Source organism: Hordeum vulgare, chromosome 5H (assembly GCF_904849725.1).
Source record: "Hordeum vulgare subsp. vulgare chromosome 5H, MorexV3_pseudomolecules_assembly, whole genome shotgun sequence".
Classification (NCBI taxonomy): Eukaryota; Viridiplantae; Streptophyta; class Magnoliopsida; order Poales; family Poaceae; genus Hordeum; species Hordeum vulgare.
The window spans coordinates 559,389,360-559,461,092 of NC_058522.1; the positions used below are offsets into that span (position 1 = coordinate 559,389,360).

A 71,733-nucleotide genomic window follows, 5' to 3' on the forward strand; every position below is an offset into this window, starting at 1 on the left:
CTCCGTAGAAATCCGATCTAGAGGAAGAACTACATGGTATAGGTTTGAGTTGCACGTGGCAAAGTTGTGTCTCAATAGCCCTAAAACCACTTATATATATAGGAGAAGGGGAGGGGCTAGCCTTCGGGCTCAAGGGAGCCCCAAGGGCGCCAACCGAAGGGGAGGAGGTGGACTCCCACCCCAATTCAGTTTGGGGGAAGGAGTCCACTCCTTCCTTCCCACCTCCCTCTTTCCTTTTTTTTCCTTTCCTTTGGTATTTTCTCTTGTGGCGCCATAGCCCTCTTGGGCTGGCCTCACCATCCTACTAAGGGCTGGTGCACCACCCTAGGGTTACTGGGCTCACTCCCGGGTGGGTGGGCCCTTCCCGGTGAATACCCGAAACCCATTCGTCACTCCCGGTACACTGCCGGTAATGCCCGAAATCTTTCCGGTGACCAAATGAAACCATCCTATATATCAATCTTCGTTTACGGACCATTCTGAAAACCCCCGTGACAGACATGATCTCATCCGAGACTCCAAACAACCTTCGGTCACCAACACATATAACTCAACTATACTAAAACATCATCGAACCTTAAGTGTGCAGACCCTGCGGGTTCGAGAACTATGCACACATGACCCGAGACACTCCTCGGTCAATATCCAATAGCGGGACCTAGATGTCCATATTGGATCCTACATATTCTACGAAGATCTTATCGGTTGAACCTCTGTGCCAAGGATTCATATAATCCCGTATAACATTCCCTTTGTCCTTCGGTATGTTACTTGCCCGAGATTTGATCGTCGGTATCCCTATACCTATTTTAATCTCGTTACCGGCAAGTCTCTTTACTGTTCCGTAATACAAGATCCCGTGACTTACACTTGAGTCACATTGCTTGCAAGGCTTGTATGTGATGTTGTATTATTGAGTGGGTCCCGAGATACCTCTCCGTCACACGGAGTGATAAATCCCAGTCTTGATCCATGCTAACTCAACGGACACCTTTGGAGATACCTGTAGAGCACCTTTATAGTCACCTAGTAACGTTGTGACATTTGATACACACAAGGTATTCCTCCGGTGTCACTGAGTTACATGATCTCATGGTCATAGGAATGAACACTTGACATGCAGAAAACAATAGCAACAAAATGACACAATCACATGCTACGTTCATAGTTTGGTTCTAGTCCATCACATGATTCTCCTAATGATGTGATCTAGTTATCAAGTCACAACACTTCCATATGTTTAGAAAACCTTCACCATCCTTGATCAACTGGCTAGCCAGCTAGAGGCTTACTAGGGACATTGTTTTGTCTATATATCCACACATGTATCTATGCTTTCATTCAATACAATTATAACATGGATAATAAACGCTTATCTTGAAACAGGAAATATAATAATAACCATTTTATCATTGCCTCTAGGGCATATTTCCAACAGGGAGTGAGTCCACGCTCCACCATGCCTTGGCACGTGAAGATCAAGTACTCCTCTGCCTCAAGCCTAGCTTCCACGGTCCCCATCTTCTTCGGCCCTTGAACATCCCGGATGTGAAGCACCCCATCATGCATCTCAATGGTTTGAGGGTGCTTCATCACCTCCAGTTAGTTGGGGTTGATGACCCTCACGAAGAACTTGTCCTTGGACGATCATGATAAGGCCATGGTAATCTAGATGTGTCAGAAAAACAACACGAAACAAGAAAAACAACATGAAATAAGAGTACATGATTTCTCCATGGTACAAGGGTCAAATCATGGGGAGATATATATAGAGATAATTTTTATACAAGGAAATACGTGTTTCACAAGAAAATGGAGCCAGGGAGGTGCCCGAGGGGCCCACTAGACACCAGGCCGTGCGAGGGGGCCTGGTGCGCCCTCGTGTCTATTGGACACCTAAGTTGCCTTCCCGTGTGTTTCTCGGTTTCCTAAGTTTTCTAATATTCCAAAACTGACAGAAAATATTTTTGTGGATTTTTCTAAGTCCGTTTACTTACCGTATCACATACCTCTTCCTTTTAAGGGTTCTCGAGTGTTGTGGAAGGTCTCCCTAATGTGCTCCTCTGGTGTCATGGTTTGGATAATATTTGTTTCAACATTAATTGGTGTACCTGAGATATAGTGCTTTATTCTTTGTGCATTGACCACCTTCGGGTTAGTGCCTTCGGGATTATTGATCTTAATAGTTCCAAACCGATAAACTTCTTCGCTGATATATGGTCCTTCCCATTTGGAGAGAAGTTTTCCTACAAAAAGTCTAAGAAGAGAATTGTACAATAGAACATATTCACCAACTTTGGATTCTCGTTTTTGAATTCTTTTGGCATGCCATCTTTTAACTTTTTTTTTTGAATACTCTGGCATTTTCATAAGCTTGGGTTCTCCATTCATCTACTGAGCTAATATCAAATAACCTCTTTTCACCAGCAAGTTTGAAACCGTAGTTGAGTTCTTTAATTGCCCAATAAGCTTTATGTTCTAATTCAAGAGGTAAATGACATGTGTTCCCATAAACCATTTTATAAGGAGACATACCCATAGGATTTTTATAAGCTGTTCCATAGGCCCACAATGCATCGTCTAATTTCTTAGACCAATTCTTTCGAGACTAATTGACAGTCTTTTGCAATATTAATTTTATCTCTCTATTGTTTAATTCTACTTGATCACTAGACTGGGGATGATAGGAGATGCAATTCTATGGTTAACATCATATCTAGCAACCAGCTTACGAAAAGCATAATGAATAAAATGTAAATCACCATCAGTCATTAAGTATCTTGGACTCCAAAACCTGGGAAAATTACTCCCTTGAGCATGTTAATAGAGGTGTTATGATTAGCACTATTGGTGGGAATAGCTTTGACCCATTTAGTTACATAATCAGCAGCAACCAAAATATGTGTGTACCCATTGAAGGAAGGAAAATGTCCCATATAATCAAATCCTCAAACATTAAATGGTTCAATAACAAGCGAATAATTCATAAGCATTTCCTGACGTCTACTAATGTTACCAATTATTTGGCATTCATCACAAAAGAGCACAAACTTACGAGCATCTTTGAAAAGAGTAGGCCAATAAAATCCAGACTGTAATACCTTTTGTGCAGTTTTATGTCCCGCGTGTTATCCTCCATAAGCCTCGGAGTGACACTTTCGAAGGATTTGTTCCTCTTCATGCTCAGGTATACAACGTCTAATAATACCATCTACTCACTCTTTATAAAGATGTGGGTCATACCAAAAGTAATGTCTTAAATCAAAAAAGATTTTTTTAATTTTGTTGATAGGTGAAACTAGGTGGTATGTATTTAGCAATAATATAATTAGCATAATGAGCAAACCACGATGTCTTATGAGAAACATTGACCACAACTAGTTGTTCATGAGGAAAGTTATCATCAATACGTAGTGAGTCATCAAGAACATTTTCTAACCTAGACAAGTTATCACCTATGGGGTTCTCGGCTCCTTTTCTATCAATGATATACAAATCAAATTCTTATAGCAAGAGAGTCCACCTAATAAGTCTAGGTTTAGCATCTTTCTTTTTCATAAGATATTTAATAGCAGCATGATTAGTATGAACAATTACTTTAGAGTCAACAATGTAAGATCTGAATTTATCGCTAGCACACGACAAAAATTTGGCTGACGTCGTCCAGGCCCTCCATTTGACCTAGCCAGCTTCACGGTCCAATGGGACCCAGCTCGTCTCTTTGTCGTCTAGTGGCCGACGACAAAGAATTGGCAGACGACAAACTATATCTTTGTTATCACCATGTTCTTTGTCGTCCGTTTTCTGCAAGCGGATGATAAAGACCTTATGTCGTCTGCTAGTAAACGGCAAAAAACTGACTGACAACAAATTTCGTGATTTCAATAGTGTATGTGGATGCACGGAAAAAATAGGAAAAAGTCTATTTTAAACCTTGAATTTGTAGAGGTTCCGCGAAATGAACCTTCAACTCGAAATCCTGTCGATTGCACCCTGGACTATGTAATCCCGGTCTAAAAAGAACCCTAGATTCGTTTGACAAACCGGGATTGTTCACTTGACCGGGATTGGGCTGCGCTACGAGGGGCACGCATGAAAAAGACTGGGCCAGCCCAATCAAGCCCATCTCGCTCTCGGACTTCATAATATTTACGGAAATAAAAAAAGTGAAAAAATGTTCACAAATTTTGAAGAAATAATCACGGATTTAGAAAGAATTCGACGATTTTGAAAACAAGTAAATGCATTTTTAAAATTAAAATTCAGAGATTTTCAAAAACATTGTGAAGTCCACGGGTTATTTTATACGTAGGAAGCACCTCAAAATGGTTTTTAACATATGATTAACATTCTTTTTTAGAATACATGTATTTAAAAAAATACATCATATGCATGCAAGGGGAGCAAGGTCGCAGCGGGCAGCAGCGCCGCTAGCGAGTAGTAGCAGCGGTGGAGCAGCTGACGCACGTAGGCAGCGACAGCAAGCATTGGTGGCGGCAACAAGCATCTGCAGCAGCAGTGGGAGCATGCAGTTAAGGTGCAACAACAACGATGAGCAGCGGTGGCTGCGGAGCGCGGAGTAGCAAGAAGCAGCTATGCAGCTAGTAGCAAAGCAACGGCAGGGCGCGGGCTCGCGCGTGCGGGCACGTGCATGGCACGGTCTAAATTTTTTATTTTAAATGAAAAAACTAAAGCGAGCTGGTCTAAAAAAAACGAAAAATACTAAAGAAGGACGGCCCATTATCTAAATCCCGGTTGAAATTTGCTAGGGTTCGATTTAGACCGAGATTCCATAGTTCAGGATACAATCGACCGGGTTTTTGATTTAGGAGTTCGTTCCATCAAACCTCTACCAATACAGGGTTTAAAATAAACTTTTTCCAAAAAAATATAAGAAGCCATTCAAATGCGTCCGCGGATGCGGATGTGCTCGGATACGTCCGCGCGGCCGGATTTGCCCCGGCTATAGATGCTAATAAGCAATCAGTGGGAAATTTCCACAACGACAAACCACACTGTGCGTTTGGCCTGTACCACTCACATGCACAGCTAGATGAAAGACTAGCTGGTCTGGTGAAAAACTAACTCATCACGCACAAAAGTCTGAAAGTCATATGCACAAAGCCAGGACAAGTAGCGGTAGTGGTAGATTATTAAGACAACGGTCGAGAAGTCACCAAAAGTAGCCGTATCCTTTATCAATAAAAGGTAGCCGTGTGATATTCAGAACGACTTGCCGCGAACTTCCGCCCCCGCTTGCGTGACTCCTTCTCCAAGTTCGATCCTGTCTCCCCATACGGCTATATAAATACAGTCGTTCTTGGATATCACCACAAGCGTTCACAAAGCTTCAGCAATTACAAAGCCATCTGCACGTGTCCGTCGACCTGCATACTACTGTAACTCTGTAAGTGCCCGCCGCGACCGCAAGCATGTGCCAAGCGGCGAGAGCGTACCACAACAATGGCCTGATCGCGTCGGTGTCGTCTCTCCTGATCTCGCTCGTCATGAAGCCCCTGGCCAAGAGCGCCATCCTCACGGGCCGCAGCATCCTCGCCCTCGTCGCCGGCGATGGCGACAGCAGCTCCGTCGTCGCCGTCGCCGACGCTCCACGTGGGCGGCATTGCGATCGCTGCGCCGCGTGCGAAGACGGCGCGCGCCTGTCGGGCTCCGACGCCGCGGCAGTCATGGCGAGCCTCGGCCTCGTCGTTTCACACGGTGACGACGACGACGACGACGACGACGGGATGGTTGAGTGCGGCGGGTGCGAGGCGATGTCGGTGGTGGAGGAGGTGGCGTGGGGGAGCAAGGAGGCCGGGGAGGCGGAGCTGCGGGAGGCGTTCGGGCTGTTCGACCGGGACGGGGACGGGCTGGTGAGCGCGGCGGAGCTGTGGGGCGTGCTGCGGAGGCTCGGGATGGCCGAGGGCACCAGGTACGAGGACTGCGCCAGGATGGTCGCCGCCGCGGCAGCCCGCCACGGCGACGCTACCGGCGGCGTTGACGCCGGGCTCGGGTTCCCCGAGTTCAGGGCCATGATGGAGCACGCGGTTTAAGTACGGGAAGTACGTAGTTAAACCTAATTAAACGGTGGTGCAGCACGGGTTTGCACTGTTTCAGCCATGTCCATACACGCTTTCAGTTTCAGTTTCAGCCATGCTACTGGCATTGGACGGTAGGAAATGAGTAGTAATACTATGTTTTACCAATGTCGTTGAATTTATAATAAGATGTATGCGTACAAGTTTTCAGTTAATTAATTAATTAATCAGTTGACTGAAAATGTATGCGTTGACCTCGTAACACACGATCGTTGTAGCTTCTGAGTGTGGGCAGTGACATCGATGCCCATCTTGCTAGCTCAACCGAGAGAGATGTTTGTGTATCATGTATGTATGAAGATGGAGTGATCTTCCTTGCAAGACAAGGTACACAACACACGTATTACGGTCCAATGCCTTGGCGTGCAATTCTCCCTTCCAGCATGTACTGGACAAACAAAAAGTTGACAGTAAAACATAAATTTGTTTGCCAAGGTGAGGGGTATGATCGACCGATGCACCACTGCCGGAAGCTCGCACGAAACTTACGTGGGTACGTCACGTATGCAAATAATCTGAGCTCTGAATGACTGAATCGTGGCCAGATGCTGGTCCGCCGGCAAGCAGGCAGCGGCCACCGACGTACAATATCATTCATGTGTTGGTTGCATGCATGCCTGCAAACGTGGTCGGTCCGGTCGGCAACCCGCGGTACATCAGCAGTCCAGCGCCAAAATGTATCTGCCGACCAATGATGTTTAGTAGGAGCAGGTCGTGCTGTCGGTTGTCGTAATGTAGGAACCCTCGTCAGCATCTTTCGGTTCATAATTCTCTCATAAGGGTCAAGGGAAATAATAAGAGGATGACAAACAGACAAATGAGCTTGCCGCGACCATCGGCAAACGTACGTGGTGTATATGTTCCTACAGCCCTCAACTTGGCCTACTTTATTCGTTGTTCAGCGTTCTTGTAGTCGACCTGATCCATGGCCTATTAAAATATATCGACTCACATAAGAGCAATTTTAATTGGAAGATCCATTTGATCCGCCGTAGTTTGTTTGAGGCACGGACAAAAATAATGACCCAACGCGTCGATCCATTGCCAAAATGCGTCTGCTTCCCGTCCGCGCCGATCCATTTTCGGTTAAATTGGGACTGAAATGCATTCGCGTCCGCGCGCGCGTGCTCTCGCTGTCCATCCCCAACCACCGCCGTCAACATTATTTTTGACGTCATCATTGAGTCCACGCGTCAGCGACCGCGGTCGGTCTTTTTTAATCCAAGTGTGCGATGAGATCCGCCGTCTGCTTACAGAACACCGCCCGTCCACATCCACCCCCTCCTCGGCGACCAAAACCATAGCACCATGGTCGGCGGCTTCCCAAACAAGGGCAAGGCCCCGCTCTACCCCCGCGCCATCTCCCCGCCATCGTCATCCCACCGGCATCGCCAGCGTGTGAGCGTCCCGGTGCACCAAGCGCGGTGGCACTGGGAGCACCGTGTGTCGTTCCCTTACCCCGATGTCACGTTGTCGCACAACTGGCATCTGGATCCTAAGAGGATTCCGGTGGCAGCCGTGCCACGGACGACACGGGTGCATGCGCAGGAGGTGAGCCGCCGTTGGCGTTTGCTAACGACGGAGCAGCGACTGGACCTTGCGTACGTGGCCGACTCCGCTAACTGGACGTGTGGTTCGCGGTGGAGCACGAGGAGCAGCGCGTCGTGGCGTGCGCGAGGAGGCCCTCTGCCACACCCGCCTGTCGTCAGCGACGAGGACCAAGAGGCTGAGGCCGCCTACCAGGCGGCGCTCGTAGCTGTTCTCCACGACAGCGAGGAGGAAGCGCGGCGCACGGCTGACGAGGAGGCGGCGTACCAGCAGCAGCTCGCGGAGGCCATCGCGCTGTCGGCCGTCGACGACTGCGTCGTACCACCTCCGCCGAAGCCCGAGCCCATGGAGCCGCGGGAGGTCTACCAGTAGACCGGCGACGTCCACGAGTTCGCCACTGCGCCGCCCATCTGGCTGGGTGCGACACCGCAGCAGGAGCAAGCCTACCTCGAGCACCGGAGGGCGCAACGCCTACGGGCGGAGCGCGTCGAAGGCCTTCGGCTGATGGAGCTGGAGAAGGAGGCGGAGGAGGAACGACGGGAGGTGTAGGCGGAGGAGCGTGCACGTGCTGCTGCGCTGCCACAGCCACCCGCATAGCCCTCGTCAGCGGGACAGACGACGGAGGCGCAAGCAGCTTTGCTCTGGAACACGGCGTTCCCCTAGGCCGGCCCTGCGCCTACGTTGGTCGACCTCACCGGCCCCGATGACGACGACGCTGCCGACTAGGGCTGCCATCGTAGTTTTAGGTTTTTTATGTTTAATAAATGTAATGCGGACGCGTGGACTCTCGCCGGCCTTCGTGGCCGCCTTTTAATGTTTAATTATGCACTTGTGTATTTTTTTCGCCGGCAAAAATGGGTCGGGCCAGCGTTGGCGCATGCGCTGACCCATTTTGCGGAAGCGGACGTTCGCGTCCGCCTGGCCGACTCAAATGAACAAAAAGCGGACAAAATCACCGTCCGTTTGGGTCGGTCCGCTGAAGTTGCTTTAACTCCTTTTGCTTAGTCAGGTATCAGCATATTTAACTCCCCCGACGTCGTTTTCTCTATCATAGAGTCAGATTTTTGTGCAGCTCTTTCATGTTGTTGAAATTTGAACAGATTTTGATAGTGTTTCCAAATTTGAGACTGTCACCGAGCAAGCACCCTAGAAAGAAAGCCCTCCATCCAATGTCCTAAGGGAAAGGGTTGGGGATGGGGATCAACTTGTTATTAGAGTTAAATGCGTTGGGTTGGAGAAAGAATGAGAGACACATATGTGATGCGTAAGTGATGACAGTCAGACGAGGTAAATAAGTTGTCCGGGCGATAAATTTTAATGACGATATTGAAAGTTTATATTGCAGATCCTAACCGAATCGTTTGAATCTCTTCATAATGCAGATTGACACGAAAACTAAGGGCAAGGACATGATGCCACCAAAGGAGTAAGGTAAGCGCAAGAACGTGGTGCCGACCTCAGAGGTGACGCCCATCCAGAGCCCGGTCACGCACGACGACGTGCCCGAGGAACCTCAGCAGCAAGCGTCGAAACTACGACTAGTACCATGGGATGGGAGGACCAACTAACTTGTGCAAGGTGATCATGTTCACCCAGCTCGAGGCCATACCTATGCTGCTGGACTTCACGAAGCACTTCACGTCCGTGCCGTAGGAGTTCAAGCTGAACACGAACACTGGCTGCTCCTGGAGGACCACTGTCCGGTTGTTGAACGAAGGGTCACCCTCGATCAAGGTTGGGCCACGTTCATCGCGGTCTATCAGATCAAGATAGGTTTCATGGTGACCTTTAAGTTGCTGACTCCGACATATGAAGGTCATCGTCTTCAATGACGATGGCATTGAAGTGGTAACCAGATGCGGGTGGCACGATGATGCTTTCGTCGTGAACATCTAGGACAACCCCTCGTATGATCAAACTACTTTTGTTTAATATCAAACTGCTTTGCATTTGAACTAGTCTGTTTAAGTGTGGCATAATACTTATAACTACTTACTTTTGTATTCTTTTGTGTGTTTTCTTTCTGATGCCATTTTGTGTTGGTAATGTCACCACCACACCGAAGAAGTTATGAGACAACGAGCGTTCCATGCAACCAAACGACAGGCCTTGCGTTTACGCATACACAAATGGGTAAGCAAACTCCAGAGTTTTTATGACACCTCATGCAGTCAAAAGTGTATGCAGACAATCAAACTAAATACATATATTAGTTTTTATGCATGTGTTTACCTTAGAGAGATCTTGTTGAACCATGCTCTACGGGGCGGGTCAGTTCTTGTTGAACGCCTAACAAACACGCCCATTGTGAGGCATTTTTTACTTAACAGCGGACGTCTTTGTTATAGGGCATTTTCGCAAACCGGTGCGTGCAGCTATTTGCGACCTGGGTTGGCCCATGTATATCTTCTTCTTTTTTTGGTTCAACGTTCCAAAAATGTGCGATCGTGGGGGGTCAGACTCAAGATGCAGCGACAACAACACAATTAGCGCTAGGCTATCGAGCGCCTAGTGCTTCGTAACTTGCTTTACTATTCTTATATGCATCTTCAATCGCGAGAATCCTTTTGTTTTCGGAAGCTTCCAGAAGTTTCCCAAGCCGGTTTTTCCCGTTTCGCTGGTCATTTCTGCGGCAGTTTTATTTGGGTTTTGTTATTTCTTTTTCCTTTTTTTATATGTTGTTATTTTTTTCATCGAATTTGTTCTTTTGTTTTTAAAATGATGTACTGTTTTAAAATTTTAAATTTTTGTTCAAATGTGATGAACTGTTTTTAAATTTGTTGAACTTTTTCAAATTCGATGACTTTTTCCAAATTTGGTGAACTATTTTCAAAATCGGTGAACTATTTTCAAATTTGATGATTTTTTTTGTCAGAATTGGTAAACTCTTTTCAAATCCGATGATTTTTTTAAATCGATATACTTTTGTCAAAATTGATGTACTTTTCTAAAATTTAAATGAACCTTTTTAAATTTCATAATTTTTCTCGGACTCTCAATTTTTTTGATTTTTTGATTTTGATTTATTTGTTTTCTTGTTATTCAAAGTCAATGGTTGAAACCAGTCAACTGCGACCAAAACAGCGCTCGTGCCAGCGACCACGCGAAATGAGTCAAGGGCTCGAAGCGTGCGAGCGCTCCGCTCGTGTAACTGGGTCGGCCCAAAACCAAGCTACTGTAGGCGGCAGCTCTGGATCGGGCGTCCACAGCGCCGAGAGCTCCTTAAGCACCGGCTAGAAGAACCAACGCCCATACACCTATAAAATGGGCCGGCCCAGTTTCAGGGCAGAAATTATATAAAAAAAGCAAAAAAAAGTGAACACAAAAAATTAGAAAAGTGGAAAATGGTTCACAAATTTTAAAAGAAACTATAACGAATGAGAAAAAATTAATCGTGATCTATTTTTTTCACGATTATTGAAAATTAGTTCATGAATAAAAAATATATTTTAAAAAGTTTGCTGAACTGAAAACGAAATCGGAAACCTTAATAAAGTTCATCATTTTTGAAAAAAATTTATCCATTTCAAAAAAAGTTTCATCAAAATTTGAAACCATTTCATCCATTTAAAAAAAGTTCATAGAATTTTAACTAAAAAATTCATAAATTTTTGAAAAGGGTTCAGTGATTTTGAAAAAAGTTTCTTCATTTGAAAAAAGGTTAACTAGAAAAAGGCTGCACTTTTTAAAATTTAAAATTTATATATAAAAGTAAATTGGATATGAAAAAGTAATAGAAAGATTAAAGAAAAGAAGAAGAAAAATAAAAAGAGAAAAACCAAAGAAAAACCAGTCCAAAAAACCTAAATGAAAAAACCTTCTAGGAAGCTTCTAGAAACTTCACAAAACCGAAATAATCTTCCTCCCGCTGGGCCGGCCTATTACTTAAGCAAAATGCATTTTAACCGACGCCTGCAGCGCTAAATAGGATTTGCCTACAGCACCGATTATTGTCTCCCCCATTGTGACTCTCAATTTCCCATTTCGCTGAGTGAGGCCCAATAGCTCTGACATCAAACTGACACGGCCCATTTTCACAAGGGACCGCCACCGATCGGCCCATATGGGCTTGGGCGGCCCAGATCCTCTCCAAGGACCGTATAAAAGAACCAGGGCCGGTGCCCGGCGGAAACCCTAGCTGAGGAGGCTGCGGGAGCAGAGCAGGAGAGCGGCAGCTCGCGCGCGCGCGCCCCCAATCCCTGCCGCAGCCGGAGCCCGCCGCTTGCATCCCAAGGTGAGAGACTCAACAAGGCGCCTCTTGATTTGTTGATACATCCAGTCGGATGCGCGAATAGTTTTACACTTCGTTGTCAAAATTCCATCTGCTGACGCTCTTTGCGTAGTTGGTTTGTTCATGCCGTTGTAAGAGCTGCTTGAGATCCTCTACTGGTAGTCTGTGTCATTTCATTCATCAATCATGTTAAAGATCAGTTATATCTGCCAACCATTAGCCCCAGCGGTGGTTGTCTTGTCCCTCCGTCTCAACGGCGACAATGTGCGTAATTTAATCTTGCATTAGAGTTTTTCAACCTCCCCTGATCTGTACATTGTTCCTACGATTCGTTCCTGTTGTTTGAAACTTATGATGATGCACTGTAGTTCAGGATAGTTCCTGTTGTTTTTCAGTCCCCCCTGTTCTGTACATTGTTCAGTAACGCTCCCAGCAAGACTTTGTCTTTGAAGCTGTATTATTAGGGGGTTAATGCTTCTTGATATTGTGAGTGCTGATATCCTTGCATTTAATTTGTATAGGAGGAGCTTTGAAGGTTTGTCAGGGCGGACAAGATGGTTCTGAAGTATGCTACTCTCTCTGATGTTGTGTAGGGATGTTAAAGATTTCTATAACTGCTTGCTACAATTTTACTTATATTCCTGCAAATGTGTTCATGCAGGACAGAGCTCTGCCGTTTCAGTGGTGCCAAGATATACCCCGGGAAGGGTATCAGATTCATCCGTTCAGACTCTCAAGTAAGCCTGTGTGCCCCTATCGGTAGTGTGCATGGAATGAAATAAGTAGACATTTGCTAAAATTGTGCTGCACTTTCTGTGGCTGTACCCAAAACCAGGTCTTCCTTTTCTCCAACTCAAAGTGCAAGCGCTACTTCCACAACCGTCTCAGGCCTGCTAAGCTCACATGGACGGCCATGTTCAGGAAGCAGCACAAGAAGGTGTGTGCAAATAAGCCAGATCCCTTTATTGATGTATTGCACATGTTTATAATCTTAATAGTATGTCCTATTAGAGTGTTTTGCTTGTGCAATGCTCTGGTAATTAGTTGGCCTGCTAAAATATTTCTCCTGATTAATACTCACTCCGTTCCTAAATATTTGTATTTCTAAAGATTCAACTACGAACTACGTACGAAGCAAAATGAGTGAATCTACACTTTAAATTATGTCTATATACATCCGTATGTAGTCCGTAGTGAAATCTCTAAAAAGACAAATATTTAGGAACGGAGGGAGTAGTTTCATTTATCACTCGCTTGTGGCAGTCAGCAAAAGTGACATACCTAATCAGTCTCAGGGACTAGGATGATTTGGTTACCATGTTGCCGATTAGTCTGCTTTCTGCTGACAACATAAATGATATATAGCCTAATCGAGTGTACTTTTCAGTCATTTTGCTCTATTGCAAGTGGATGTATTCTTTCCGCAGTTTTCATCTCTGTTTAATTGTTTTTTAATCCGTTTCAAGAAAAAAAAGTGTTATAATCAATGCTCCATGTACTCACTTGCGTTGTTTTTTAAGCAACCCCAAACAGTATGTTTGTGCATATCAAGTGGTGCTTATAATTTGTGGCGGTCTCATTGCAGGATATTCATGCTGAGGCTGCAAAGAAGAGACGCCGCACCACCAAGAGGCCGTATTCCAGGTCAATTGTAGGTGCTTCGCTTGAAGTTATCCAGAAGAAGAGAGCTGAGAAGCCGGAGGTCCGTGATGCAGCAAGGGAAGCAGCTCTACGGTAATAGCATCCATCCGCATAATTTGCTGTGTGTTTCTGTTCCTGTTTAATCAATGTACAACATCAGGACATTCTTGCCGCCTTGTTTTTCTACCTGATGTATATCTATGAGTTACTTAAGGTGGTGACTGCTCTATAACAGTGAGATCAAGGAACGCATCAAGAAGACCAAGGATGAGAAGAGAGCTAAGAAGGTGGAGGTGACGAAATCCCAGAAGACTGCCGGAAGAGGCAATGCCCCCAAACCCGGGAAGGCCCCTAAGCTTGGCGGTGGCGGCGGGAAGCGCTAGATGACGTTGCTGCCGATCAGCGTTAAATTTTGAACTAGTTACATGATGTCTTACCCCGTATCTTTAGGAAGTTTTTTGCCCAAACCTGCTGGTGCTGTTGGTATGCAGCATCTGGGTCACAATCAGTGTGAAGATTGTTTTATTTTTATCTGATCAATGTGAAGATTGTTTTATGCTTATCTGGTTTATGTTTCTTTCGCGCCACATTGTGGATGTTTGTTTGTTGTCTTCGTGAAACCTCTCTCACACCTTTGTAACTGGATGTTAATCATCGATGCGGAGCATGGCCGTCATAATGTGACCTTGAGCTGGTTATTAATTCAACGGACGTGGCTGCGGATTCTATTGTAATTCTCTTTAAGACCGGTACTGGTCTATTGTAATTCTAAACTAAATTTTTTATTTATTGCCTTTTGGGTATAACGATCACTCTAAGATGCATGATGGTGAATATAATGATGACGCTAGGAATCGTCTAGCATCGGTCGGCCAAGAGGAAGAAAGGAAATGAGAAGGAGACGAGGAGAGGAAGAAAGGAAATGAGAAGGAGGCGAGGAGAGGAAGAAAGGAAATGAGAAGGAGACGAGGAGAAGGATTAAAAAACGCAAGTTGATGACACAAGAAATGAGTCTTCCAAAAAGAGGAAGCAAGAAAAGGTAGAGATAGAGGAAAAGAAAACCAAGAGAAGGGAGCCAGATGGGATGATGCTATGTAAGAACAAATAGCGTAAAAAGAGACGAAGAATTGTAGGCTCCAAATTCACATGAACATGGAGGTGCATAAGCTCAAAATTCAAGAGGATCTGGCAACAATTGAACGTATAGGCAGCTAGAATCCGACGCCAGAATTTTGGGAGAAGGCACGAATGAGGGTTATACGTTTCCAAGAACCACGAAGAGGGGATTCTTTTAACCAGCCATCAGCTATGGACTTTGGGAAGTTATTCAAAAATATGCACAAAAAGATAATAAGGATGCTGCTGGTGAAGTTGCATTGTACATATAACTCTAATTAGTCTACACAATCTACAACTGTACGATGAGAGGACTCCATACAGAAACAAAACCAATCCTTTGCATGATCCATGATTTAGAAAAGGCTAAAAAAATTAAACATCAATTAGTATTTACCAGCAAAAAGGCCCTGCTGAGCAACAAACCTATAGTTTCTTTAGCAAAAAACAAAACCTGCTCATCAATTCGCCATTCAGAACTCATGAGTACTCCCCAAATGAGCATTCCCCAACCTTCATCCTATGGAATCTGTTGCTATCTCTCAATAGCATCTCCCTTCCTGTGGATTTAGAGAGATACATTACTTGATTGCAGAATGAAAATCTGCACGCACACACACGGAGATTCTCAAATATCCTTATTGGTTTTGTTGGTGATGTGGTAATCAAACCAAATGCCGCGACAATCTTCTCGCTGTGCTGAAGCAGACACTCCTCTTCGAGCTCATCCGATATGTCATGGAGCACAATGCTTTTGTCTGGTACATAGCATAATTCAAGTAGCCCAGTGCAATCATCGAAGCGTTTCAAACACTACACACCGGATCATCGTGGTGAAAGGTTGCCGTGGGACGGAGCTGCTCATAGAACAAGGCGCGCGGAGCACGCACTCCTCTTCTCCACGGGAAGAAGTGTTGAGTAAATAGGCAATATTCCGAGTAGATTAATTCATGAAATAATTACTAACATGACATTGACTAGGTTCATGACATACTGATTACGAAGTATACTAGCAAGTACTACGCATATAGCAGAAACATCTATGCATATAGGCAATACTACTAGTGCAGACAGAAACATGAGAGAGATAAACATATCATACCCTCCGATCGGCCAATTGGCCGTAGCAGCAGCGGTGGCGGCGGCAGCATCCTCTGCCGCCTTCTTCTCGGCTTCGGCCTTCTCGCGGACGAGACGGTCAGCTTCGCTTGGTGAAGACATGGCGATGACGAGGGCGACGCGGACGTAGACGAAGCAGACGGACGGAGGCGAGCAGTCGTGTGATCGCTCCCCAAAAACCTAATCGCCCCTCTCCCGTACAGGAACCGGAGAGGCGGGGTTTCGGAGGCCTGCTCTCCCGTCGACCGTTTACGCGGTAAACGGGACGGAGTAGCCGGCGGCAGCAGCAGCAGCAAAAAGAACGAACGCGTGAGGCAGATGCGATCTGATTCTCGTGACGGCTAGGGTAGGCGATGGCTTGCTTATAAAGGCGGCTGGGTGGAGAGACGTGGGCCGAATCCACGGCCGAGTCGGTAACAGCCCACGATCCGACGTCTCGGATCGTGTCGTGTCCGTTACGCATTCTCCGTTCCTGACCGGCAAAAATAAGCGCGTAGGTATGAGCTCGGCTCGTTCCTGCAACCTGCGGCGCGACGCGTCGGGACGAGGCGAGGCGTGGCGTGGCGAGGCGGGCGGCGGAGGAGGAGTGCACGAGGGCACCTTCTCTTCTCACTCTCCAATAGCATGTGGAAGGGTGTGACATCCTCGACTTTTGCTACAGTAATTATTGTAATTAAGCTACAGTGATCAACCGCTAATGATGCCACGTCATCGAATTCCCATCTCAGACCCGCGTTAATTCAAGTTTGTCCGGATCCAAAATTTGAAAACAAAAGAAACGTATTCTATAAATTCATGTTAAATATTAAAAGAATATGTATATAAAAGAGAGAATTAAAAGTATGTATAATAAATTGTAAAAGAAAGTATAATAAAAGAAAGTATTTAAAAAGAAAAATCAGATAGTAAAATAAATAGGAAAGAAAGAAATAATAAAAAGGCAAAATAAAACAAAACAAAACAAAACAACAAAAAAAAAGAAAAAAAAAGAAAAAGCAACCCCCACCCTCTGGCCCAGCTGGGCCAAGAGGCCCAACCGGCGAGGCCCCCCGCGCCCCCTCCCCCAAACCCTAGAGCCCCCCTGGCGAGCAAGCCCCCCCTACTCCCTCCCCCCGAGCGCCGCCAGCCTCCCCCTCGTGGGGGGCCCCACCCCCCCCACCGACAGCGCCACCAACTCCCCTCGAGGGGCTCCCTCCCCACGAGCCCCCTCTCTCGGTCCTCTCCCCCACCCCACCGCCACATCTCCCCTCCCAGTCCCCCACGCACGAACCAGACCCCCCCACGAGCCCACCTCTCCCACGTCGCCTCCTCCCTCCCAGATCCTCCCGCCGGCGGCCTCTCCCCCCCGTCGGCCCCTCCTCCTCCCTGGCCGGCGAGCCCTCCCGCCGGCGAGCCCCCCCGTCAGCAGCTCCTTCTCACCCGTGCCCCTCCTCTCCACCTCCTCCCCCTCCCGTCGGGTCCCTCCCGCCGGCGGCCCCCAGATCTCCCGCCGGCCGAGGCCCCTTGTTCTCCCACCGCGGCACCACCCCCCCTGGAGACCGACCCCAGGAGCCCCGTCGGCCGAGCCCCTCCCCGTCGGCGGCTCCATCCCGGGGGCCCCTCCTCACCGGGGCCCCTCTCGGCGAACCTCCGTCCGGCTCCTCCTCGCTGGCACAACCGACCGTCCTCATCGGCATCACCACCACCGTGTCATCACCGCCGTCAACCCCGTCTTTCCCGCGAACTCCGGCTTCACCGGCCCCTCCCGTCAACGTCGGTGAGCCCCTCCTCGGGCTCCTCCCACCATGTCGTTCTCCTCGCCGTCCCGGTTCCGTTCCGGCAAACGGGACCCCGATCCGTCGACGGTAGACTCCGGTAGGATGGATTGAACGTTTGGTTCTTCTATGTTGAGTTAGCAGAGAGTTGTTTCTGTGTTGTGTGTTGACACAGAGGGAGATGAGAGTTTTGAGAGAAAATAGAAAAACAAATGTTGTATTCCGTATATATGTATTGCGTATGTATGTATGAGATGTGTTGTATGTATTTGCGTATGCGGATATTGGAGGAATACGATATTTGCATGTTTATATCTATGGATAAAATCGAGTATTTTGGCCTAAGGTCACTTACCGGTGGGGCCAACGCACCCGCTGTCTATGACAGGGAGACCCCCCACGCGATAGTTAAAGTAAAAATAAAAATAATGTTTTTATTAAATAAATAAATAAATAGATATAATAATTAATTAATGAGTTAATGAATTAGTTAAATAAATATATAAGTTAATCTGTTAATTAGAATAATTAATTAACATAATGAGAGAATGCCACGTGGGTCCCTCATTAAATTAATCTGATAAATCAATATTTAATCGATATTAAAACTTGTGCCTATGACGTTCGGGACCCGCAAGTCAGTTGACCAGTCAAATGTTGATGTCAGCATGACATCGCGATGATGTTATAATAGGATTTTATTAAATCATTTAAATCTGTTTTAATTCCTAAATAATTAATAAAACTTTGAAAATTAATATTAAATAATCCGTAAGTCAGATCAAAATAATTTCAACATGAAAGTTGATCAGCAAAACGAGACGAACCCGGATACACGGCCCGTTCGTCTGTCACGCGTCCCTAGCATAGCAAACATGGAACATTTCCATCGTTTCGAGTATTACCGGTAGTAGCCCGAGACCCGGAAAATATCGTCAGATATTCTTCCGACCCGTCTATGACAGATGTTGCTGCGTTAGCTCATGTCTAGCCTGCATCTTGCCATGTCATGCTTTGTGTTGCATCGGTGCTATTATTTATTGTTTCTTCCCCCTCTTCTTACCGGTAGACCCCGAGACTGACGCTGCTGCCGGGTACATCTACGACCCTGCCGATCAGTCCTTTGCCGCAGAGCAGCAAGGCAAGCAAACTCCCCTTGATCATTCCTATATCGCCTATGTCTTTCTTCCTACTGCTTGCATTAGTATTTTTCCTACTGTTGTAGTTAGCTCCTATATCTGATGCATAGCCTGTTTTTGATGAACTGCTACTTTCAGTCCTGTACCTTTAATCTGCTTAGTATAGGTGGAGCAGTCATCCCCTCTGACCCCATAGATCAGTTGCCCCGCTTGTTTTCAAATCTCGATCTCTCATCGACGGGCCAGACCCGACACAGCACATTCACCCTCCTTTGTTGTACAACGCTACAGAGATACTATCGGGTACTGAGGGTGACACCTCACTAAGTACTCCTGATGATATCTCTGTAGTATAGCTAGTCGGTCGTGGTTATCGAGGGTGATTCCTCTTTCACCATTCCCGATGACGCCTCTGTCGTGCCACCCCGCGAGTGTGGGACCCCCGAGGGTGATTCCTCTAAGCCCACCTTGACGAGTACATCGTTCGGAATCCAACGAGGGTGATACCTCGGATTCCCCCCGATGTTACTACCACACAGTTACTCGACCATGTTACTGGGATCATTGGTGATTAGTTGTAAGACGGGTGGATTCCCGTGAGACTGTGTTGATGGCCTAATTAAAATGCTAATGGTTTTGGGTATTTTATCTGGGTTGGTCGGAGACTTTTTCGCACTAACCGGCTACGCGGGAAGAATTATGGGTACTCGGCGTCGCGGTATCAGCCGAAGCTTTTCAGATGCCAGCAATGTAGCGGCGCGCGCCCGAGTGGTCCCGAGATGCATCGCGCTTGTGATTAAGGGATGCTAGGACTGACGTCGGCCGCCCACACCACGTGCAGGAGCGTGAAGGGGAACTGGGCCCACGAACCCTTTGTGCTTAGGATTTAGACCGGCGGGCTGGCCTCTCTGATTAGTCTTAGGTGGGGCTGCGACGTGTCGATATTCCGAGGCCGGGCAGGACCCAGAAAAGTATGTCCGGCCAGAGTGTTATCGAGCGTGACGGGACATGTGGTGCACCCCTGCAGGGATGAAACTTAACTATTCGGATAGCCGTGTCCACGGTTACAGGACGACTTGGAGTTGTTCCCCGATCTTTTACAACTACAATTGTTACTTAACTGGATCATTAGTTTGCCTCGGGATTGCTTCCTCGCACGGAGTCGAGGGAGGATCTTTAGGCGTGACCTCACTTTAATATTGCTGCAACAATATGACTATTAATGTGTTACCCCTGTTCTACTCTCGTCTATTGCTGCAAGACCCTGAAGATGCTAGTCTTCGATAGGACTAGGCCTTCTCTCTCTATTCTCGCATTGCTGCAGTCAGTCCACATATAACCCCCCTTCTTTGATACTGATGCATAATTGGAATAGTTCTGATGTAAGACTTGCGAGTACTTTGGATGAGTACTCATCGCTGCTTTGCTCCCCCTTGTCCCCTTGATCCGTTTGCTGCGACCAGATGATGGAGCCCAGGAGATGGAGGTCCCCGCCGCCGACGACTGCTACCCCGACGGTGCCTACTACTACGTGGAGGCCGCTGATGATCAGGGGTAGTTAGGAGGTTCCCAGGCAGGAGGCCTCGCCTCGTTCGATCGTTGTATCTTTTGTGCTAGCCTTCTCTAAGGCACCCCATGTTTTATGTCTGTACTCAGATATTTGTTGCTTCCGCTGACTCGTGTGTTTATCGAGCTTTCGTATTCTAGCCCTCGAGGCCCCTGGCTTGTAATATGAAGCTGATGTTATTTTATTTGTGTCTAGAGTTGTGTTGTGATATCTTCCCGTGAGTCCTTGGGTTTGATCGTACGCATTTGCGTGTATGATTACCGTACGATTAAGCCGAGGGCGTCACAAGTTGGTATCAGAGCCAGGTTGCCTGTAGGTAGCCCCATTTCCAACTCCTTGGCCGAAGTTGAGTCTAGTGTTTGAAAAACTTTACTAACACTAATGTTGTGGCTTACGGGCCCACATCTCAATTGGGTGGTATTAGTATCTTTTACTCCTTTCCTATACTCTGGGCTGTACTTTCTCTTCTCTTTCGGGTCAAAGATTTTACTAACTCTAACATTAGGTTCTCGAATCACATCGATCCGGAGCGCTGGACTATCTACTCTTTTTCTCCTGAATATGTATTACACACACTGTCATTGACATCCGTCAATCTTATTTTCAGATGCGTCCCGCAAGACAGCACGTGCGCCTGACACAGGCCACTGAGACGACTGGGTTCCCGGCCATTTTGGTCGATCTCCTGACCAGGCTGGGATATCGCTGGTACCCCGAGTACACTCTGTTCGAGGATTTCCGCGAGTACAACCAGTACCAGTACCAGGCTGAGGTTCGCATCTTCGACCAGAGGGGCGGCGAGACCCTCGAGCGCCACGTGTTCTGTGGTATTGGAGTGACGGTCGAGATGGCCGTCCATGATGCGGCCTACATCGCCATCACCCGTCTCCGTGGAGCGTACCCTCACCTGGAGGAGAGCCCTTTCAGATACATCCCGCATGCTCCTGCTGGGGATGAGACTGGATCTGATCTCACTGCCTACGCTTCTGACGTTCGGGAGCGCAGCGACCGTTCCTACGTCGCTGTCTGCGCCCCCTGCGTGACGCGTCGCTACGACGCGCGGATTCTGGTGCAGTACACTGAGGCAATGGATCGTGCTTTCCGAGCTCTGACTGTGGAGTTGTATGCTACGCGCGCTCATCTTTACGACGCGTTGACAGAGCTGCAGCCATCACACTGTCCGAGGGTTCCACCTATGTGCATCCGCGAGCCGAGGAGGACAGAGCTACCATCAGCTCTCGAGTGGACTGATGTTGGGGGTAGAACCCCTGCACTTGGACCTCAGCTGCTCGACTGGATGCGGTACCCTCACCAGAGTCACAAGGAGACACAGGGTCCTGTCCCTACCTTCTATCACCGCCAGCTACCAGGATTCGATCGTCCTCTCCGACGTTGATGTAGCCTTATCGCTACATCTCGTTGTGGTACTCTTCCACCGCGTGCCTGCGCGCCGCCTAGTGAGTCCAGGGTATCGTCTAATGCGTCCGGGCTATCGCCAAATTTTGAATTTTTAATCGTTAGTTTGTAATCGAACTTATGTATGGGTCTGTATGTCGAACTCAACTACTATGGAGTATCTATCCCATTTCCCTTTCATTATGCTTAATTACTTCATGAATGCGTGCGATGCCTTTGCAATTACTTTAAGCTAAACTACCCCTGCTAAATATTTAACAGGATGGTTAGACCAGCTGGCCGCCCGCGTGCCCCTGCCAACGATGCACCACCCCCGCCTCCTGAGTATATGGCGGGGATGATCCAACAGTTTGAGCTGAACCGCCAGTTTATGCAAGGGCTCATGGATCAGTTCCAAAGGCCGAACATGAACCAACCACAAGGCGTGACACTGCAAGACTTCTGCCGTCTCAACCCTGCGATCTACCGCAGCTCAACTCAGCCTCTAGATGTTGATGACTGGCTCCGTGACATTTCTTATGAGCTAGAGTCTGCCAATGTGCCCCTGGCGAGCTATGTCAACTTTGCCGCCTACTTTCTGAAGGGTCCCGCTGTTCGATGGTGGGACAGCCACAGGCGCTCTCGGCCCGATGGGACTATCATCACTTGGGCAGAGTTCAAGGCTGCTTTCCGTGCTCGATACATTCCCCAGGGAATCATGGACCGGAAGAAGCGTGAGTTCCGCAACTTGGTCCAGGGCAACAAGACTGTGGATGCTTATCAGCGGGAATTTCTGGAATTATCTCGCTATGCTGAAGAAGACATTGCGACTGATGCACGCAGGCAGGAGAAGTTTCGTGAAGGCCTCCACCCTGATATCAAGCTGACACTCCTCGTTCAGGACTATGCTGACTTCGCCACCCTGGTGAACAAGGCTATTCAGGTTGAGACTGGTCTGCAGGAATACAAAGATAGCAGCAAGCGCAACCGTGACATGGGCTCATCTTCGGGCTCATATGCACACAAGCGGAAGATCTGGATTCCCAACAACATGTACCATGCACCTGCTCCTACTCCGAGGCCGTCCTATGCTGCACCTCGCCTGCCTCCTCCACCACCTAGGCAGCCGAGGCTTCCAGCCCCACCACCTCGAGTTCCTCCTTCCCGTCCTGAGGACGGGCTGTGCTTCAAGTGTGGTCGTCCAGGTCACCGTGCTAGAGACTGCAGGCAGAATCCGAATCAGCTGGCACTTCCCGCAACTGGCAGTGGCAACAACCAGAACCGCAACTTCAACACTAAGCCTGCTTATGTTCATGGTCAGGCCAACAACATTGATATGGGTCAAGTTCAAGACCAGCCTGCTACCGTGATGGGTACACTTCTCGTTAACTCAGTACCTGCTTCTGTATTGTTTGATACAGGAGCATCGCATTCCTTTATGTCGGAAATTTTTGCATACATGCATGACATTAGGAGCGAAGAGATGAACATCCCGATAGTGGTAAACACCCCTGGGGGCGAATGCCGAACCTCTGTGGTTTGCCCCATGTTCCAGTTGAAATTGAAGGATTAGAATTCCTTGCCAACCCCATCCTACTAAAGTCATCCAACATTGATCTCATATTGGGGATGGACTGGTTGAAAGCTCATACGGCATCGATCGTTTGTGCCACCAAGACCGTCCACCTCCTACACCCTTCAGATGAAGTAATAAGCTACCATGCGCATCTCGTCCGTAATGCTGAGGCACGACTGTATGCTTTGAATGCATTAAATGCGTCGCCTCTGGAAGGGATTGAAAACATACCAGTGGTCCGAGAATTTCAAGATGTCTTTCCAGAAGAACTTCCGGGGATTCCCCCTGCTCGAGCTGTCGAGTTTGTCATTGACTTGGTACCCGGTACCACTCCTATTGCCAAGCGTCCTTATAAAATGCCACCACATGAACTCCTTGAACTTAAGCAAGAAGTTGACAACTCGCTCCGTCTGGGTTTCATCCGTCCGAGTTCCTCTGCTTGGGGAGCACCTTCTCTCTTTGTTAAGAAGAAGGATGGGACAAATCGATTGGTCCAAGACTATCGTCCTATCAACCAGGCCACTATTCAAAACAAATATCCTCTCCCTCGGATAAATGATTTGTATGATCAACTTGCTGGTTCCACCGTTTTCTCTAAGCTCGACTTGAGATTGGGATACCACCAGATCCGTGTTCGCAAGGAGGATATTCCAAAGACCGCCTTTGTTACTCGTTATGGATCATACGAGTACACCGTCATGTCCTTCGGCTTAACCAATGCACCGGCAACCTTCTCTCGACTGATGAATTATATATTCATGGACTACCTCGACAAATTTGTCGTGGTATATCTGGATGATATTATGGTGTTTTCGAAGAACAAAGAAGAGCATGCTGAACATCTTCGTCTTGTACTGGATAAGCTTCGGGAGCATAAACTCTATGCGAAGTATTCCAAATGTGAGTTCTGGCTAGACGAAGTGACTTACCTTGGTCATGTGATTTCCAAGGATGGTATTGCGGTCAACCCCGAATGAATTCAAGCTATTCTTGACTGGACTCCCCCGAAGAATGTCAAGCAAGTCAGAAGTTTTCTCAGACTCGCCAGCTATTGCTGTCGATTCGTCGAGAACTTCTCCAAGATTGCGAAGCCCTTAACCAACCTGCTTCACAAAGGTGTTAAGTATGAATGGACTGATAGATGTCAGGAAAGTTTCCAGGCGCTCAAGGACAAACTGACGTCCTCTCCAGTACTTGCTCCTCCAGATACGAAAAGGGACTTCGTCATATACTGTGATGCTTCTCGTCAAGGAATAGGTTCTGTCCTAATGCAGGATCGCAAGGTGATCGCTTATGCTTCACGTCAACCGCGTGCTCATGAAGAGAACTACCCAGTTCATGATCTCGAGCTTGCCGCAGTCATTCATGCATTGAAGGAATGGCGACAATACCTTGTCGGAAATCGCTGTGAAATCTACACCGACCATCAAAGTCTGAAGTACTTGTTCACTCAACCGGAGCTGAACCTGCATCAACAAAGATGGATGGAGCGTATAGCACATTTTGACTGTAGTATATCATATACCCCTGGCAAGGCTAACGTAATGGCTGATGCCTTAAGTCGCAAGTCATACTGCAACCACCTCCAGGTTCATCAGGTTCACGATCGTCTGCAAGAGGAATTCCGTAAGCTGAACCTCCACATTGTTCCTCAGGGTTACCTTGTTCCCCCTCCTGAAGATTGTCAAAAGATGAACCTTCGTGTTGTTAATCAGGGTTCCCTCAGTAACCTAGTGGTCGAACCAGATCTTGTGAGCTCCATAAAGAATATACAAGACTTTGACGATGATGTCGACAGGATTAAGAGCTATATTGCGAAGGGTAAACCCTCCTTTTTCACTATTGATGAAGGTGGCGACTTGTATTTCAAGGGTCGCCTATTCGTCCCAAATAAGAAGGAAAATCTCAGGATGACTGGGAAGGTGATGGAAGAAGCTCATGACACACCATTGTCTATTCATCCGGGTAGTACCAAGATGTACCAAGACATCTGGCAAAGATTCTGGTGGCCCAATAAGAAACAAGACATTGCACGCTATGTGGCAGAATGTGATATATGCCGGCGTATCAAAGCAGAACACCAAAAGCCTGCTGGAACTCTGCAACCTATCTCTATTCCCGAGTGGAAATGGGACCATGTTGAAATGGACTTTGTCACTGGTTTTCCCAGATCTCAGAAAGGTAATGATGCTATTCTTGTCGTCATTGATCGACTGTCCAAAGTTGCACATTTCCTGGCCGTCAAAGAAACGATTAATGCTAGTCAGCTGGCAGATCTTTATATGTCAAGAGTTGTTTCACTTCACGGTATTCCGTTGGTAATCAGTTCGGACCGTGGCAGCTTGTTCACTTCAAAATTCTGGGAAAGTTTTCAGAAGGCTATCGGGACTCATCTGTCCTTCAGCACGGCATTTCATCCTCAATCCCAGGGACAAGTTGAACGAGTCAACCAAATTCTCGAGGACATGCTTCGAGCTTGTGTCATTTCTTTCGGTAAGAAATGGGAGGAATCTCTCCCGTATGCCGAGTTCTCTTACAACAATAGCTATCAAGCTAGTCTGAAGATGGCCCCTTTCGAAGTATTGTATGGGCGAAGGTGTCGAACTCCTCTGAATTGGTCAGAAACTGGGGAACGATCACTCTTCGGTCCGGATATTATTCAACATGCCGAAGATCAAGTCCGCATTATTCATGAGAATCTGAAGGCTGCTCAGTATCGTCAGAAGAGTCAGTATGATCGTCATCATCAAGATATGGTCTATCAACCTGGCGAAAAGGCTTATCTTCGTGTCACACCAATGAGAGGTGCACACCGTTTCGGAATCAAGGGCAAGTTAGCTCCTCGTTATATTGGTCCTTTCACTGTTCTCGAAAGGCGTGGAAGAGTGGCTTATCAATTGGAACTGCCGGCGAACCTTTCTCAGGTTCACGATGTCTTCCATGTTTCTCAGCTCCGTCGCTGCTTTAAGGACCCTATTCGAGCACTGGATCACGATATGCTTGAACTACAACAAGACCTCTCTTATAAAGAGCATCCGGTCCGCATTCTCGACCAAGCTGAACGTAAGACTCGTCGCAAGGTCACCAAGTTCCTTAAGGTACAGTGGTCAAATCACTCTGAAGATGAAGCCACTTGGGAACGCGAGGATTATCTTCGTGATGAATACCCCGGGCTCTTTCCCTCTACCTCTTAATTCTCGGGACGAGAATTCTTGTTAGTAGGGGAGAATTGTGACATCCTCGACTTTTGCTACAGTAATTATTGTAATTAAGCTACAATGATCAACCGCTAATGATGCCACGTCATCGAATTCCCATCTCAGACCCGCGTTGATTCAAGTTTGTCCGGATCCAAAATTTGAAAACAAAAGAAAAGTATTTTATAAATTCATGTTAAATATTAAAAGAATATGTATATGAAAGAGAGAATTAAAAGTATGTATAATAAATTGTAAAAGAAAGTATAATAAAAGAAAGTATTTAAAAAGAAAAATCAGATAGTAAAATAAATAGGAAAGAAAGAAATAATAAAAAGGCAAAATAAAACAAAACAACAACAAAAAAAGAAAAAAAAAGAAAAAGCAACCCCCACCCCCTGGCCCAGCTGGGCCAAGAGGCCCAACCGGCCTGGCCCCCCCGCGCCCCCTCCCCCAAACCCTAGAGCCCCCCTGGCGAGCAAGCCCCCCCCCTCGCTACTCCCTCCCCCCTCGAGCGCCGCCAGCCTCCCCCTCGTGGGGGGCCCCACCCCCCCACCGACAGCGCCACCAACTCCCCTCGAGGGGCTCCCTCCCCACGAGCCCCCTCTCTCGGTCCTCTCCCCCACCCCACCGCCACATCTCCCCTCCCAGTCCCCCACACACGAACTAGACCCCCCCACACGAGCCCACCTCTCCCACGTCGCCTCCTCCCTCCCATATCCTCCAGCCGGCGGCCTCTTCCCCCCGTCGGCCCCTCCTCCTCCCTGGCCGGCGAGCCCTCCTGCCGGCGAGCCCCCCCGTCAGCAGCTCCCTCTCACCCGTGCCCCTCCTCTCCACCTCCTCCCCCTCCCGTCGGGTCCCTCCCGCCGGCGGCCCCCAGATCTCCTGCCGGCCGAGGCCCCTTGTTCTCCCACCGCGGCACCACCCCCTCCCTGGAGACCGACCCCAGGAGCCCCGCCGGCCGAGCCCCTCCCCGTCGGCGGCTCCATCCCGGGGGCCCCTCCTCACCGGGGCCCCTCTCGGCGAACCTCCGGCCGGCTCCTCCTCGCCGGCACGACCGACCGTCCTCACCGGCATCACCACCACCGTGTCATCACCGCCGTCAACCCCGTCTTTCCCGCGAACTCCGGCTTCACCGGCCCCTCCCGTCAACGTCGGTGAGCCCCTCCTCAGGCTCCTCCCACCATGTCGTTCTCCTCGCCGTCCCGGTTCCGTTCCGGCAAACGGGACCCCGATCCGTCGACAGTAGACTCCGGTAGGAAGGATTGAACGTTTGGTTCTTCTATGTTGAGTTAGCAGAGAGTTGTTTCTGTGTTGTGTGTTGACAGAGAGGGAGATGAGAGTTTTGAGAGAAAATAGAAAAACAAATGTTGTATTCCGTATATATGTATTGCGTATGTATGTATGAGATGTGTTGTATGTATTTGCGTATGCGGATATTGGAGGAATACGATATTTGCATGTTTATTCTATGGATAAAATCGAGTATTTTGGCCTAAGGTCACTTATCGGTGGGGCCAACGCGCCCGCTGTCTATGACAAGGAGACCCCCCACGCGATAGTTAAAGTAAAAATAAAAATAATGTTTTTATTAAATAAATAAATAAATAGATATAATAATTAATTAATGAGTTAATGAATTAGTTAAATAAATATATAAGTTAATCTGTTAATTAGAATAATTAATTAACATAATGAGAGAATGCCACGTGGGTCCCTCATTAAATTAATCTGATAAATCAATATTTAATCGATATTAAAACTTGTGCCTATGACGTTCGGGACCCGCAGGTCAGTTGACCAGTCAAATGTTGATGTCAGCATGACATCGCGATGATGTTATAATAGGATTTTATTAAATCATTTAAATCTGTTTTTAATTCCTAAATAATTAATAAAACTTTGAAAATTAATATTAAATAATCCGTAAGTCAGATCAAAATAATTTCAACATGAAAGTTGATCAGCAAAACGAGACGAACCCGGATACACGGCCCGTTCGTGTGTCACGCGTCCCTAGCATAGCAAACATGGAACATTTCCATCGTTTCCAGTATTACCGGTAGTAGCCCGAGACCCGGAAAATATCGTCAGATATTCTTCCGACCCGTCTATGACGGATGTTGCTGCGTTAGCTCATGCCTAGCCTGCATCTTGCCATGTCATGCTTTGTGTTGCATCGGTGTGCTATTATTTATTGTTTCTTCCCCCTCTTCTTACCGGTAGACCCCGAGACTGACGCTGCTGCCGGGTACATCTACGACCCTGCCGATCAGTCATTTGCCGCAGAGCAGCAAGGCAAGCAAACTCCCCTTGATCATTCCTATATCGCCTATGTCTTTCTTCCTACTGCTTGCATTAGTATTTTTCCTACTGTTGTAGTTAGCTCCTATATCTGATGCATAGCCTGTTTTTGATGAACTGCTACTTTCAGTCCTGTACCTTTAATCTGCTTAGTATAGGTGGAGCAGTCATCCCCTCTGACCCCGTAGATCAGTTGCCCCGCTTGTTTTCAAATCTCGATCTCTCATCGACGGGCCAGACCCGACACAGCACATTCACCCCCCTTTGTTGTACGACGCTACAGAGATACTATCGGGTACCGAGGGTGACACCTCACTAAGTACTCCTGATGATATCTGTGTAGTATAGCTAGTCGGTCGTGGTTATCGAGGGTGATTCCTCTTTCACCATTCCCGATGACGCCTCTGTCGTGCCACCCCGCGAGTGTGGGACCCCCGAGGGTGATTCCTCTAAGCCCACCTTGACGAGTACATTGTTCGGAATCCAACGAGGGTGATACCTCGGATTCCCCCCGATGTTACTACCACACAGTTACTCGACCATGTTACTGGGATCATTGGTGATTAGTTGTAAGACGGGTGGATTCCCGTGAGACTGTGTTGATGGCCTAATTAAAATGCTAATGGATTTGGGTATTTTATCTGGGTTGGTCGGAGACCTTTTCGCACTAACCGGCTACGCGGGAAGAATTATGGGTACTCGGCGTCGCGGTATCAGCCGAAGCTTTTCAGATGCCAGCAATGTAGCGGCGCGCGCCCGAGTGGTCCCGAGATGCATCGCGCTTGTGATTAAGGGATGCTAGGACTGACGTCGGCCGCCCACGCCACGTGCAGGAGCGTGAAGGGGAACTGGGCCCATGAACCCTTTGTGCTTAGGATTTAGACCGGCGGGCTGGCTTCTCTGATTAGTCTTAGGTGGGGCTGCGACGTGTCGATATTCCGAGGCCGGGCAGGACCCAGAAAAGTATGTCCGGCCAGAGTGTTATCGAGCGTGACGGGACATGTGGTGCACCCCTGCAGGGATGAAACTTAACTATTCGGATAGCCGTGTCCACGGTTACAGGACGACTTGGAGTTGTGCCCCGATCTTTTACAACTACAATTGTTACTTAACTGGATCATTAGTTTGCCTCGGGATTGCTTCCTCGCACGGAGACGAGGGAGGATCTTTAGGCGTGACCTCACTTTAATATTGCTGCAACAATATGACTATTAATGTGTTACCCCTGTTCTACTCTCGTCTATTGCTGCAAGACCCTGAAGATGCTAGTCTTCGATAGGACTAGGCCTTATCTCTCTATTCTCGCATTGCTGCAGTCAGTCCACATATAACCCCCCTTCTTTGATACTGATGCATAATTGGAATAGTTCTGATGTAAGACTTGCGAGTACTTTGGATGAGTACTCACCGCTGCTTTGCTCCCCCCATGTCCCCTTGATCCGTTTGCTGCGACCAGATGATGGAGCCCAGGAGATGGAGGTCCCCGCCGCCGACGACTGCTACCCCGACGGTGCCTACTACTACGTGGAGGCCGCTGATGATCAGGGGTAGTTAGGAGGTTCCCAGGCAGGAGGCCTCGCCTCGTTCGGTCGTTGTATCTTTTGTGCTAGCCTTCTCTAAGGCACCCCATGTTTTATGTATGTACTCAGATATTTGTTGCTTCCGCTGACTCGTGTGTTTATTGAGCTTTCGTATTCTAGCCCTCGAGGCCCCTGGCTTGTAATATGAAGCTGATGTTATTTTATTTGTGTCTAGAGTTGTGTTGTGATATCTTCCCGTGAGTCCTTGGGTTTGATCGTACGCATTTGCGTGTATGATTAGCGCACGATTAAGCCGAGGGCATCACAAAGGGAGACCCTTATAAAGGGGTCCAACTTCTCCTCCACTAGCGGGGTGGGACTAAACTTCCCACCACCTTGTCATGCCACCACCTACATGGGCCCTTGGAGATTTTTCTGAAATTCTCTAATGGGCCTAAAGCCCACTACCAATTTCAACAATCCCCCACTAGATCTCAAGGGCACATCGTGTTCCCTCGTTCCAATCACTGTTTTAATATACCAGCATTTCAGTCAAGACCTGTTAAGGTTGAGCTTCACCTAGAGCAAGTAGATACACCCCTTTACAACTGAACAATGGACTATTCCTTGAATTGTCAGTTTGGCGTAAAGGAGCTTCACCACAAGTCTTACTAGTACTAGACTGCCGAAGGTGACCCCTCGGGTGGAGCATATTAGTCACACTCCTGGCCTATTCATGAGTTTACTAGAGATCACCCAAATCTCGTAGACTGTGACCAGCAGTCAAGCTCATATAGGTGTGTTCCTCCAAAGATCGCTCTGTAGGACAGCATCTTGCTTACATATAAGCCTTAGAACACATTAAGATAGTAGTCATCCTATCATACAGGATCCGAGAGTATTGCATCTCCAACGGAGTGGGTTAGTAAAGTTACTCTCCTCAGTTCACCACTGGCTTGTTTTCCCAGGTCCTACTTCACGGGATCTCCGATCATATAGGTTGGGTTACTACCATGGCAACTCATGTGGGTCTCATACCCATCTCCCTCGATGCACTATCTATCACAACACGTGATAGCCCTTTAGTAAAGGGATCTGCCAGATTCTTAGCCGTTTGGATGTAATCCAACGCTATCACTCCAGAGTTTCTCAAACGTCTGACAGACTTCAATCTCATTCTTATATGTTTGTTGGACTTCATATTGTCCTTTGAACTCTTCACTTTAACAATAACTGTTTGATTATCGCAGTTCATAAGGATAGCCGGATCCGGCTTCTCAACCACAGGTAAGTCCATCAAAAGATCTCGAAGAAATTCTGCTTCGACACCAGACGTGTCTAATGCTGTTAATTCTGCTTCCATTGTCGATCTCGTTAAGATCGTTTGCTTGCAAGACTTCCAGGAAACAGCACCACCCCCAAGCGTAAACATATACCCAGTAGTGGCCTTCATCTCATCAGCATCAGAGATCCAATTCGCATCACTATACCCTTCAAGTACCGATGGGTATCCCGTATAGTGAAGCCCGTGGTTGACAGTACCTTTCAAGTAGCGCATAATTCTTTCAACAGCACGCCAATGAACATCGCTTGGGTTTGCAACAAACCGGCTAAGTTTGCTCACAGCAAACGCGATGTCAGGCCTCGTTGCGCTAGCTAGGTACATAAGCGAACCGATAATTTGAGAGAATCTCAATTGATCTATAGCTGTGCCTTTAAACTTTCTAATAAGCACACTAGGATCATATGGTGTTTGAGAAATTTTGCAGTCTGAATATCCAAAGCGACTCAAAATCTTCTCAACATAGTGGGATTGCACAAGTGTAATCCCACCCTCATCATCTCTCAACAGCTTGATGTTCAAGATAACATCAGCCACCCCAAGGTCCTTCATCTCAAAGTTTTGAGACAGAAAAGACTTGACCTCCTCAATTACTTTGAGGTTGGTTCCAAATATCAGTATGTCATCAACATACAAGCACAATATAACTCCTTCGCCCACACCATGGCGATAGTATACACATTTGTCAGCTTCATTAACAACGAAGCCAACAGATGTCAGAGTTGTATTAAACTTCTCATGCCATTGCTTAGGTGCTTGTCTCAGACCATATAAAGATTTCAGCAACTTACACACCTTTCCTTCCTGACCTTCTATCACAAAGCCATCTGGCTGTTGCATATAGATTTCCTCATTTAGCTCTCCATTCAGGGAAGCCGTCTTAACGTCCATTTGATGAACGAGAAGACCATGAGAGGCCGCCAATGAGAGTAGTACTTGAATGGTGGTCAGTCTAGCCACAGGTGAATAAGTATCGAAGAAATTTTCTTCTTCTTTCTGGGCATAGCCCTTGGCCACAAGCCTAGCCTTGTACTTTTCAATCGTACCATCGGGCCTAAGCTTCTTTTTAAACACCCACTTGCATCCCAATGGTTTGCAACCATAGGGACGATCAGTGATTTCCCATGTCCCGTTAGCCATGATGGAATCCATCTCGCTACGGACCGCAGCTTTCAAGTAATCAGCATCTGGAGAAGCATACGCTTCTGAAATAGAAGTGGGATTATCATCCACGAGGTATACGAAGAAATCGTCACCAAAGGTCTTTGCAGTCCTTTGTCTCTTGCCCCTACCACGGGCTTCCTCGTCATCCTCATCAGGATTTTCATCATGTGTTTGTTCATAATATTCCATAGGAATGGCAGGCTGAGGAGTTATCTCAGATTCCTGTCTAGAAGTGCTTTGCATATCTCTCATGGGAAATATATCCTCAAAGAATGTAGCATCCCTCGACTCCATTATTGTACCGACCTTCACGACAGGTACCTCATATTTCACTACTAGAAATCTATAGCCTACGCTATTCTTAGCGTATCCCAAATTAACGCAGTCCACAGTCTTTGGTCCAAGCTAACGTTTCTTGGGGATCGGTACATTGACTTTCGCCAAGCAACCCCAAGTACGTAAGTACGAGAGCGTCGTCCTTCTCTTCGACCACTCCTCGTAGGGAGTGACCTCATTATATTTTGTAGGAACTTTATTCACGACATGACACGCGGTCAATATAGCCTCCCCCCACCATGCCTTGGATAAACCCGATGTATCTAACATGGCGTTAACCAAATCAGTTAGAGTACGGTTTTTCCGCTCGGCAACCCCGTTTGACTGGGGTGAATAGGGAGGCGTCCTCTCATGAATAATGCCGTGTTCCGCACAAAATGAATCAAATTCGTTTGAGAAGTACTCTCCACCACGATCAGACCGGACTCGTTTAATTTTCTTTTCAAGTTGATTCTCAACTTCTACCTTATAGATTTTAAAGTAGTGTAGATCCTCATCTTTAGTATTTAACAGATACACATAGCAAAATCTAGTGGAATCATCTATCAATGTCATGAAGTATTTCTTTCCACCTTTAGTCAACACACCATTCATCTCACAAAGATCAGAATGTATGAGTTCTAATGGTGCCAAGTGTCTCTCCTCTGCAGCCTTGTGAGGCTTGCGTGGTTGCTTTGCTTGCACACACGAATGACACTTAAAACCTTTGGCTAAAGTGAAAGTTGGGATTAAATTCAGTGTTGCTAGCCGCGACATAACACCGAAACTTATGTGACAAAGACGTGAATGCCAAACTTCAGATTCATTAACACTCGAATGAATATTGTTCACGAATTTATTACAAAAATCTGCAAGAGAAAGGCGGAACAGACCTCCGCATTCATAACCTTTTCCAACGAAAAGTCCATATTTCGTAACTACTACTTTATTAGACTCGAATACCAACTTAAACCCTTCTCTACACAGAAGGGAGCCACTAACAAGATTCTTCTTGATGGCGGGGACATGCTGCACGTTCTTCAGCTGCACGATCCTTCTCGAAGTAAACTTCAGATCGACCGTGCCAACACCAAGAACAGAAGCACTCGCGCCATTCCCCATCAATACGGACTCGCGGCCGGTGGCCTGATAAGAAGAGAACAATGATAAGTCAGCACACACATGAATATTTGCAGCCGTGTCCACCCACCAATCGGTGGACTGACAAACTGTAAATACAGTAAGTAAATTACCGTACCCAGATGCATCACTTTCATTGTTGCCCACAATCATATTGGCAGACTTGGAGTCCTGCGCCGGCTTCTTGTACTTGTTAGGGCACTTGTTCGCCCAATGTTCCTCTGAACCACAAGTATAGCAGCCATGTCCCTTCTTATTCTTTTTGAAGGGCTTCTTTCCCTTCTTCTTGAAGTCGGTATTCTGTTGGACATAATTCTTTCCCTTGGGTTCGTGGGAATTGAGGTTCCTCTGATGTACCATATTGGCAGCACAAGAGCTTTCCACCGCTTTTCCATTGGAGTCCTTTGCTCTCGAGTTCTGCTCAACACTCAGATGGCCGATGATGTCCTCTACTGAGAACTCACGTCTCTGATGTTTCAGAGTAGTAGCAAAGTTCCTCCAGGAATTAGGGAGCTTAGCAATTATACAGCCCACGACAAACTTGCCCGGCAAATTGCACTTAAGAACCTCAAGTTCTTTAGCTATGCATATTATCTCATGAGCCTGTTCCAATATAGAACGGTTGTCAACCATCTTGTAATCGTGGAACTGCTCCATAACATAGATCTCACTCTCAGCATCGGTGGCCCCGAATTTAGATTCGAGCGCCTCCCACAAGTCCTTGGCAACATGCATATGTAAATATGTATCAACCAGCTTATCTCCGGTCACGCTAATGACTGGTCCAAGGAATAGGACGGTGGCCTCCTTAAACATCTTCTCCTGTTCACGAGTGATAGTGACACCGGCTACCCAGAACACGTTCATAGCCGTGAGCCATAAGGTGGTTCTCGTTTGCCAACGCTTGAAAAAAGTACCGGTAAACTTATCCGGTTTCAGTGCAGCATCAAAACCATTACTCGAAAAATTCCTACACAGATTAGGTTTTTGGATTGTTGAGTAAATAGGCAATATTCCGAGTAGATTAATCCATGAAATAATTACTAACATGGCATTGACTAGGTTCATGACATACTGATCACGGAGTATACTAGCAAGTACTACACATATAGGCAATACTACTAGTGCAGACAGAAACAGGAGAGAGATAAACATATTATACCCTCCGACCCTCCGATCGGCGGACGAGACGGTCAGCTTCGCTTGGTGAAGACATGGCGATGACGATGACGAGGGCGACGCGGACGTAGACGTAGCAGACGGACGGAGGCGAGTAGTCGCGTGATCGCTCCCCAAAAACCTAATCGCCCCTCTCCCGTACAGGAACCGGAGAGGCGGGGTTTCGGAGGCCTGCTCGCGGCGGGCGGCGGAGGAGGAGTGCGCGAGGGCACCTTCTCTTCTCACTCTCCAATAGCATGTGGAAGAGAGACCCTTATAAAGAGGTCCAACTTCTTCTCCACTAGCGGGGTGAGACTAAACTTCCCACCACCTTATCATGCCACCACCTACATGGGCCCTTGGAGATTTTTCTGAAATTCTCTAATGGGCCTAAAGCCCACTACCAATTTCAACAAGAAGAAGCCGCAAACGTCCTCCATGGCTCTCGCCGGCGGAAGCAGCGGCCGGGGCTTAGGGTGCTATCAGAAGCTGAAGCCCTGAAGATCTTTTTTTAGCATAACAGGAAACCCTGAAGATCTCTGAAACTGAAGAACTGAACTGAACACTTATTTTGGCGAGAGACCCAAATAGCTCTGACATCAAACCGGCCCGGCCCATCTACATGGCAGATTTCACGACAATCCTCCGCCCGTACGGGCGTAGACAGGCCCCGATCCTTTCCAACGCCCATATAAAAACAACAGGGGCAATGCTTTTTGATATTGACTGGTCTATGAGTGCTGATATCCTTGCATTCTACTGTTAGTCTCTTCGAAACATGACATTGCAGCCAGTCTCTGCCTTTGAAGCTGTGTTATCAGGGGGCAATGCTTCTTGATATTGACTGGTCTATGAGTGCTGACATCCTTGCATTTTATCTGTAGGAGGAGCTTTGAAGGTTTGTCTGGGCGGAAAAGATGGTTCTCAAGTATGTTACTGTCTTTGACGTCGTAAAGCAATGTTAATGCTCTGTAAAACTGCTTCATCCAATCTTACTTATCCCTGCATTTGTGATCATACGCTCTGCCGTTTCAGCGGTGCCAAGATATACCCAGGGAAGGGTATCAGATTCATCCGTTCAGACTCTCAAGTAAGCCAGTATGTCCCTGTCGTTATTGTGTATGGAGTGAAAATAACTAGAAATTCTCTAAAATTTTGCTGCGTCTTCTTTGCATGTGCCCAAAACCAGGTCTTCCTTTTCTCCAACTCCAAGTGCAAGCACTACTTCCATAACCGTCTCAGCCATGTTCAGGAAACAACACAAGAAGGTACATGGAAATAAGCCAATCCCTTGAATGATATACTCCACATCCTAGTTCAGCATATACTCCCTCCGTTCCTAAATATTAGTCTTTGTAGAGATTCTACTACTAGACTATATACGGATGCATATACACATATTTTAGAGTATAGATTCATTCGTTTTGCTCCGTATGTAGACTTCTAATGAAATCTTTTAAAAGACTTATATTTAGGAACGGAGGGAGTAATTCATAATCTTACTAGTATGTCCTATTAGAGTGATCTGCTTGTGCAGTGTACGAGGTGCAATCATCTGGTAATTAATTCGCCTGCTTAAATATTTCACCTGACGAATAGTTTCAGTTATCCGTAGCTAGTGGCCGTCAAAGAAAGTGAAGTCAGCCTCAGGGACTACCACAATGTCAGATAGTCTGTTGACAACATAAACGATACGAATTGCTTAATCATGTGTAATACCCATTCCTTTGTGTTGCACAAACAGCCGTATTGTTTCTTAGCTTAGGCCTCTGTTTAATTGGGTTTTCACCTATGCTCCATCACTGACTGTCCTTGTTTGGCAACCACAAACTTTATGTTTCTGCATCTGAAATTATGAAGGTGTGCCTTCTAATTGTGTGTGGGTGTGGTTGCAGGATATCCATGCTGAGACTGCAAAGAAGAGGCGCCGCACCACCAAAAGACCGTATTCCAGGTCAATCGTCGGTGCTTCCCTTGATGTCATCCAGAAGAAGAGAGCTGAGAAGCCTGAGGTCCGTGATGCAGCCAGGGAAGCAGCTCTCCGGTAACACTTCTTTCTCCATGGCTTCCAACCCCTGCTTCTACTTACTGTGATGTGCTATACCATGAAAACTAGTACGTATATGAATCAACATGCACTTATGTTGCATGCCACATTAGGATAGTGATATATGTTCTAGCTCATTAGGCTGCTCCCAATGCTTCACTTTGGATAGGTGCTAAGCATGTCAACAAGGCAAAAAAATCCTATGTGGCAATCTAATTAAGAAGAGAGAGAGGAGTTTGGTGTCCTCAGGGCATCTCCAACAGGTTGTTGGTTAGTTTGTTGGCAAAATATGTCATGTCATCAGCCAACATCTTAACATACAACTACTCCAATGGATTGTATCTAGTTTGATCAATAAGATGCGAGGTAATAAATAAGGTGTTCTCTCATTCTACATTAAAGCTTGTGCAAGGGTGTTGGTTAATTTAAATAAGGCTTCTGAGTACAACCTTGTTCTCTTTCCTCATTTATTGCATGACACATCATAAAAAATCCTATGTGTCAAAATTACCAACAACTATCTTACAACCATTGGAGATGCCCTCAGAAGAAAACGGTGGTAGTCACGGAAGCCTATGCAAAACATTAAAAATGAAGGAAACTAGCCTATGCATGCAAGACTTTAGTTGCTAAACAATTAAATGAGACAACCTTAACAACAACAAACTAAGCACCAATGCATTGGAGATTATGATTGCTTAATATATTTAATGTTTTAGCACCTCACTTAGCACATTTGCATTGGAGGACGCCTTATGTATGTACTAGAGAAGGTAGCTTCAGTTTTGGTTTTAAGGGGCCATTTCTTTTAGGTCACACCTGTGAAAATATATATCCAGTGAGTTTCTGCTACTGTTTAATGTTCGTACAACATCAGGGCAGTCTTGACACCTTGATTTTCTGTTTGATGTATGTCTGTGAGATACTTACTTACAGTGGTAACTGCTCTATAACAGCGAGATCAAGGAACGCATCAAGAAGACCAAGGATGAGAAGAGAGCTAAGAAGGTGGAGGTGACGAAGTCCCAGAAGACCGCCGGAAGAGTCAATGCTCCCAAACCCGGGAAGCGCTAGACTGTCAAATTCTGAACTTAGTCATTAGGAAGTTTTCGGCTCGAGCCTGCTGCTGCTGCCGCCGGTATGCAGCTTCCGGGTGCATAAACCTGCAGGTTGTTTATCTGATCAATGTGAAGATTGTCTCATGCTTATCCGGTTGATGTTTCTTTGGCACCACGCTGTCGATGTTTGACTGTCCATGGCCTAATGCAGCCTGTCTTCCTGAACCATGAGAAAACTTCCGTTCTATTCATCTTCAATCATCACACTACAACAGATATAAAAAAATAATAAAAATTGAATTCATAGACCATCTAACGACAATGAACTAAAGACGTGTCCCCGGCATTGCCCCTTCCTTGTTAAAGTCGAACAAAACTTGTAGAGTCTCCCTACATCCACCGGGTTAGGATTCTCTACTGTAGCGCACCGTACTGTACCGTTATTATCGTGTAGACCCGGCTCCATATGTCATCCGTGCTACAACACCGTACAGTACTGTAGAGGATCTCAACCCACATCCACCGGGATGGGGCTAAGCAAAAAAACTTCATTTCATGAAAACAATAATCCTAAGATAACTCAGAAGAAACGTCTAAAAACAGAGTCCTTCTGCCGTAGGGGTTCAGAATCCACTACGTCGTCGTGAACCCAAGGCCGCTGGAAACGGGGCGGACCGACGGCCGCCGACGAAAGGCAAAGGAACCTAAGCTTTTTACGGGGAGAAGGCGGCTGCCGTGCCTGCCATTATCTTCGAAGCTTCCATTTAATAACTGGATGTTAATCGATCCGGCACACGGACGAACCGTCGTCGAACGCGACCATATGAGGTGATGCTGCTTTTGGCTGGGTCAAGCCTGTACTATAGCTGTTGATCCAACGGCCGTGGCCGCCGAGCCCTTGTAGATTAGTCCTGGTAGGGAGTTTTCTTTTTTTGAAAGGCAGTCCTGGTAGGTGTTGAGGGTAGTTTCGTGGCTACGTTGGTCGGTGCCAGGTTCAGGGCACCTTGCCCCGGGAGAAAACTAAGGTTCAGTGAACCTCGTACAGACACCACACCAGCCCCAGGATCACGTGTTTTGCCTTTCGATTTGTTTAGTCTGATTTGTCTTGATGAGGCTTAATTTGACGCTTAAAGAAACGATCGCTGTCTCGGACAGGATCGTATCCCCGTCGTACGGCTAGTCGGCGCCGCAGCGCCATTTAAGGGACAGAGAAGCACGCGGTAGGTGAAGCTCGCCACATGCTTTCCTCCATGATTGTTTTTGCGCAGATCACGTGTGATGAGAGTTTTGTTCTGTTCATCTGACTAAATGTTTTTGTTTAGTTTGCATCTATTGAAAGAGGAGTTTTGCTATGTTCATCTGACTAATTTTGTGTGTGTAATTTGCATCTAATAAAAGGAGGAGTTTAGTTTAGTTTTTGGCACTATGAAATCTGCATTCCCGAAGCTTTTGAGACTCGTTGCACTTGCCCTATCAATTTTGCATATGTCATGTTTAATGTTTTGCATAGACCGTCGAACATGATAAATGCTCGCAACCCAAGACCATTTAGGAGTTGATCATGTTAGGTATAATCAATGATAATCAACATCCAACTCAAATGCATTACGAGTTGGAGAACTTTTTTTTCCCGGGGGATTATGAGTTGGGGTTCTAACTTGTCCTTCATTTGAAGTCGGCACAGCATCAAATCACAATTCAAGCAAGAAAAAAAAGGCAAAGATGACAAAGGCAAAAGGTCCAACATTCTTAACTTTTGAGAATATATTGTTGGTCAAATTTTGATTGGCCATAATAATGAATCTAAAATGTGGCGCAAAGCAAAAATGAAACAAGTATTTGGAGAATATTTGGAACGAATATCAGGAACAAAAACAATATGTAGAGCCGCATCTTATCGTCATCAAACCGCAATGTGGCATCTCATCAATATCCATGGGGTCATTCAAGGGGAAGTGAATAAGTACGCCAACTAATATTCACAAGTGCTTGTCCGTCCTCAAAGTGTGATGAGAGTGTCAGCTCACGTAAGCTAAATTACTTCATCTTCTCATCATTTGCATATGCTTGTTTTTGTTGCATTCTCATGCTCATACATATCTTGTTTGCTAGGCGGAAGCGGCGGCCACTATGTATAAAGAAATGGAGAAAAAGCCATTTGATTTTAGCTGTCGTTAGATGATATTGAATGACAAGCCAAAGTAGACACAACTTACGAACGATCTCAAGGTTGGCAATAAGAGGAATGATCGTCATGCTCCCACTAATCAATTGGGCTGGGCGAAGAAGAAGAAGATGTTGTAGTGGAGAATGAAAGAGCCACAACGTCAAAGAATAACCAAAAAGTGATGGGAAACAAGTGGGAGAAGGCAAGGGCCTCCTTTGACGTCGCGGCTATAGAAATGTCCTCTCACGAACTTGCATTTTTTTAATGAGGAAAAACAAGAAAGAGAAGAGTTACATGCTCATGTTGGATGCACAAAAAGAGAAAATGAATTGGGATCGATAGAGGGCAAAAAAGCTAAAAATTAAGAAGAAGAACATCGGGTTGGAAAAGAAAGAGACGACAATCAATTGGGAGCTTCAGAATACCAAACCATTTGAATGAAAAGGAGTGGTGCCAAATTGCACAGGATGCACGAAGAATACGAAGATATTATTAACGAAGGGAAGCGTGTTAGGTAAGCAAGCGAAGAAGTGGCTTGTGGAATGAAGGAGATCAACAAGTATGACAACGAGGACTGCTATGACATTAAGGAAGCATGCGGCAAGTATGCACGCGGAGCAACACACAAGGATCGCCTCGGAGCAGACGCCATGGATGGCGTCCGAAGAATGATCCGTGCAACTAACGAGTGATCCGTCACGCTTGAAATTTGATTTGATTTTGACATTCTCGGTTTGTTGAACAATGGTTTATTTTGTTTTTTCGTATTTGTTTTGAATAGTTAAATTATGACGATCTTTTTTTTTGGAAAAGGAGGCCGCGCCCCGGCCTCTGCATCGAGGGATGCATACATCCATATATTAAGCAAACATAGTCTCCACAAAATACAAAGTATAGAAAAAAAAAAGATACATGACGATCATCGCGCCGAGGCCTGAAGTGGCTAAATTATGACGATCTATCATATGATCAACGTGTATGGATTTAAGAATTTGCATTCGAACGAGAAACACGACGCTGTCCACGAATGCGCCTCTATGTATTGTGTAGGAGGATGGATTTGTCAAATTCGGCTGTTGATATTCTTGAGGACTCGCAAAAACAATCCGTTGGACTTAGGTTGATCCCCAATGAATCGAAGAAACTCATGCAAGAAAGAAGATGCGAAGCTAGGGTATCAATCTCGTTTTCTTTGCTCAGGACCTAGCGTGGCATGCCAAAGAGTGTTTTTCTTTCTTTGAAAGGCATGCCAAAGAACGTTGATGGGCACAGGACCTCACTCTACCAGGCAGGGATGGGAATCATGGGATCGACCCGGATGTTCCAGCCTCGTGTGTAGGTACTAGGTCGCACACAGAATTTCGATGGAAAAGGGTTCACACGATCTCCGGCGTCCGTGCAGTGCAGGTGCGGTGCACCCCGGCTCGTACGTGCAAGTGGGTTCTGTCATCGGGGCGGGATCATTGCGCTCTAGAATCCAAAAAATAAAATAAAGAGTTGTATGATACATCTACTAGCTCAGCAGCGAGCCGTGCCTGCCTCAGCCAGGCACGCCTATCTTTCTGCCATGTCTCCGTGCGTGTCGCTCGCCGTCGACAACAACGAGAGCGACGGCACGCCGCACGTCCGCCCGCACCCGACCCCGCTTTCATCCCAGAAACGCAGACCACGTGGAGTACCGGACGCCGATGCGCCTCGACACCCCCACGATCCCGGCGCCTCGAGCAGCACACACAGCACAGGAGATCCATTCCGACGCTGGACTCGTGTCAACCAGCCAAGCCCCGAGCCAGCGCACGGCACCCTCGCCCGCCACGCGACAGGGAAGGTACGGCGGGGGAAAGCGCGCTGCGCTTTTCGGCGGGGAATGTGTCCGGCCAGCCGCCTGGTGGGGGTGGGTCGGCCACGGCCACGGCCACGGCCACGAACGATCCGTTCCGGTCGCTGCGTGTGCGGCTGCGTGACCGCAACAAGACAGGGGGAAAAAGCGTAGGATTGTGCTGTGCATCGGGCGAGCGAATCTTCCCGACGAGTGCCGAGCTTTGCATGGTGGGAGAGCGGTCCCGGGGAACGGCGAGGGCGATTTGGTTGGCCGTTTGCGTGGTCGTGTCAAGGTGTGACGGGAGAGAAAAGGGCTTGCTGTCGACGGCCAGATCTTTACCACTTCACGACTAGAAGGAAAAGATCAGAACAAACCTTGAACTCGTAGGGGCTAGCGAAATCGAACCCTGAATTGTTAATCCCGGAAATCGACACTCTGAACTCTTTGATCCCGGGAATCGGCACCCTGAACTCGTTGATCCCGGCCTAATTCGAACCCTCAGTCCTGTTGCCAAACAGGGATTCGCTGACGTGGCCGGGATTTCTGTGGGAGATAGTTTTTCGGCCGGTCCGTCGCGCTTATGGGCCGAAAGAAGATGGGCTTATCCTCTGCAGCCCAGGTAGAGCACTTTATCTGCCCATTCTGTGGCCCGATCAGTCCAGTCTCTCCACTCTGTCCCGTCTCCTTCTCTTCTCCTCTGCTCCAGTGGCGGCAATGGCGACGGACGGATGAACGGAGCGGCGACGATCGTGACCGCGCGACGAGAAGCAACGGTGTATGTAAGTTCTCCGACATCTCCTCGTCCTATAGCCGTAGTGTGGAGCCTTTCTGTGGCATTAGGGTTAGGGTTTAGGCGGGAATATTGGGGGTTTTTTCTGGTGCTGGTAAAGCTAGGTTTTTGCCTCCGATTTTGGTCGATTTTAGGGTTGATTACTTCCGTGTAGTGATTATTTTCTTTGCATTTCAGTTTCATCATGGACCCGACCGCGATTTTGAATGTGAGATTTCATATTGGAGGGGAGTTTGTCCGCCATGGTTCTAATTTGGAGTATGTGGGGGGCGATGAAGAGATGTCAGAGATCGAGAGGGACAAGCTCTCGTTTCAGGAAGTGAAAGGTTTTCTTAAAGATCATATGAAGGTCAAGGATTCGGTGAAGTTGTATTTTCTTATTCCTGGTAAACAGCTTATCAATGGATTGTTGTTGTTGCACGATGACAGTGGCTGTATGAGGATGGCAGACTATATTTGTGTGGGAGGAGTAGCAGATATCTATATTGAGTACCATCAAGAGGAGGATAAGTACATCAGTAGTGGCAGTGACTTTGAAGATGAATTAATGGACATATGTGAATCTGATGCTTCTCAACCTGATCATATCATTAGTGCAGAGCCAGCTCAAGATCAAGAAGAAGAGGAATATGTGCAGTTAGTAGATGATGTGTTTGTTACTGATTGCAGTGGTGTGATAACTGAAGTGATTAAGAGTCCAGCTAAGCAGCCAAGAGCAGGAAGAGTTGCAGCTGCAAATGATGAATTGCCATCTCAACTTCCAATTTCTCAAGTGTGCAATCCAACTCAAGATGCAGGGCCAACAGAGTATGAAACAAAGAAACTGCATCCAGTGCATCCTGAGCATGAAACAGAGGAATACCAACCCCTTCCACTTGCACAAATACCTGCTAGCAGTTCAGATTCAGACTCTGACCCTGAATACATGGCACATAGTGATGACAGTGGTGAAAATTCAGAAATTGTTGAGATGAGAAGACATGCAAGAAAATTCAAGAAGAGGATGAGAGATACAAAGAGTTGGATTGGAATGGATCCAAAAGCACCCATTCCAGTTGAACTAATTTCAAACATGGAGGATCAGCTAGAGGGTGAGGAGAAGGACTGGGAATATGATTCATATGATGAGGATTCTGATGGAGCTGTAGTAAGGAGGAAGACAACATATCCAAGATACAATGCTAACACTCAAGTTCCACATTTTGAGTTGACTATGGTCTTTAGAAGCAAGAACCAGCTAGTGAAGGCACTCAAGAGATATGGCCTTATTACAAAGAGAAGTATTTCCTTTGTGAAGTCAGAGGCAGACAGGGTTAGAGCCAGGTGTGACTGGGATGGTTGTCCTTGGTTACTGTATGCAGCAAAGAGATCAAGAACAAGCAGATTTCAGATCATTACATTCAATAACATTCATGAATGTGCACAAAATTGGGACAATAGACTAGTCACTTCTAAAGTAATTGCTCAAAGATATGAGCACTTCATTTTGGCTAACCCAATGTGGAAGATAGAGAGCATGAAAGCAACTGATCCTTATGTGTGCTTGTCAAAAGTGATGTAATGGTGCAAACATTAGGGTTCATCAGTGATGCACCTTATTTTGGGGAGATGTATGATCATGTACTGAAAATTTGGTTCATCAGTGATGAAATGTTAGTTTCAAACTTGGTTCATCAGTTGTCTCCTTTCAAATCATGATATATTTTGTTGTCGGATTGTCTCATTTGTAATCATGTACTAAAACTTTGTTCCTTGCCATGTTGAGCACAAACTTTGCAAAGAAATTAAAATGAAAGCAATTGCAAAGAAATAAACTTTCCAATGTTGAGCACAAACTTCCAACATTCTAATAAACTTAGCAAAAGTACATTACATTCCTTCTCTCCCACTAAACCTAACACAGAAAGCTAAAATGCAAACAACTTCCCAGCCACTACTCCAAACACAAAGACAAGTACAATGAAAACCACTTTCTCAAAATTTCCCTTCAGAGCAGCAATCTCTGCACTCTTCTCCTTTAGCTGATCCTTCAGATCCTTCACAGTAGGCTCTACTGACACTAACTGGTCTCTGCACTCTTCCACTTGTTCTACTGACACAGGAGGCACATTGTCTTGACCACGCAGCCTCCATACTTCATCACGCAGATCACCAATCAAGTCACTAAAAAATTTGGGCAATGGAGAATCATACCACTGAACAAACCCACATCCATCTCCATTCTGTGCAAGAAATCAATCACAAAGAGCAAGGTGCAAATCAAGAAAAAATCTGAGATAGAAAGCACAAACAATCAGAGAGATACAGAGATCGAACCATCGCATTGACGCAGGAGTAGTAGCGCCTCCCTGGGTTCGCACGACTCCAGGATATCCATCTAGGAGCCTTCCTCCTCGGATTGAAATGGCACAGCACCTCCGGTTCATACGCCATCGGATTCTGGCGGTATGGCACCGGAGATCTCACCTCTGTGCCCCTCCTTCTCCAGAAGCTCCTCGGAAGCCAAGCGCGGAAGATTCAGAGTTATACCACGACATTTTCTTCCCCGCCGTGTGCCGGAACGCCGCCACACTCCCAAATCGCCTGCCCCGCCAAGAACTGGATGAACCCTAACTGGATGAACTCGATCCCCTTTTCTTTCGTCTTAGACTAGCATAACGGTTAGAACTGGCGCTGCGGTTAAGTAAGCTCGCCTCCTTGGCCCACATCAGATGCAAATCCTGGCCACGTCAGCGTTTTCCACCCCCAAATCGCATCAGGGTTCGAATTAGACCGGGATCAAAGAGTTCAGAGTGCCGATTCCCGGGATTGACAGTTCAGGGTTCGATATCGCTAGCCCCTACGAGTTCAAGGTTCGTTCTGGACTTTTTCCCGACTAGAATGGACATGTACGTCTGCGTGGCTGTTATCGGTAGGCCGCAGTAGGTTCCTAACCAGCGAGCGAAGGTGCGTCGTCGTGGCTGAAGGTGAAGCCGTCCGTCAGGTAGGAGTCGAAGCTACACCTCATGCCCAACAGCTTGGCGGGTCGTCTTCGCCTCCTTACTTGCCTCGCGTTTCGACAACTCGATGACGAGTCGAAGCACCTTAGCATTCTTACTGTGGAGGCGACGCGCATCCGTCTTGATCGTCGTGAGAGAGCGGCGGGGGACCAATGCGAGGAGCGCGTCCTCGAGATCGACAGACGCACTCGCGCGTGAACAGCACGCAAACATGGCCTTCCCTTTGTCTCTCGTCCGCTGCTGCTCGCGCAGGGTTGCACGTGCCTTGGACTCGGGCGTCCTCGTGCACCCCAACCGTGACGCGGGCACGAGGACCCAGCGGTGGCCGGGTATGAGTTCTGGACCAGAGGATAGATGAGGTGGGCGCCGTATCTGAATGAGCAGAGCGGACCAACCGGAGTTGCATCCCGCCCAGCGACGTCGTCGGCGCTGCGTCGATGCGCGACACGCAGTGAATAAGATAAGTCGCTATCAGGAAAGCCTTGCTCGAGCAGTGACCCCCCAATGACGAGGCGGAGGACGAGCTCCTCCACATCGATTGTCGAAGCATCGGATTCTCCGTCGGGGCCACTGTTGCTTCCGTCGCCGGCCATCAGATCAGAGGGGAGTGTCGGTGTCCAGACCAACAGATCTTGGGTAGGGCCCCCCGAGCTGCGAGATTGGATCGAGGGTAACAAAAAACTAAAAAAAGGCTTTTCACCTAGGTTCGGGCCCTTTGGATGAAGGTAATACCCTATGTCTTGCTTTTGTTGTATTGATGTTGTAGCGATTGCTAAGTTGATCTAACTCGAGACACTAACGGAGCTAACCAAAATTTGTTGGACTGGCGAGAAGGAAACAAGATGAAGGAAATCACAATTCTTTTGCTCTAGAGTCCAAATTCCCCTTCATTCTTCACTGTTTTTTCTTGGACATGGACGGCTCACGGCACAGCTTTTTTTCGCACTAGCTTCACCCCTGCCTCGAGATTATGAGACTGTGAGCAGGGCCGGCCCTGGGGTATGGCGGGAGGGGCGACGGCCTAGGGCCCAGGCCGGGAGGGGGCCCATGATATATACTTATATAGTATAGACAGCAAAAAATAAGTATGAAAATATTTATATCCTATGAGAGAAAAGAAAGGATATGGGCCGGCCTGCTGATAGCTAGCTAGGGATAGCGAACCGCCACGCAAGATACGGCGCCACGGCCGCTCGTTTTGCTTCTGAAACATATCAATCAAAGCTCTTGTTTTGTGTGTTCGTCGCTCGACTGTTCGTCTTTGTGACTTCGTGCTCTCGTAGACATGTAGCTCGATATCTCGGCCGCCGCTAGTCGCCGCCTGCACGGGTCGCACGGCCATCGGTCATCCGGCAAGGTGGCAATGGGTATACTATACGCATAGTGAGTCATGAGTGCACCGCCGTATGTATTCATGAATCCACCCATGCACCACGATTCCTGATAACGTGAGCCATCCACGATTCATCCTAATTTTTTGTCATTCTAAGTGTCTAGTGTTTCTATCATTAGTTGTATATATATTTCCAATTCTCTGTATCATATTTTCTTTATAATCTTAGAATATTAGCCTGCCATTTTCCTAAAAAGAAGCGATTGTCAGATGCCGAGAAAAGGAGAAAAACAAAAAAAGATGATCCAAAAATTCGACCATGGGCCCATATGTCGTCGAGTTGGCATAGGGCTTCCCGAAACACAGGGCCGCCCTGACTGTGAGCCAAACCCCTAGGGGTTATGATATTGTATGTATGCTTATCTTCTACAGGCTAAATCCCACGGTTTATATAGACACAGGGATCATTTAGGTTACATGAATGTGGGTTGTCATCTATGGATTACATGTCAAACGAATCATCCTTTTTTCTGGAGTACACTTCAAGTCTTTGATAAAATTTAAAGTGTCCACGCGTAATCACAAGGCCTCTGAAGTCCTTCTACTTGATGGGCCTCCAGTCCGACCCATGGACTAAGCCATCTCGACTAGGGACCTCTTAGACCGGGACTCCCTAAATAACCCCCTAACTAGTCATCGATGTTTATCACAAGGATTTTCATGGGACATTCTTCTTTGAATTTTGGCTCGATAGACGAGTTTTTCTTCAGTAATCTGCATAGTACCTTCTTTCGTCTGAAGTGTTTACATAAATTCCGAAGACCAAACCTTTGACCAATTCTAAAACTGGCTCCTTCAACGGTGGAGTGCGGGGCGTCTCTTCAAGTGACGCGGCACCATGCAGAGTGGTGATGGCTAGCGGTCGTGGTACCATCCCCGCCAAGGCGCCTCCACCGGGCCCTGGTAGGGACAAACTTGCACAACATGGATCCGCGGCCCCACGACAATGGACATGGTCGTGCTCCTACCATGGGGTGCTGAAGGGATAGATAGACCAGCTAGTCGCAAGATTGGCGAATGTGAAATCCATGTTTAGTTGTGACCGAAACACACGATGCCACATACATTGGGGGAGCCAGCCAGCTCAAAGAGCCGGGGCAAATTCTTTACACCGTGACATGGTTGGGCATTTGCCAAAAACATTAACAATAGTACTAATCATGGTTGCTTTGTACTACTGTGTTCGACTTAAAATAAATGTCTCGGCTTTTGTACTACTTTGTTTCTTCGTCGGAGGGGCAACAGATTTGCCATTCTTGTTGGAGTTACCCTTCTTTCCTTTGCTGTTTTTTTTTAAACTGATGGTTTTATTGACCATCAACACTTGATGCTCTTTCTGGATTTTCGACTCTGTGACTTTCAACATCGCAAACAGCTCGGCGAGTGACTTATTCATCCCTTGCATGTTATAGTTCAACACGAAGCTCTTATAGCTAAGTGGCAGTGACTGAAGAACTCTGTCAGTGACAGCCTCTTGCAAGAGTTCAATCTCCATCTCAGCTAGACGATTAGAGTACCCAGACATTCTGAGTATGTGTCCACTGACAGATCCGTTCTCCTCCATTTTGCAAGCATATAACTTCTCGGAGGTCTCATACCTCTCGATTCGGGCATTCTTCTCAAAGATAAACTTTAACTCATTGAACATTTCATATGCTCCATGACGTTCAAAGCATCTTTGAAGTCCCGGTTCTAAACCATATAAAACTGCGCATTGAGCTAATGAGTATTCATCCTTACGCGACTACCAAGCGTTCAAAACGTCTTGGGTCGCCATAGCGGGTGGTGCATCACCTAGTGTTGCATCAAGGGCATGTTTCTTTTGGCCAGCCGTGAGGATAAGCCTCAGATTACGAGCCCTGTCAACGAAGTTGCGTCCATCATCTTTCAACTTAGCTTTCTCTAGGAACGTATTAAAATTCAGGGTTGCTACTGCGTGAGCCATTGATCTACAACATAAAATTTTGCAAAGATTACTTAGACAATGTTTAAGATAATTGAGCTTAGCTAATCATATTACTAATAAACTCCCACTCAAATTGACATCCCTCTAGTCATTCGAGTGTAGCATGATCCAAATTCACTATTGCAAGTCTGATCATCACCTGAGTTGAGTATAGTTTCAATGGTGAACATCTCCAGGTTAATCATATGATTCATGCTCGATCTTTCAGTCTCTTGTGTTCCGAGGCCATGTCTGTACATGCTAGGCTCGTCAAGTTTAACCCGAGTGTTCCGCGCGTGCAAGTGTTTTGCACCCGTTGTATGTGAACGTTGAGTCTATCACAGCCGGTCATCACGTGGTGTGTCGAAACGACGAACTGCCGCAACGGTGCACAGTCGGGGAGAACACAATTTGATCTTAAAATTTCAGTGAGAGATCACCTTAGAATGCTTCTGTCGTTCTAAGCAAAATAAGGTGCATAAAAGGATTAACATCACATGCAAATCATAAGTGACATCTTATGGCCATGAACCTGTGCTTCTTGATCTCGACCACCAAAGCACCGGCATGATTCCCATCATCACCAGTGCTAGACAATGAACTTAATCATCGTGTTGCCATCAGGGTTGTCGCGCTAATTATGTTGTTACCACTAAAGCTACTACTAGCGAGGAAGTAGAACATCTCCAAGCGGAAAATAATTAAAGACAACCCTATGGTTCCTGCCGGTTGCCGTAACATCGACATGCAAGTCGATATTTAACTATTACAACATGATCATCTCATACATACAATATATCATATCATGTCTTTGGCCATATCACATCACATGCATACCATGCCAAAACAAGTTAGAAGTCCTCTAATTTGTTGTTGCAAATTTTACGTGGCTCCTATGGGTATCTAGTATGATCGCATCTTACTTACTCATAGCCACAACGGTGATATGCAAATTGCTATTTAACCTTCTCCAAGCACCGCCTCGGTCAAATTCGATTCAACTAAAGTTGAAGAAACAGACACCCGCTAGTCATCTATATGCAACAAGTTGCATGTTAGTCGATGAAACCGGTCTCCCATAAGCGTAAGAGTAATGTTGGGCCGGACCGCTTCAATCCAACAATACCGATGTATCAAGAATAGATTAAGGAGGGCAGCAAATTGAACATCAACACCCACAAACTCTTTTGTGTTCTACTCGAGATGTCATCTACGCATGAACCTGGCTCTGATACCACTGCCGGGGAACGTTGCATGGGAAACAAAAAATTTCCTACGCACACGGAAGACCTATCATGGTGATGATCATCTACGAGAGGGGAGATCAGATCCACATGCCATTTTAGATCGCTAAGCGGGAAGCGTTGAGAAATACGGTTGATGTAGTCGAACGTCTTCGCGATCCAATCAAGATCCGTCCCTCGGACTCCGTCTCGATCTAGTACCGAACGGACGACACCTCCGCGTTCAGCAGACGTACAGTTCGAGGGCGATCTCCGCCTTCTTGATCCAACAAGGGAGACGAAGAGGTCGCTGAATTCTGCGACATCACGACTGCGTGGCGGTGATGGTGGTGGAGCTACTCTAACAAGGCTTCTTCGTGTCGTACTGAACTAGCTATGGGGTGTCACGAAGTAGTGGAGGGAGAGAGGCCTACACAAAGGCTTGGGGTGCAAAAAGCCTCTCAAACCTCCACTATATATAGGAGGAACAAGAGAGAGGGTGGCTTGCCTCCTAGTCCAAGTAGGAGGGTTCGCCTCTTGTTGAGAGAGAGAGAACGCGAGGAGAGAAAGAGCACATGTCGGTGGGGGTGGTGGGAGAGATCAGCTAGAGAGAGCTTGGGGTGTGGATCGTGACACCTCATCGATCCGGGAGATCGATCGGCGAGGTGTGTTTCTTATTTGTGGTCTGCAATTTTTGTTACACACGACAAAGAGGTCCTTTGCCATGTGTAATAAAAATATTGGACGACAAAGATTTTCGCCGCCTGTAAACAGACGACAAAACAACTTTTTGTCGTTTGTAATAAAAATCGCAGACGATAAAGACTTCTTTGCCGTTTGTAATCAAAACAGCAGACGACAAAATATGTTTTGTCGTCAATCATTCTTTGTCGTCAGCAGATGATGGCAAAAGTGCTCTTTGCCATCTGTCTCGATGAAAAGTCGATGTCAAAGATGCCCACTAACGGCAAAATACATGTTTCATGTAATGCATGGGAGACGACAGGAGCTCGACTCCCGTGAGACGGCTTGTGATCCATGTCCTATTCTACCTCACTAGAGACTGGACCGACACTATAAGGGGCGCAACCGGCTATCGGACATGGGTACGATGGAGCTCGACGAGCTCCGCTTGTATTAGGTTTACGTTGCATGTAATAATATGAGTTTTAGGTTTCTAATTTAAGGTATTTGATTATAGAATGCATTATTTGAGGTATAACCGGTCAGTCTCCACGGACGTGACCGGGGTAGGATTTGCCAAGTCCGACCTCTTAGTTCCATAGCAAGTGTAGTTGTTAGAGCATCTATAGCACACCACGTAGAAGAGCGACCCACAATATGCGTTTACAGGTCAGTTCAGAGCAATTTTTGTTGGAAATATGCCCTAGAGGCAATAATAAACTGGTTATTATTATATTTCCTTGTTCATAATAATCGTTTATTATACATGCTAGAATTGTATTGATTGGAAACTCAAATACGTGTGTGGATACATAGACAACACATTATCTCTAGTGAGCCTCTAGTTGACTAGCTCGTTGTTCATACATGGTCAAGGTTTTCTGGCCATAGACAAGTGTTGTCACTTGATAACGGGATCACATCATTAGGAGAATGATGTGATGGACAAGACCCAAACTATGAACGTAGCATACGATCGTGTCAGTTTATTGCTAATGGTTTCTGCATGTCAATGTATTCGTTCCTATGACCATGAGATCATGCAATTCCCAGACACCGGAGGAATACCTTGTGTGTATCAAATGTTGCAACGTTACTGGGTGATTATAAAGATGCTCTAGAGGTATCTCCGAAGGTGTGTGTTGGGTTGACATGGATCAAGGCTGAGATTTGTCACTCCGTATGACGGAGAGGTATCTCGGGGCCCACTCGGTAATACAACATCATAAACAAGCCTTGCAAGCAATGTGACTAAGGATTTAGACACGGGATCTTGTATTACGGAACGAGTAAAGAGACTTGTCGATAACGAGATTAAACTAGGTATGGATATACCCATGATCGAATCTCGGACAAGTAACATACCGAAGGACAAAGGGAACATCATACACGATTATCAGAATCCTTGACATAGAGGTTCGGCCGATAAGATCTTCTTAGAATATGTAGAATCTAATTTGGACGTCCAGGTCCCGCTATTGGATATTGACCGGAGAGTGTCTCGGTCATGTCTAGATAGTTCTCGAACCCACAGTGTCTGCACACTTAAGGTTCAGTGACGTTTCGGTATAGTTGAGTTATAGGTGTTGGTGACCGAAGGTTGTTCGGAGTCCCGGATGAGATCCTGGACGTCACGAGTCGCTCCGGAATGGTCCGGAGGTAGAGATTGATATACAGGAAGTCTTATTTTGGTCACCGAAAAAGTTTCGGGCTCATCGGTAGTGTAGCGAGAGTGCCGGGAGGGTGCCGACGGACCACCTGGAGGGGTGTGACGACCCAAGAGCCTTGTGGGCTGTGAGAAGTGGTGGACTAGCCCCTGGTGGGCTGGCCAAAGCCTCTCTCAAGGGCCCATGCGGCTAGGATAAGAGATAAAAGGCAAAGAACTTTTAAAAGGAAGGGAAAGGAGGAGTCCTCCCAAAGTAGTCCACCTTCCGACAAGGAGGTGGACTCCTCCTTTGGTTCAGCCGACCCCTCTCCTTGGAGGAGGGGCAAAGGCAGCCTCCTCTCCTCTCCTCCTATATATACTAGAGGTTTTGAGGGTTTAGAGAAACAATAATCAACCACATGATGCCCCCTCTCTCCGTCCGTTTCTCCTCTAGTCTAGTTTTCAGCGGTGCTTAGGCGAAGCCTCCTGGACTAGCTGCACCACCATCGCCGTCACGCCGTCGCGCTGCCGAAGAACTCATATACCTCTCCGCCCCCTCTTGCTGGATCAAGAAGGCGGAGATCATCGTCGAGCTATGCGTGTGATGAACACGGAGGTGTCGTCCGTTCGGCGTTAGATCGGGACGGGTCGTGGGACGACGGCGATTTGGATCGCAAAGGCGTTCCACTACATCAACCGCGTTTCTCAACGCTTCCCCCTTAGCGATCTATAAGGGTATATGGATCCGATCTCCCTCTCGTAGATGATCATCACCATGATAGGTCTTCGTGTGCGTAGGAAATTTTTTGTTTCCCATGCAACATTCCCCAACAATTTTGCGGGGCGATTTCATGCGCAAAAGATCACACCCCGTATTTGGAACTGTAAAACAAAAAAAACATTCGCCCCGGTTGCGCACGGCGTCCTCCTCCACCTCCCTCACCGAGCGCTCCATGATGGCACGCATGAGGTGATCCTCCTGCCCCAGAGGGAGGTAGCCCTCGGGGCCGATGACCCCTCCATGCAGCGGGACAGCGCCGTCCTCGAGCTTGATGGCTAGCGGCCCGAGCTCCTCCGACCTTCTCATGACCAGAGTGATGGCCAACGAGGACGAGGCGCCCGTAGACGAACTCCGAGCGGCAGAGGAGCTGAGGCGTCGGGCTGCGAGCTCGCGCTCATACTCCTTGAGCTCGCGGCGTCTGAAAGTCGACAGTGGGCGGCGACCGTAGTCCAGCCACCTCCATGACACCCGCTTGCGTTCGGCGGCGGAGGCAGGGCGGCGGCGGCGTCATCCCCTCCATTTTCGTGGATGTCCATGGTCGGGACGACCCGCTATGGGTTTTTTTATCTCGCCGGCGGCGAGAAATTAGGGCGGAGTGGAAGATGAATCGCGGCGGTGCTGCGGCGGCAGAGGATAGGGTTTGACCCGTATCCGACCGGTGAAACCGCATATATGTCGGTTGGGGGTTGTTTTTCCGTGCCACGGTAAAAAAATTACGGCCGGATGCGCGATACCGGGTTTGTTCTGACCACTAAAACGGACCGAACCCGTATACTCACCGAAATTTTACGGGTCCGTCTTTTTACGGGGTGTGTTAGAGTTGCTCTTACATTTATCAATTTTCATGCTTTTCGGGACAAGTTCTCGAATAGGGCCTTTTTGAGCTTGGTGTTTATGGAGCCTTTTATTTTTGAAAAAAACTTTTCAATTTTGAAAATATCTGAAAAAATATTTGCAAGTATACAAGGATGAAATATATATATATGTGTGTAAAAAATTTAGTATGAAATATCGTAAGATGTGATCTGTGTAAAAAGAACAAATTCATGTACTTTTGGATTGGAAAGTAACATGTGTTAAAAAGTCATAGATTTTTGCTTTTTGCACAGCCCTCGTTTCAACGAATTTCGTTCTAAAAACTTACACCGCCATGCATATTTGTATTTTTTCAGATTTTTTTTCAACGTGAAAATATGAATTTGAATGAATTTTGGATTTTTCAAAAACAAGCCTCCACGAAGGCCGAGCTTGAAAATGCATTTTCGCAAGTTCTCAATATTTTTGACCCACTAGAGTTTTAGCTTAGTTCATAATACTTGGAACGGCATTTAACACCCAGAGGATAAGAGGGACATGATAGATGCTCCCTTTCACCGACAGCGCATGCAGCCATCACTTCGGGTCAAGCTTATCTGGAGTCTGGACGATCCATCCATCAATAGCGCCTTATCTTGTTGAGATCTCTATCTTGTTGACTATGCTTTGTGATGTGCGCATGCACGCTACGTCGTGGAGAGCAGGTAATCACACGCCAACGCCCTAGCTGGTAGCCATAGCGACTCAGAGAAGAATATCTTGATATTCACGACAACAAAAGAAGAACACTAATACCTCCGTTACGGTTTAAAAGACACGATTAAATTTACGTGCATTTTCATAATAAACAAGGTTTAAATCACATTACATTTACTCGTAGCGTCTAATTAGAGTTCTGGAATAGTACCATATGTGCATACTATAAATGCTATTTTTAACTCATTTCACAACTAATCAAAAACCACTTAAGTTTAGAAAATTTACATGCACATTTTATAAAGAAAGCATCGTTGACACATTGTTGATGGCCTACTTAATCCCGGCTGCGGCTTACGGAGACCGCCGTGTCGTAAGAATGCGACCTGCTGGTCTGACATTTCTCTGCGAAATGGGTCGTCTGAAACGGTCGTAGCCGTCGATCGGGTCCTGCAGCTTTTGAAGGTAGGTTCAGTGTATCTTGCCATTGCTCCGGTCCATGTGGAGAAAAGGTTCGGTGTACCGCTCATGCCACCAATGCGAGACGCACGTGTGATGTTTGTTTAGCTTGCATGGTTGCATTATGGATAAGACCGGAGGCGATCGATGTCGTGGACAAGATTACGGCTCGGCGGCGCCGCATATCACTTCCCAAGTTAGAAAAGCAAGTGGCAGACAGAGTGTACGCACGGGCTTTATTACTTCCTCCATTCCTAAGTATAATTTGTATTTTTAAGATTTCAATAGTGAACTATATACTATTTTAAATGTATAATCATTTATTATGTTCGTATGAAGTCATTTAGTAATTTTTATAAAAAGATTTATTTTGTTCTGTATTTAAAAACGCATGGAGTACATGGGTGTCAAAATCATACATATTTACAACAACGATAACATAGTGAGGTCGACTAAGAGCATCTACAACCGGATCCGCATGCCCGCCTCAAATGTTCATGGAGCCGATGGATGAGTGATTGATCATTAAATTTTAACCCGGACACACGCCTTAAATGGGATTCAAAGGTCCAAGCTGATTGGCACCTCTCATATCCAGTTTAAATATGAAGCGGATACGGAACATGCACATGCGTCTGGGCACGCCCGACACGTCGGTCCGATAGCGCGACACCATGGCAAATTGCACTAAATTCACCCTACAAGATTGCCGGATCCATTTGCTCTTTCCTCTCTTCTTCCTCACCCATCTCGTCCGTCTCGCAGCTCCGCCGCCGCAAGAACTCCGCAGATATTCCTAGCCTCTGCCCCGCCAACTCCGACAAAACACTCATCCGTCCTGTCCTCGCCACAAGGGACGTCGTCGTCGGCCCGGAAGCCACCGCAGTATGTCCAGTAACTCACTAGATCCGCCTTACGCTGGTGTGTTTGATACATTTGCCTGACACAATTTGTTGTGATTGTTTTGGGGAAAACTATAGATTTCGTTGCTTCGTCGGCGTGGTGGATGGACCGAGAAGTTTGATCAAATGATTGAAGATTAGTTCTTTGATTCATCGAATTCGGACAAACAAGTGGACATGATCATGCTTATGAGTATGAAAGAGGAAATGGACCGGCAAGTAGAGCATATTTTCAATTTCAAGAGCTCAATCAAAGAAAGAAGAGTGATCAATCAGGATAGGGTATCCGGAGCAAAGATATTGCAGAAGGACTGCTTTGCTCCAAACCCAACTTTTTCGGATGATCCATGGTTTTGTCGGTTTTCGCATGCGGAAACCATTGTTTTTGCGCATTGTCGACGGAGTGGAGGCATATGATGAATACTTGAAGCTCACAAGGGATTGTTGCAGTCAACTCTTCTTTTCTGTCAAGCAGAAGTGCATGACTGCCTCTGAGAATGCTTGAACTTGGTATTGTTGCAAATGTCGTTTGTGAGATGGTCGGGATGGGGGAGAGCGCATACGTGAATTCTAATGTCAAGTTTGCCCATGCTATGGTCAAGGTGTTTGGAGCACAGTATTTGAGAGAACCAAAAGCAAAGGACATGATGAAGTTTTGGTTATTGGAGAGGCCACACGGTATCTAGAAATGCTCGGATCATATAATTGTATGCATTGAGAGTGAAAGAACTGCCCCAAAGGTTTACGATGAATGTATCAAGGTCACACCACAGAGGTCATCATCATACTTGAAGCGGCGGTATCACATGACTTATGGATTTGGCATGTTTCTTTGGAATGTCAGATTCTCACAACGACATCAACGTGCTTCAATGATCTCCGGTGTTCAAGAGGCTTTGCAATGGGGAATCATCGTCGTCCAATTACGCCGTCAATGACCAAGGCTACAACATGGGATACTATTTTGTGGATGACATATATCCTCAATGATCTGCGTTTGTTAAGACTATGTCCAAACCACAGGGTAACAAACAGAAGCACTTCGCATCGATGCAATAAGCAGCTAGGAAGGATGTGGAAAGGGCATTCAGAGTGCTTCAAGCTCATTGGGAAATTGTTCGTATGGCTGCAATGATGTGGAAATAAAAAACTTTATGGCAGGTCATGACATGTTGTACTCCCTCTGCCCTAAAATAAGGGTGTCAACTTTCTACTAGCTTTGGTATAAAATTATACTAAGCTTGAGACACTTATTTTGAGACAGATGGAGTATTATTTTACAAAATATGATTGTCGAACATGAGAGTGATGATGTAGCTCATACTAATAATCTTGAAGCACCTAAAAAACAAGTTGAAACCCCGAAAGGTCAAGATGCAGCACGGCTTATGATTTTTTTCACATACATCAGAATCTTTAAGATCTTCAAGTGCACGTGTAAATACTCAATGATCTTGTGAAGTATATATGGACCCATAATGAAAACCGAAGAATAGATACTTTGCTCATTGTGCACTTCAAATAAAATTTGTATAAACACTATTTATGTTCGATACCAACATTTGTTATTTACTTGCGATAATGGTTTTTAAGATCGACGCGCATGATTTTGCATGAATTTGAGAGTCCACATATGTGATATGTGCATGTAGAAAACGAAATAGGGATCGTTTTGATGCGTCCGCATACGTGGGCGTATAGGGGGGCAGATTTGCACATTTCGGTTATAGATGCTATAAATACAAGATATGTCATTCAATTCTTTTGTTTTGTTGACAGAAGGAAAAAACAGGCACTCTCAATTTATAGCTAGATGTAGCATGACATATATATGAAAGAATAAAATGTGGCATGTATTAATGACACAATGTGCAAATATGATAAAAAAAACTACTCCCGTCGTTTCAAAATCAATGACTTAACTTTGTAAGTTGGTTTAAAACAAAGTTGAATCATTAATTTTGGGACAAAGTCACGGAGGGAGTATATGAATAAGCCCTTAAAGCATCTACAACCGGACCGCTCATGCCAGTCTCAAACGTCTCGATATGTTGTCCGGTGACTGATCGGTCACAAAAAATCGATCCGGTCGAACCTCTCTAACCGCCATCAAAGGACTGGGCTCACTAGCACCCCTCATATCCAGTTCAAATATGGGGCGGACATGGGGGACTCGGACGCACTCGGGCACACCCGTCATGTCTGCCTGACGATGGGGACCCACATGGACTCGCCCGGAAACCCGATGACCCGGCGGGGTGTCGACCATCGCCGCGGTGTGAACGCCGCGTGGCGCTGCTCTGGCTTGCCGCTCCAGGCCATAGCTGGCTATTTAAGCCGCCGGCGTCCCCCTTGCCCTAGCGCATCCGCCTCCTCCCTCCCTTCGCCGCCACCCGATCCCGTTCGCCTCCTCTCCCCCGCTCTCCGATCTAAGTATGGTCCATTGTAGGATCACCACGTACGCTATGCTCACGCTGCAGCGTCAAATGAAGACGAGGGGAAGATCCAGGCTTGGTGCGTCGCCCGGATTGCTGCGGGTCTGCCTCGAGACTCGCTGGAGTTGGAGGAGGAGGAGGAGATGTCGAAGGCGATGGAGGAGGAAGCGGCGGACAAGCGTGATCCGTCCTTGAACATGGCAGAGACAAAGGCGGACCAGCCTGCTCGAGGCTTGAACATGAGGAGACGGAGGCGGAGTTCTCCGTCGCCCAAGCCGAGGAGAGAGCGAAGTACCACGCCATCCTGAATTCCATCTCGGATGAGGCCGAGGTAGAGGCAAACCGCAGGCTCATCCGACAGAGGAAGACGGAGACTGACGCCCTCTTCGACGAGTTTGATGCAGAGATAGCGATGGAAGAGGCCGCACCCGAGCAGCCAGAGACGCCGGATTGGGCGGAGCTGCGGGTGTGGCCCATCTTTCCGGCAAAGGGCACGGGGATCGTCTAAATCTCCAACGAGTCTTAGTAGTTAAGTTTCTACATAGTATGCAGGTTTTATCGTTTGCATGCTTTTAGATGTGTTTAAGGATTTAATATGAGATGCTTGAATGCAGTTCTATTTATTTAAGTAGGGTCCGGTCAAACGCGTCCGCGAATGTTTGACGAGTTATTTGTGCTATCGGTGATTGTAGATACTCTTAGATTGGATATAAGTAGCATGACATGAATAGTGCAAACTTCACCCCTCATATGGGATGGTGTTTATTTTGATGCTAAGCAGTGATGGATCAGCTTATACAAGAGAGTACAAGGGCGTGCTTGGTTCCCTGCATTAGGCCGAGCCTGGCCCGTGCGGGAAGGAAGTGGCCCGTTTGGTTGCGTGTGTTTACTGTACGGCGTGCATGACACGAACTTTAAGGCACCTCCAGGCAAGGCCCAGGGGAAACACCCGAATCGGCAGTAGCTCGCGAGCTTGGCTCGGGCGACACAGGGGAGGGCGACGCGCTTCTCTCCTCGTGCGGTCAGGGAGATGGCGCGAGCTTGCCCGTTCGCCGAAAAATCGGCGGTTGGATTTCGGCTCACCTTTCGTCGAGTCCGCCCCTATTTAGCCCCCTCCCTCACCGTCCCAACTCCCACTACTATTGTCCCCCCCTTTCGAGCTTTCCCGCCAACGCACATCGGCACCGACAAGCAGGTAAGCGGTGCATCTTCATCGGCCGGCGGTCCACGGCGTCGGCGGTCCTTCACCGGCCGACAGGAGGTGGCAACAGCCATCAGGGAGTGCAAGCCCCTCGACGTCCACCCTGACCTGTATGGCGCTGTCATGACCTAGGGTTGTTGGGGAACGTCGCATGGGAAACAAAAAATTTCCTACGCGCACGAAGACCTATCATGGTGATGATCATCTACGAGAGGGGATGAGTGATCTACGTACCCTTGTAGACCGTACAGCAGAAGCGTTAGAGAACGCGGTTGATGTAGTGGAACGTCCTCACGTCCCTCGATCCGCCCCGCGAACAATCCCGCGATCAGTCCCACGATCTAGTACCGAACGGACGGCACCTCCGCGTTCAGCACACGTACAGCTCGACGATGATCTCGGCCTTCTTGATCCAGCAAGAGAGACGGAGAGGTAGAAGAGTTCTCCGGCAGCGTGACGGCGCTCCGGAGGTTGGTGATGACCTTGTCTCAGCAGGGCTCCGCCCGAGCTTCGCAGAAACGCGATCTAGAGGAAAACTTGTGGAGGTATGTGGTCGGGCTGCCGTGGAAAAGTCGTCTCAAATCAGCCCTAAAACCTCCGTATATATAGGTGGGAGGGAGGGGACCTTGCCTTGGGGCTCAAGGAGCCCCAAGGGGGTCGGCCGAGTCCAAGGGGGGAGGACTCCCCCCCCAAACCGAGTTGGACTTGGTTTGGTGGGAGGGAGTCCCCCTTCCTTCCCACCTCCTCCCTTTTTTTTCTTTCTCTTTGATTTTTATCTCTATGGCGCATAGGGCACTTGTGGGCTGTCCCACCAGCCCACTAAGGGCTGGTGTGCCTCCCTCAAGGCCTATGGGCTTCCCCGGGGTGGGTTGCCCCCCCCGGTGAACTCCCGGAACCCATTCGTCATTCCCGGTACATTCCCGGTAACTCCGAAAACCTTCCGGTAATCAAATGAGGTCATCCTATATATCAATCTTCGTTTCCGGACCATTCCGGAAACCCTCGTGACGTCCGTGATCTCATCCGGGACTCCGAACAACATTCGGTAACCAACCATATAACTCAAATACGCATAAAACAACGTCGAACCTTAAGTTTGCAGACCCTGCGGGTTCGAGAACTATGTAGACATGACCCGAGAGACTTCTCGGTCAATATCCAATAGCGGGACCTGGATGCCCATATTGGATCCTACATATTCTACGAAGATCTTATCGTTTGAACCTCAGTGCCAAGGATTCATATAATCCCGTATGTTATTCCCTTTGTCCTTCGGTATGTTACTTGCCCGAGATTCGATCGTCAGTATCCGTATACCTATTTCAATCTCGTTTACCGGCAAGTCTCTTTACTCGTTCCGTAATACAAGATCCCGCAACTTACACTAAGTTACATTGCTTGCAAGGCTTGTGTGTGATGTTGTATTACCGAGTGGGCCCCGAGATACCTCTCCGTCACACGGAGTGACAAATCCCAGTCTTGATCCATACTAACTCAACTAACACCTTCGAAGATACCTGTAGAGCATCTTTATAGTCACCCAGTTACGTTGCGACGTTTGATACACACAAAGCATTCCTCCGGTGTCAGTGAGTTATATGATCTCATGGTCATAGGAATAAATACTTGACACGCAGAAAACAGTAGCAACAAAATGACACGATCAACATGCTGCGTCTATTAGTTTGGGTCTAGTCCATCACGTGATTCTCCTAATGACGTGATCCAGTTATCAAGCAACAACACCTTGTTCATAATCAGAAGACACTGACTATCTTGGATCAACTGGCTAGCCAACTAGAGGCATGCTAGGGACGGTGTTTTGTCTATGTATCCACACATGTAAATGAGTCTTCATTCAATACAATTATAGCATGGATAATAAACGATTATCTTGATACAGGAATTATAATAATAACTATATTTATTATTGCCTCTAGGGCATAATTCCAACAAGGGTGGCATCAACGACGAGGCTCTCATGGCAGCTCTCACCCACGTGCTTGACAACAAGGCCCAGGGTGTTGGGTTCGTTGCCATGGCACACGCTCACAGGGTGCTGTGGCCCAGGAGCTGGCTGGACAAGCACTACTACTAGAGTAGTGCTGCCTGTGAGCGTGCATGATCCCCGACGGCGATGGCGGCGACGACGACGATGACGATGACGACATACATTTTGTGTAGCTAGGTCTGAAAAACTATTTGATGGTCTGTATATTTGGTGAGGTGGTATATACCAACCCCTTACGATGATGGTGAACTTGGGGTGGTAGGACGACATCCTTTTTTGGATGTGGTGGTAGGACGACATCCTTTTTTGGATGTGGTGGTAGGATAACATCATGGTAGTGCTAGGTAGAACTTGCTATGTCGTATGTGTTGGAAATATGCCCTAGAGGCAATAATAATATGGTTATTATCATATTTCCTTGTTCATGATAATCGTCTATTGTTCATGCTATAATTGTATTAACAGGAAACAGTAATACATGTGTGAATAAATAGATCACAATGTGTCCCTAGCAAGCCTCTAGTTGGCTAGCTCGTTAGTCAATAGATGATCATGGTTTCCTGATCATGGGCATCAGATGTCATTGATAACGGGATCACATCATTGGGAGAATGATGTGATGGACAAGACCCAATCCTAAGCCTAGCACTAGATCGTATTGTTCGTATGCTAATGCTTTTCTAATGTCAAGTATCTTTTCCTTCGACCGTGAGATTGTGCAAATCCCGGATACCGTAGGAGTGCTTTGGGTGTATCAAATGTCACAACGTAACTGGGTGACTATAAAGGTGCACTACGGGTACCTCCGAAAGTGTGTGTTGGGTTGGTACGAATCGAGATCGGGATTTGTCACTCCGTGTGACGGAGAGGTATCTCTGGGACCACTCGGTTGAACATCATCATGAGCTCAATGTGACTAAGGAGTGAGTCACACGATGACGTGCTACGGAACGAGTAAAGAGACTTACCGGTAACGAGATTGAACAAGGTATAGGTATACCGACGATCGAATCTCGGGCAAGTTCTACACCGACAGATAAAGGGAATCGTATACGGGATTGATTGAATCCTTGACATCGTGGTTCATCCGATGAGATCATCGTGGAGCAAGTGGGAGCCACCATGGGTATCCAGACCCCACTGATGGTTATTGGCCAGAGAGGTGTCTCGGTCATGTCTGCGTGTCTCCCGAACCCGTAGGGTCTACACACTTAAGGTTCGATGACGCTAGGGTTATAGGGAATTATTATACGAGGTTACCGAAAGTTGTTCGGAGTTCCGGATGAGATCCCGGACGTCACGAGGAGCTCCGAAATGGTCCGGAGGTAAAGATTGATATATAGGACGGATGGTTTTGGACAACGGAAGTGTTTCGGGCGTCACCGGTAATGTACCGGGACCACCGGGACCACCGGAGTGGCCCCGGGGGACCACCAAAGGGGGGCAACGACCCCGGGAGGTAAGGTGGGCCAAGTGAGGGTGGGAACCAGCCCCTAGGTGGGCTGGTGCGCTTCCCCACTCAGCCCATTGCGCAAGGGAGAGAAAAGGGGGGGCAAACCCTAAGCCAGGTGGGCCTAAGGCCCACCCGTTGGTGCGCCACCCCCTCCTCCCCCTTCTGGCCGCCGCACCTCCCATCTGGGCGGGCTGCCGCACCCCCTAGGGTGGGAACCCTAGGGGTGGCACCCCCTCTCCCCTCCCCCTATATATAGTGGGCACTTTTGGCCATTGAGAGATAGACTTTTCCCTCTCCCCTCCCCTATATATAGTGGGCACTTTTGGCCATTAAGAGATAGACTTTTCCCTCTCCCTCGGCGCAGCCCTGCTCTTCTTCCTCCTCTTTGCCGGTGCTTGGCGAAGCCCTGCCGGGAGACCTCGTCTCTCCATCGACACCACGCCGTCGTGCTGCTGGAGTTCTTCCCCAACCTCTCCCTCCTCCTTGCTGGATCAAGGTGCGGGAGACGCCACCGGGCTGCACGTGTGTTGAACGCGGAGGTGCCATAGTTCGGCACTAGATCGGAATCGCTGCGAGTACGACTCCATCAACCGCGTTCTAGCAACGCTTCCGCTTAGCGATCTTCAAAGGTATGAAGATGCTCTTACCCCTCTCTCATTGCTGGTCTCTCCATAGGAAGATCTGAATAAGCGTAGGAAAATTTTGAATTTATGCTACGTTACCCAACAGTATGATTATGCATGTTTTACTTCTTCTCTTCTACTTGTGTGCTCCATTCATTTGCTGCTTCAACTCTTGCTCTTGTGCATTGCTAGGGCAAGTGGTATGCCGTGTTCATCGGTAGGGCTCCAGGGGTTTACAATTCCTGGGAAGAAGCCAATGAACAAGTGGCATCGTATAGCAACAACAGCCACAGAGGGTTCAAGACTACGTAGGCAGCAGAACAAGCATACTCCGAGTGCATGCGAAAGCACGATAGCAGCAGTGTTGACAGTGGCAAGGTTAGAGGTGTCAAAGTGAAAGGTGGTACAGCGGATCGTCAGTTGGGGCAGGAACTGAAGAACTTCATCATCTTCGCCCAGTTCATCGTCATTGTTGTGATGTGACGTTGGTGTGCTAGGTGTGCTCATTGTGGGTAAGCTCACCAAATAGGATACAAGGTAAGCACATCATGTACGCCGTATGCAACCAAACACCGTATTTATGTGCCGTAATGCAGGCAACCAAACAAAGTGCAATTGCGTATTACCTAATGCAGGGACCCTAGATGAAGACAACCAAATAACTTGCAGAATGACGTATTTGTGGCTGTTTTTGTTCAACCAAACTGGTTTGGGAAGTGTATATGTAATACAACTACTATTGACTAAGGGAACCAAACACACTCCAATAGAGTGGCTTGCACATTCGCTAGTGTTTACAGGGGTGGAACCCTCGGCCCCATTCCATCCATTTGAAGTCCGATGTTTTTAGTTTGCTCATGGGAGCGTGTGTATTTCGATGCTAAACACTCAAACATCACCTAGAGTTTCACTTTGCTCGTTTAGACGCAGGGTAAATCTCCCAGAATTGGGTACTTTCACTGGTTGACGTTCAGACGCGAGCCTGCTGATGAATGAGGAGCGTTGAACACGTTCAGAGCCCTTGGCCTCGCTTCTCTCGAGTGTATGCAGCCATGGGAACTGGATATTCGGACGAGCGATGCTCGATCGGAGCGGCGTGTCGGCGTCCGTACGGGAGTGCAATGCGCCCCGACGGGCCGACCTGAACAAAATCCGGTGCCGACACCTGCAGCTGCAGTTCCTTTTTTTTTTTTGAGAGAGAGAGAACCTGCAGGTGTCAGTTATGTACCACTGCGCTCTCGAGAAACACATGCTCCTCGCCGATGGTAGATCCTTTCCTCTAGCACACTTAATTTTCATCGCAGCAGAAAAGAAAAAGTGATGTGGCCACTCTCCTACTACATGATTTGCTAGCTGCTAGCTAGTAGTACAGCAACCTGATTGCTCCCGTGTGTACCGTAATAAGCGTGCGTAGTTCCTACATGAAAAATGTCCGATATTTCTTGCCTAGCTAGGGACCTACCACCACTCGCGCGGGAGGCACATGGGCTCGGAGAAAAGTACCTCCCTCTCGATGCTGGCCAATAACTAGCTACTAGTGGATACATTGGATATTCGTATCACGCGAATGATTCACACACGTCTGCGCCCCCGATCGTACGTACGTGCACAGTGCACCGCATCATCATTGTATAATAACCATACAAAAACACACGGTCGGTAGGCAGGTGGCCAGCAGCCGTGGGATTGACCACCGCCGCGGCGGCCACGCACGCCCGCCGAGCTGAGCCGATCCTCCGGCCCAGCGTACGTGTCCCCGTCGACATGTGAGACAGCGACGGCAAATGGCAATCGAAATACACGGCCCTCGTCCAACCGTAGCGATCGGTCGAGACCACGTCGCGGCCACGCGCCCTCCCACGCCATGGCACCTGCACGTACGCGTCATCGGCAGAGGCACCTGCATGCGAGACCGACCGGTCGGCACTCGGCACGCGCCTTTCCGTCGGGCCAGGACTCGCGTCGACCGCCGCTCGCCGTGGCGCCACGCGCCGGCGCCTGATTCGGGCTCGCGCGATCACTGCCGGAAAGCTGGGAAAGCGTGCTGAACTCTTTGCGTCTGGGCAGGTGTCTGGTGGGTCGGTTGCTACGGTCCGCCCCCGGACGCTCGGCTGGCCTCCACGTGTGCGGCGCGTACCGGCCGGAGCAACCAATCAAACAGTCCGTGGCATGGGCGAAAAGGAGGAGGAGTAGAAAGAATATGTGCGAGAGCCGAGAGGATAAGCGCTGGCCGCCGGAGAAGCGGCCGAATCTTCCGGACGAATGCCGGCGAGCGGTGATGGCGACGGCACGGGGAGACGGGACGGCGATGATTCCACCGGGCCGTTGGCCGTTTTCCTTATGGATCGTCTTCACAAATCACAAGAATAGGGTCGAAAAGGTTCATTTTACGGTGGAACGGCTGACGGTTCTTACCACTTCGGGAGGCACCTGCCGCCCCACATTCGTTGGCGAATTCTTGGACCGTGCATGATTTTCACGACTCACCAAGCACTGGATGGCCCAGACACCGAGACGCACACGTTTTAGTTGAGCTGGTAGTAGCTTTACACCAAGATAGGACGTGACATTCACGTGTCACTTCCCTTCACTTCACTCTAGCTAGCTAGTATATCATCGGATGGGAACCAGCACCAGCCACGTACGTCGGTACGTGCACGGCGCGGCACACATGCATCATTGCGTTGCGCGCCCGAGAAACACATGGTCCTCGCCCGCCTGCCGTACCAGGCAGGCCCGTGCGTCCACCGCCGGGACCGGCGCAGCCACGCGCCACCGGGACCGATCCTATCCCTTCCGCGATCACACTTTCCCGGCCGCACAAAAGCGCTTCGTGTAGCTTGGCCCAGGCTCCGTACGTCCCGCTCGCGGTCGATCGACATGCGTGACGACGACGACGCTCGCTCGGTCACCGCGCGCCACGCAGCCAACGGGGCGAGGAAACGCCGCCACGCGCCCTCCACGCCACGGCACACGTCGTCGACCGATCGTCACGCGTCTCTCCACGAGCTGGGACTCGAGTGAGTCCGGCGGTCCTCACCGTCGGCCGCGCCACGCGCCGGCGCGCGATTCGGGCTCGGGCGATGGGCCATGGCACCGGTACAGTGACGGAGCACCGGATGTGTCCGGTGACCGTGCCGCCGGATGTAGCGGTTGCGATTGAGCGGTTGGCCAAATTCAACAAGCGAACAGTGGCGTGGGCAACAGAAACGGCGTAGTAGAATATGTGTGAGGCGGCGAGGGGATAAGCGCTGGCCGCCGGAGAATCTTCCCGACGAATGCCGATCGATCGGCCTCGCTCGCGGTGACCGCGACGGGACTCGTCATCCGTTTCTGCCGCTCCCATCATACTGCTAGGTACCAATACCATGGCCGTCTCCAGAAATCGAGGAAAAAAGCAGCTCGTTTTACGGTGGATGGAACGACCGCCGATTCTTACCACTTGAGGAGAGGATCCGAGCTCCTTGTGTCGCTCTCCTGCGTCGTCGACCTGACAAGAAGTCGCAGCTGGCTGGCTGGCCAGTGGCTACAGCGTGTTACTGTCTGGTAATTAACCATGCCTAAACTAAACGCGACGCGCACCGAATAAAGGATCAAGATCGCGGCCATGAAGGATCCCTTTCGTTGACAGCAGCGCAGACGATAAATATCGGCTCACATCCAGCACCACAGGTCGATCTTATCTGTGTGTGGTCAATTTTGACTGTACCCAGCGATGTGCGCATGCACTTGACGTTTGTTTGTGTGGACGACCGCCGATCACATCTGTAGCTGGATTTCATCGTGTAAGACAAAACGAGCTCGCTAGCTGCATCCAAACTACTATCTATCTATTTCCGGACGCGTTGGTCGATGCGCTGGAGACTTCTTTGCTTACTGCAAGGTGTCTGATTTGGAGTCAAAATTTCGGCCTAGCCAACCAACTAACTTGAAAAATGATTTTATATTACAAGATGGAGTACTATCATTTATAAAAGTTGCCTTTAAGGGACAATTAATATTGGACGGAGGGATATGAGCTGTCTTTAAAAGAAAAGATAGAATGAAAAACAAAGAGCACATGATAAAAGCACGGTAAAAATAAATATCAGTCGTTTTCTTCTTGACATTGTTTTTGTTTCTTTTGAGGCTGCTTGCCACATACTCCCTTAGTAAAAAATACTGTAATATAAAAGGCGTTTATAGATAGCTAAAGTACGGCATGTGGTGATAAAAAATATATATCAGTCGATGCCATATATTTTCTCCAATTTTGTTTCGTGGGAGATCCTGTAGAGCAGCTGCTGCCACGACATGCCTCCGTTTCAAAAAATAAATAAAAAGAAAGGCAGGTGTAGACCCGAGCATCAGCCACGCAGAGGCGTATCCACAGTGCTCCTCCGATCCCACCTATCGGCACGATCCGCGGTGTCCACACACGCGCATGCCGACCAGCTTCACGCCGCACCGCACAACCCGCACGGCCAGCTGAAGTCGGCCATGACGCAACCCCCGTGCCACCCGGCCGCGCCTTCCCCGAAACCCCCCACACACGTGCCCTTTTCCTCCCCAAGAAACCCCTCCACGCAGCCGCCGCCCCCCTACCCCCGTCCGAACCTTCCAGACCACTCACGCACCCCCCCTCCCCTATTTATCCCTCCCCCATCCCCCCATTTACCACCACCATCACCACACAACCCAACTCCTCTCACTCCCCAACAATCTCAAACAACAGCTCGAGGAATCAACAGCAGCGACTACTCTGTTCGTTGAACCAACAATCAACAGACGGACATGGGGATGCCGGCGGCGAGGAGGAGGGAGAGGGACGCGGAGGCGGAGCTGAACCTGCCCCCGGGATTCCGCTTCCACCCCACCGACGACGAGCTGGTGGAGCACTACCTGTGCCGCAAGGCGGCGGGGCAGCGCCTGCCCGTGCCCATCATCGCCGAGGTCGACCTCTACCGCTTCGACCCGTGGGCGCTCCCCGACCGCGCCCTCTTCGGCACCCGCGAGTGGTACTTCTTCACGCCCCGCGACCGCAAGTACCCCAACGGATCCCGCCCCAACCGCGCCGCCGGCAACGGCTACTGGAAGGCCACCGGCGCCGACAAGCCCGTCGCGCCCCGCGGGGGTCGCACCATGGGGATCAAGAAGGCCCTCGTGTTCTACGCCGGCAAGGCGCCCAAGGGGGTCAAGACGGACTGGATCATGCATGAGTACCGCCTCGCCGACGCCGGACGCGCCGCCGCCAGCAAGAAGGGCTCCCTCAGGGTACGTGGTCTGTTTGATTTGTTAGTAGCAGTAGATGATTCGGTTCGGATTTCAGATCCCTGCTGCTGCTGCTTTGATTGATTGATCGATTGGTTGATTTGGTGCTGATTCTGATCCCGATCTGAACATGTTTCTTCAGCTGGACGACTGGGTGCTCTGCCGGCTGTACAACAAGAAGAACGAGTGGGAGAAGATGCAGCTGCAGCAGCAGCAGGGGGAAGGGGAGACCATGATGGAGCCCAAGGCGGAGGAGAACACGGCGTCCGACATGGTCGTCACCTCGCACTCCCACTCCCAGTCCCAGTCGCACTCGCACTCGTGGGGCGAGGCGCGCACGCCCGAGTCGGAGATCGTCGACAACGACCCGTCGCTGTTCCACCAGGCGCAGGCGACGGCGTTCCAGACGCAGAGCCCCGCGGCCGCCGCGGCGCACCAGGAGATGATGGCCACGCTGATGGTGCCCAAGAAGGAGGCGGCCGATGAGGGCAGGAACGACCTGTTCGTGGACCTCAGCTACGACGACATCCAGAGCATGTACAACGGCCTCGACATGATGCCGCCCGGGGACGACCTGCTCTACTCCTCCTTCTTCGCCTCCCCCAGGGTCCGGGGCAGCCAGCCCGGCTCCGGCGGCATGCCAGCCCCGTTCTAAGCACACAGCAAAGACAGACCATCAGACCGTCAGACTCCGATCGACAGAAGCGGAATGGATGACTTCTTCGCCGCGGGCGAGCGAGCGAGATCGCGGTGCAGTGTAAATACAGCATAGGAAACGGGAGGGAGGTGGCCGTCCTGTCTGAGAGAAGCCGGCGTGGTGAGGGCGGCGGCGCCGGGGCGTGTTGCTGTACATGGAGAGCCCGGCGCCGGGGCCTGGCCGGCTGGGTTGATTCTTTCGTTCTTACTTTGTACTCTCAATGCGGATGTAGCTCTCTTCTCTTCTCACTCCTCAGTAGTAGAATGAGAATCGACCGACCAAATACATATGTAGCTCTGTTTCTTCCTTCTCTTCAGTAGAAATCAACCAAATTTTGCTGTTTATGCTGCTCTGCTGTCTTGGTGTCGGGCAGGATGAATTTTGCCTCGTTCTTAGATTGCTTGGATTTACTAGCACAGACTAATGTGGATAGCTTATATCATACTCCAAAATGTTGATTAGAAATCTGAAAATGTTGGTTACATATCTGAAATGGTTCCTGGCCCGAGAGTAAGAGCATCTACAAATTTGTCTACGATGAAGATCATCAAGGCTGCCCTTGCCCTACCTGATGTCTTTGCCGTCCTTTTTACGGAAGCCCTTCCCCAACCTCACGCCCTTGCAGACCGGGTCATTTCACGGATAGCTGATTGATGTTTCTTCATCTGAATTTCTTTTTAACAAACAAATGTTCTGAGTGATTGTAAAATTTCACAATAAAATCATATTTATTGTGATTTCATGATAATCGTGGCAAAAAACAAAATCCGAACTTTAAAAATGCTACTTTAAAAAAAAAAGTCGAACTTTGAAAATGCTACGTACTTCCAAAAAAATTGAAGCACTAATTTTGTTTTTACCACAACTTCAAAAAAAATGTGATTTCGTAATGAAATTTTACGAGCTATTAAAACATTTGTCGAAGTTGGCTGTAAAAGAAGTTCATATTCTTTTGAACATCTTCAAAATATTTTATAAGTTACTGTTTACCTATGCTTATTTGAGCTCGGAGTAGAAGAGCACTTTTCGCCGATAGGGTCATTTTACGGATCGCTCGATCTCAGCTCGCGCGCGTGCTCCTCCACTGTCGTTTCTTTATAACGCGGATGCACATGGCATCTTTGTATGCGGCCGCCGTCTCAGCCCTCTTCGTCGTCGTTATTTTCTGCCTCGACATCCCGCCCATACGTGGTGTGACTCATAGTTTGTCCGACCGGTGATAGGGAAGGGGAGATTTTTCAGCCGCTAGGACCGCGGTTATCTAGTCCCAGAATATCCGAACGCTTGTTGAGCCGACACTATGAAGTGTCGT

The 71,733-nt window shown here is 47.9% G+C and overlaps 4 protein-coding genes across 4 annotated transcripts; all 4 read left to right on the plus strand.

Moving 5' to 3' along the window:
* Positions 1-5,295: 5,295 nt before the first annotated feature.
* On the plus strand, positions 5,296-6,253 carry LOC123399152 (probable calcium-binding protein CML18). Its single transcript, XM_045093574.1, has one exon. It carries the CDS (start codon positions 5,433-5,435, stop codon positions 6,051-6,053), a length of 621 nt encoding a protein of 206 aa, XP_044949509.1. The 5' UTR covers positions 5,296-5,432; the 3' UTR covers positions 6,054-6,253.
* Positions 6,254-11,785: 5,532 nt separating this feature from the next.
* Positions 11,786-14,080, plus strand: LOC123452951 (60S ribosomal protein L24-like). The gene is made up of 6 exons (XM_045129697.1): positions 11,786-11,880; positions 12,399-12,442; positions 12,539-12,614; positions 12,713-12,814; positions 13,463-13,611; positions 13,754-14,080. Exons 2-6 carry the CDS (start codon positions 12,432-12,434, stop codon positions 13,899-13,901), a joined length of 486 nt encoding a protein of 161 aa, XP_044985632.1. The 5' UTR covers positions 11,786-11,880; positions 12,399-12,431; the 3' UTR covers positions 13,902-14,080.
* Positions 14,081-35,946: 21,866 nt separating this feature from the next.
* Positions 35,947-38,590, plus strand: LOC123397300 (60S ribosomal protein L24-like). The gene is made up of 4 exons (XM_045091907.1): positions 35,947-36,061; positions 36,209-36,252; positions 37,220-37,368; positions 38,328-38,590. Exons 1-4 carry the CDS (start codon positions 35,947-35,949, stop codon positions 38,443-38,445), a joined length of 426 nt encoding a protein of 141 aa, XP_044947842.1. The 3' UTR covers positions 38,446-38,590.
* Positions 38,591-69,125: 30,535 nt separating this feature from the next.
* On the plus strand, positions 69,126-70,765 carry LOC123452952 (NAC domain-containing protein 2-like). Its single transcript, XM_045129698.1, has 2 exons — positions 69,126-69,727; positions 69,867-70,765. The coding sequence occupies exons 1-2, from the start codon at positions 69,248-69,250 to the stop codon at positions 70,377-70,379; spliced, it is 993 nt and encodes a 330-aa protein (XP_044985633.1). The 5' UTR covers positions 69,126-69,247; the 3' UTR covers positions 70,380-70,765.
* The last annotated feature ends 968 nt before the right edge of the window (positions 70,766-71,733 follow it).

Excerpts from the sequence above, each read along its gene's own strand:
- LOC123399152 (XM_045093574.1), top strand. The coding sequence starts at position 5,433 with ATGTGCCAAGCGGCGAGAGCGTACCACAACAATGGCCTGATCGCGTCG.
- LOC123452951 (XM_045129697.1), top strand. Across the intron at positions 12,615-12,712 it reads TCATCCGTTCAGACTCTCAA|GTCTTCCTTTTCTCCAACTC; the intron begins GTAAGCCTGTGT and ends ACCCAAAACCAG. Across the intron at positions 12,815-13,462 it reads TCAGGAAGCAGCACAAGAAG|GATATTCATGCTGAGGCTGC; the intron begins GTGTGTGCAAAT and ends GTCTCATTGCAG.
- LOC123397300 (XM_045091907.1), top strand. The coding sequence starts at position 35,947 with ATGGCAGATTTCACGACAATCCTCCGCCCGTACGGGCGTAGACAGGCC. Across the intron at positions 36,062-36,208 it reads TGATATTGACTGGTCTATGA|GAGGAGCTTTGAAGGTTTGT; the intron begins GTGCTGATATCC and ends TTTTATCTGTAG. Across the intron at positions 37,369-38,327 it reads GCCAGGGAAGCAGCTCTCCG|CGAGATCAAGGAACGCATCA; the intron begins GTAACACTTCTT and ends GCTCTATAACAG.
- LOC123452952 (XM_045129698.1), top strand. The coding sequence starts at position 69,248 with ATGGGGATGCCGGCGGCGAGGAGGAGGGAGAGGGACGCGGAGGCGGAG. Across the intron at positions 69,728-69,866 it reads GCAAGAAGGGCTCCCTCAGG|CTGGACGACTGGGTGCTCTG; the intron begins GTACGTGGTCTG and ends ATGTTTCTTCAG.